The 72,089-nt window shown below is 47.3% G+C and overlaps 2 protein-coding genes across 3 annotated transcripts in view; both read right to left on the bottom strand.

The window, feature by feature from the left end:
• LOC103189113 (gasdermin-D) overlaps positions 1–13,921 on the bottom strand; it is a 17,299-nt gene extending 3,378 nt beyond the window's left edge. The window contains exons 1-7 of the mRNA XM_007909406.2: positions 13,877–13,921; positions 9,219–9,447; positions 6,219–6,405; positions 4,750–4,903; positions 3,262–3,370; positions 3,049–3,105; positions 1,771–1,919 (exon numbers count right to left, since the gene is read on the bottom strand). Coding sequence (XP_007907597.1) covers positions 1,771–1,919; positions 3,049–3,105; positions 3,262–3,370; positions 4,750–4,903; positions 6,219–6,405; positions 9,219–9,429 — 867 coding nt within the window. The 5' untranslated portion in view covers positions 9,430–9,447; positions 13,877–13,921. The remainder of the gene's footprint in view (positions 1–1,770; positions 1,920–3,048; positions 3,106–3,261; positions 3,371–4,749; positions 4,904–6,218; positions 6,406–9,218; positions 9,448–13,876) is intronic.
• Positions 13,922–37,555: 23,634 nt separating this feature from the next.
• Positions 37,556–65,482, bottom strand: lrrc3ca (leucine rich repeat containing 3Ca). Of its 2 annotated transcripts, XM_007909408.2 has the most exons (3): positions 65,267–65,482; positions 43,416–44,242; positions 37,556–38,196 (listed from the first exon to the last, which is right to left on the bottom strand). In XM_007909408.2, the coding sequence occupies exons 2-3, from the start codon at positions 44,158–44,160 to the stop codon at positions 38,165–38,167; spliced, it is 777 nt and encodes a 258-aa protein (XP_007907599.1). In that variant the 5' UTR covers positions 44,161–44,242; positions 65,267–65,482; the 3' UTR covers positions 37,556–38,164. The 2 variants fall into 2 exon arrangements, with proteins under 2 accessions (XP_007907599.1, XP_007907598.1); XM_007909407.2 differs by lacking the exon at positions 37,556–38,196 and having other exon boundaries at positions 43,375–44,242.
• Positions 65,483–72,089: the final 6,607 nt, after the last annotated feature.

The raw sequence follows: 72,089 nt of genomic DNA, 5'->3' as shown, positions 1-72,089 counted from the left end.
ATTACTCCTTACTGTATTGCTATTCGTCTTGTCCAGCCCTCTGTGTAACGTTTTTCTGCTCTCTGATGCTGCATCTTGATTTCCTTCCCCCCTCAAAATTAGTTTAAACCCTTCCCCACAGCACTAGTTATCCTCCCCGTGAGGACATTGGTCCCAGCCCTGTTCAGGTGCAACCCATCCACAAGTCCCACCTGCCCAAGAACTGTTCCCAATGATCCAGGAACCTGAAGCCCTCCTTTCTGCACCATTTCTCCAGCCATACATTTATGTGTTTGATCTGCTGTTTTGATACTCACTTGCACGAGACACTGGGAGTACTCCAGAGATCATCACCTTTGAGGTCCTACTATTTAGCTTTTTCCCTAGCTTCTGAGACTCTCCCTGTAGGATCTCAACCCTTTTGTCCCTACATCAGGGATCCCAACATGGACCACGACTTCTAGATCCTGCCCCCTGTAGAATGTTTTGAACCCGTTCGGAGATGCCTTCAGCCCTGACACCAGAGAAACAACATACCAAGCGAGAGTCACATCTTTGGTTGCAGAAACGCCTGTCTACACCTTTCACCATTGTGTCCCCCAATGACAAACTGCATTGACTCTCTTCCCTGTGTCCTCCTGTGCATCCATTTGCTTTTCACTCCTCTCCGCAGAGGTGTCATCACCCTGACCGGTATTCAGTACAGGTTTGTGAGTGCCACACTCAGGGGATGTGTATCTCAGAAGCTCAAGCTTGAGCGGCCGGAGGCACTTCCTACACACGTGTCTGTCCAGGGCACACAAAGCATCCTGGAGTTCCCACATGGCACACATTGTGCATGCAACCGGTCTCAGCTGCCCTGCCATATTCCCAGACATGTTTTATATTATTTTAATATAAATATTAGATATTTTATAACTATGTACCTCTTTCCCCCTCTGCACCGAATTCCCACTCTCACCAAATTCAGTGTTGTTCTGTTGGGAACTCAAATTTACCAATTATTTTGGAATTCAAGTTATAACACTGAAACGGTGGGTTTCAAACCCGCGACCTCTGGGACACCTTCCATTAACATTACCTCAGCACCACTGGCCCCAAGTTTGGATGGCTCGAGGGAAGCCGGGCTTGATGATAGGGCAAATGGGCCCTGCCCTATGCTATCTGGCTAACACTGGTTCAGACGCTGAGGGCAATAGACATTTCACAAGGTAAAAGCTCAGGGACTGAATCCTTACTCGCATTCCCTGAGGGGGATTCCTGGCTCCAAACCACCCTGACTGTGGTACTCTGTAACACTCCACTGCTGTTTTGTTGGGGATTTATTCAATGTGTTGGCCGCAGCTGTCCTTGCCTGTCACACCATTAAAATAATTCTTGCATTTGATTTGGCGCCTTATCACATCTTCGAGACGTCTCAAAGTGCTTCCTAGAATACACTGTAAAGTGAATTGACTGTGTTGTGGGCGAAACATGGCAGCCAGTTGCGCACAGTAGCATCCCCACAATCAATTTGTGGATTAAGTGACCAAATTATCAATATTATTACCCCGAAAAAGTGATCTGCCAATCGACTAACAACCGGGTTCCTACACAGACACTGCAGGAGAATATAATCTTTGCATTTGATATAGCACCTTATGTTTTTGAGACGTCTCAAAGCGCCTCACAGGATACACTGTAAAGTGAATTGACTGTATATTTTGTGGGCGGAATCCTTCTTTAATAGCATGCCCCCCCCCCCCCCTCTCCCGCCACCCCGAACCCCTGTGACAAGCGAGACATCTTTACCGTGTCCTCAAGAAATGAGCAGACTTCAAAGTCCTCAATGATCTGGCAAATGAGGTCCAAGAGTTGAGGCTTCGCACTGCTCTCCAGGTAACTGAGCTGACGGCACACGTCGTACTTCCTCATTACCATTTGCTCCAAGGGGGCGTCAGCTGGAACATCAAACCAGGCAAGGGCTGGGTCAGAGACAGACACGTACACAATATCTCACCCCAAAAGCCGCCGAAACCCTGGTCCATGCCTTTGTCACCTCTCAGCTGGACTATTCAAATGCCCTCCTCGTTGGTCTCCCCTCCACTACCACTCACAAAATTTAGGTTATCCAGAACTCTGCCGCCCGCATTCTTACCCACACCAAACTCCGCTCCCCGATCACCCCAGTCCTCGCCAGACTGCACCGGCTGCCTGTCCCAGAGGATCGACTTCAAGATCCTCACTCTTGTCTTCAAATCCCTCCACTCCTCTGCACCCCCCGACCTCTCTGACCTCCTCTCTCCTCACAACAGTGCCCATTGCCTTCATTCCACCGGGTCTGGCTTCCTCCTTGTCCCCCAAATCCTCCGCTCCACCATTAGCGGCCGTGCCTTCAGCCACTACGCCCCAAGGCTCTGGAACTCTCTTCCTCATTCCCTTCGCCTCGTCCCCTCTCTGTTCCTAATTTCAGATCTCGGCTGAAGATCTTTCTTTTTCTCCCCCTCCCCCTGGCTCGGGCCCGGGATCCGTTACTGTGAAGCGCTCTGAGACGCCGTCCGGCGTAGAGGGCGCTATATAAATCCAAGTTGTTGTTGTTACACATCCCCACATCCAGGCTTTAGTTTTTTTTTGAAAACTTTTCTGGGTGATCTTTCCCAATAACAACTTGCATTTACACAGCGCCCCTCACACAGGGTCGCGTCACCAGATCGCTTGACAGTGGCAGAGCACAATGCCAACCCGGTGGGAGAGGGAGATGGCTGTAGGCACGGTCAAAGAGGAAGGTCTTCAGGCATGACCTGAAGATGGGGAAGGAAGAGGAAAGGCAGAAGGGTGGAGCAAGAGTGTTCCAGAGTTTCGGGGAGTAGTGGCTGGAAGCTACACCATCCTCCCACCACAGGACCCAGCTGCGTTTTAACTGAGTCCAGCGGCCTGGCCTCTACCATCCTTTCTGGCACCCACTTTCCCCCTTCCCCCCACCCCCCCCACCCCATCCCCTCTTGGCTCCCTGCTAAACTGTGCACCATCCTCAGATCTTTTGCAATTGGGGGGAAATCATCTGGCCAAACAAGCAGTGAGTGCACGTACCAGCAAACGCGCAGGCTTCTCTCAGGAGTCCTGTCTCTATCTGCGGCAACGAAAGGCCTGAGAAGGAAAGGGAAATGTCAGACTTTGATACTCCTCTGATCTCGGCTCCAATTTGGGCCCCTCTTGGCCGCCCCCTCCGGGAGAGATAACATTCCATTTGATGCCCTCCTGTCAGGAAGGGGTTAAGAATTCGCACGGATCAGCTCCACTCACACAAGGTTTTATCCTGCATCACAGTGAGCTCCCACACCTTGTACGCAATGACTGTTCCTTCGGGAATCTCGAGACTTTTTACCGCTGACTTTTGGCATTTGCCCCCCAGCTGTCGAGAGAGAAAAAAAATTGGAATCCATGACTGTTTGCGGGATGCTGCTGTGCACAATTAGCTGCTGCACCTCGCCCACAAAATCTGGGCAGGTCACTACACTTTACAGTATATCCTGCGAAGCGCTTTGGGACGTCTAGAAGACGTGAAAAGCGCTATATCAAATGCAAGGATTATTATTAGGAGTATTATCTCAATGGCGTGATAAGATGATTATTCTTATTATTGTTGTTACTATTATTATTAAGAGACAACGAGATTCTGTTGTGGTTCAGCAATAAACATGTCGCCTTGTGAAAATACAATACAATCTCCATTCACACAGCTCCTCGCTGGGCACCTCGGGACCGGGGGGGCGTAAAAGGTGCAGTCAAACTGGTAAGTTTGGATCAATCAGCATGGATCAATTAGTTACAGTGTGAGATCCAAGAATTTGTCTCAGTCTTTTTTATTCAGAAGCCTTAGCTCAGTGCCCATGGTACATCGCGCATCGCAGAGGCTGTATGGAGCCAGAGAGAAAGGTATAGAAACCAAGAATATATAGTTAGTGACGGCCAGCTCTGCATTCAAAAGCACGTGGATGGGAAGCTAAAGGAGGAGTTCCTAGTAACCACTAGTGAGGATTGAGTTGGAGCAGGAGATGAAGATTGATTGGAACATAGTGAGGGGAAGGAGCTTGTGGGACAATAATAATAATAATAATCCTTGCATTTGATGTAGCCTCCGATCACGTTTTCGAGACATCTAAAAGCGCTTCACAGAATATACTATAAAGTGAATTGACTGGATATTTTGTGGGTAAAACGCAGCAGCCAATTGCGCACAACAGTGTCCCACAAACAGATATGGATTAAAGTGACCAATTTATTATTATTTATCACCCCCCGGAAAAGCGATCTGCCAATCGACTAACGACTGGGTTCTTACTTACTGTTCGGCAAACAGAGGCGTGTGGGGTAAGGAAACCCGCCCAACGTTTCGCCCTGCCGGGAATCAAACCAGGTCTCTCGCTCGGGAGGCGGGTGTTCTAACCACTGAGCTACAGGACTCCACAATGTGTACCAATCTCAGGAGCAGCCAGATGAAAGATCGGATAACTATTGGAGAAAAGTTGTGCCGAAGAGAGGGGGAGGAGACCAATGTTCATTTTAAAGAATTCCTGAAACCCTTCACTGCTCACACAGAGTCGGGGGATCTTTAACCTCCACCTGAAGAACAGGCAGACAGGAGCTCAGTTTTATGTCGCGTCCCGAGGTGAGCACCTCAGTGCCCCCCAGCACCACACTGGAGTGTCGGCCACGACTATGAGGTGAACGTGCTTTGCAATTACACCGGGAAAGGAGATAGGTTGGGATTGACACTGATCAGTGCCTCACCTCGAAGGCACCCGAGAATGAGACCATCACATCACACTCTTGCTTGGTGCTTTTCATCAATGTGACGACCTCTTTAGAGACCAGGGCTTCAGTAACAATGTACAGCTTTCCAGAATAATTGCGCTCTATGTAATCCTGGTGCTTCTTAATTTTCCTAAATGGCAAAAAAATAAATTGTTACGAAAGCGGCACTCGACAACATCCTTCAACTCAACTCAAACCAAACCAGTCCGTGCTGTCCTAAAGCAGCTGGACACTGTAGATTAAGACAGACAGTTTCAACTAGTTCAGAATAGTAAAACCAGGGGACACGGCCTGCGATTGAAGGGTGTAAATTCAGAACAAATCTACGGAAACACTATTTCAGTGAGTGAACAGTAAACCTGTGGAACAAACTCTCTCGGGAGACAGTTGAAGCAGAAAGTTTTGATTCCTTCAAACACAGATTAGATTAGAACACAGATTAGTTATTTCTTTTAGGAAATAACATTATGGGATATAGTACATAGGTAGTTCGGGACATATGTGCATGCGACCGCCAGGAAGGTGGAAGGTGAAATAGATGGACCTTGGTCTTCTTTTCATCCAACATGTTCTTATGTGATCCCCATACCCAGAGGCTGACATCAGGTCAAGGGCAGCAAGGAGTAAACAACAGGAGTATGGGTGGGAATGATGCTGGAAGGATTGCTCTGTAAAAGAGCAGCACAGATACTATTGATTTCTATCGCTCCAAGATGTTGGTAAAATGCCGCACATTACAACAACAGCTTGCATTTACACGACACTTCACATAGGGTACCATCTCTGAGTGCTAAACAATGCTGTAGTTTGGCGCTAGGTCAGGGAGAAAGAGGACTATAGGCACGGTTAAATACAACAACAACAACAACAAAATGACATTTATAGAGCGTCTTTCACGTCGGAGGACGTCCTAAAGCGCTGAACAGTCAGATGTCAGGGCCTGAGCATGGGGGAGGGGTGGTGTAGGGGTGAGGGAAAGCAGAGAGGTGGGAGGGAGACCAAAGGCACAGTCGAAGAGAAGGGTCTTGAGACCGACCTTGAAGGAGGCGAGGGAGGAAGTGAGGCGAAGGGACCGTGGGATGGAGTTCCAGAGTGTGGGGGCAGAGAGGCTGAAAGCCCGGCCACCGATGGTAGGGAGGGTCGGGCGGGAGACATGGAGCAGGGCGAAGCCTGATGAGCGGAGGGAGTGGGCAGGGAAACAAGAGGAAGGTTTTTGGGTGCGATCTGAAAATAGGTTAAGTGGGGGACAAGGCAGAGATAGAGAAGGGCTCTGAATGTTCATTTGAATGCACATTCAGATCCCTGACATTCTCTACTTAGTCTCAGCCATGAGACCCATTTTTGCCTTAAGATTTAAGACAGTTTGGAAGCGTTTTCTTTTTAAGAAACTGCGAGGAAATGCAAGTTACTGTTGAAACTCACTGACTATAACAGGATCACGTTACCTGCCCAGTAAGCTTTCATTTATCTCAATCACATCGATGGAAAGCTTCTCTGTCAGCAGGGAGGTGCTTTCCGAGACACTGCTGCTGCCATGGACACTTCCCTCTACTGGAGTCACCTTGATCTTCATCTTCAAATCTTTCTCGTTAGAATTCTCCATTTGTTGGAATCCAAGGGATGGGCCTGGAACTGAGGGGACACAAGTCCAGGAGCGAAAGGATGGACAATCGGGGAGTGACGGAGATTAGTTTTATCTTCACAAGATCAGTTGGGATGAAGAAACCGTTTGATCTCATCCTTCAAGAACACCCACCCCACCATCTTTCTGGCGAGCTGTTCTTTAAGTGAGTTCCAGTGTCCTGGCCTCTACCACGTTTCCCTGTAACCCTTTCCAGACAATAATTGCCCTCTGGGTAAAGATGCACTTCCTGCCCCGATACTGCCCCTCGTAGCTCAAGCTTAGCCTTTACAAAGTAGTGGCTGAGGTTCTTCATCCAGACCAATCTGGTGACTTTGTGACATATTTGAGCCCCACCTGCTAAAGGTGAGATAGCAGCTGCCTTTGTCACCTCTCGGTTGAACTATTCAAACGCCCTCCTCGCCGGCCTCCCCTCCAGTACCATCCATAAAATCCAGATTATTCAAAACTCTGCCGCCCGCATTCTCACCCACACAAAACTCCGCTCCCCGATCCCTCCCCCCGGCCCTCGCCAGACTGCACCGGCTGCCTGTCCCAGAGAGGATCGACTTCAAGATCCTCACCTTTGTCTTCAAATCCCTCCACTCCTCTGCACCCCCCGACCTCTCTGACCTCCTCTCTCCTCACAACAGTGCCCGTTGCCTTCGTTACACTGGGTCTGGCTTCCTTCTTGTCCCCCGAGTCCTCCACTCCACCCTCGGCGGCCGTGCCTTCAGCCACTATGCCCCGAGGCTCCGGAACTGCCTTCCTCACTCCCTTCGCCTCGCCCCCTCTCTTCCTATTTTCAGGTCTCTGCTGAAGACCTTTCTTTTCGACCGCGCCTTTGGGCACCTTCCTCCCCCTCCCCCTGGCTTGGGCCTGGGATCTGTTAGTGTGAAGTGCTCTGAGACGCCGTCTGGCGTGGAGAGCGCTATATAAATCCAAGTTGTTGTTGTTGTTGCCCTCAGCTGATCTGACAATTCCATCTTTATTGGAAAATTCTTAAATCTGGTCTTGATTTTTTCCCCATAGTTTCTTAAGGAAAGGAAACCAAATTCAGACCGGATTTAAGAATTTTGAAAATTCAGCCCAGTCTTAAATTTAAAACAATAATAATAATTATAATAATAACCATTATATTTTGATATGTCGCCTTTCAAATCGGGAGTACGTCACAAAGCTCTTTACAGGATTTTCTGCGAACAACAACAAATTACATTTCCGCAGCGCCTTTCACGTCGAGAGGGTGTCCCAAGGCGCTGGAGAGCCAGGGATTTCGATCCGAGCAGGGGTTTGGGATGAGAAGGGGTGGAGGCCTGGGGGGGTGGGGGTGAGAGGATGGCTGAATGCTCGCTCGAAGGGGAGGGTCTTGAGACGTGCTTTGAAGGATAAAAGGGAAGGAGCGAGGTAAAGTGACCGGGGGATGGAATTCCAAAAGGTGGGGGTAGAGAGACTGAAGGCCTGACCACCGATGGTGGGGTGGGCTGGGCGGGGGACGTTGAGCAAGCCGGAGCCTGCAGAGTGGAGGAAGCGGACAGGTTGATATGGGGTTAGGAGCAAGGCCGTGGAGGGCCTTGAAGGTGAGGATGAGAATTTTGAACTCTATCCTCCGGGGAATGGGGAGCCAGTGGAGCCGGGCGAGGGTGGGGGTGATAAGGTCATGAAGCCTGGAGATTGATAGGGCACGAGCTGTAGAGTTCTGGATGCAGCTTGTGGAAGGAAGAATTGGGAAGGCCAACAAACAGGGAATTGGCATAGTCGAGCCTAGATGTTATAAATGCGTGAATGAGGGATCGGTGTGCTGAGGCGGAAGGCAGTGGCGGAGTTGACATTCAACTGGAGAAAGTTAGTTCTCATCCAAGACTTGATGTCTGACAGACATTCTGTCAGGACAGCAGTGGTCCTAGAGTCAAGGGTGGAGGCAGAGAGATAGAGTTGGGTGTCATCTGCATGCATGTGGAAGTTGACCTCATGTCTGTGGATGATGTCACCAAGAGGAGGCATGTAGATATTAAAGAGGAGAGGACCAAGGACAGAGCCCTGAGGAACGCGCATGAGATGGTGCGGGGACTGGAGGAGAAGCCATTTGTGGAGACAAAGTGGGGACGGAATGAAAGGTAGGACCTGAACCAGTCAAGGACAGAACCATGAAGGTTGAGGTGAGAGGAGAGGTGGTGGAGGAGGATGGAGTGGTCAATGGTATTAAGTGGCAGCAGAGAAGTCAAGGAGAACGAGGAGACAGAGGGAGCCCTGGTCACAGATGGACAAAATGTCATTTGTGACTTTCACCAGATCTGTTTCGAAGCTGGGAAGCAACGACCCATTCACGGACCTTGGAAAGGAAAGGGAGGTTGGAGATGGGCTGGTAATTTGAGAGCAGGGATGAGTCCAGGGAAGGTTTTATGAAGTGTGGGCAAGGTGTAGTGACTGGGTATTTTGTTGGCAAAAGCGGCAGCCATTTTGCGCAGATCAACAGCCCAATGTCTCACCCCCAGCCTCTCTCGCTTCCCGAGCGCAGGCTTTGATTTTTGTTTGTGGGCTGGGTATCACCAAGAGGTGAAAGCTCGGTGCCTGTCACTCCACAACCCAGGATTGATTCCGAGCCACCCACAGGCGCTCGCATCGTGCCTCACAGAAAATAAACATCAACAACAACAACAACATTACATTCACAGAAGCCCCTTTCACGTCGGGAGGACGTCCCAAAGTGCTGGAAAAGCTTCATCAGAAGAGAGCTGGAACCGGACACAGCAACTGACCACGTGTGCCTGACTGCTGTGCACAGTTGACCCCATCTCAGGGTTCCGCAGGACAAGACACTTACCTGATGCCCAACTGGCTTGAAAGTCCGCGATCTGTTTGATTTCCAAATGGATCGGCTCGTAGCGCGGTTTCCTCCAGAACGGGCCATCTGTCCTCCTGTGGAGCAGGTGCAGAGGGTAGAAGTGCTCCGATTCATTCACACTTGTTGCTGGTATCAGCCTGCCTTGGGAGTCGATCTCGCTCACAAATCGTTTGGCCACTTTCTTGAACATGTCCGTTGCAGCGGGAACCTGGAACAACAACAACGACAGCAACGAGAACTTTGTGTCAGAGATGAGGGCAATACGAGAATCTCAGCCGGAGGAAAAAAAACAGAACTGAGGCAGAGTTTGTTGATCCGCTAAAAGAGAAACTGGTTAAAGGTCTTTTTATTTAAAAAAAGGGTTAAGGGGGGTGGGGTTGAGGGAGTGGGGGGGGGTCTCTTGTGAGGTAAAACGCCAGCCCACAGTTGTGCTGAACTAGTATTTTCCTCTAAATGGATCATTAAAGTCTCCTCACTGCTCAGACTCTCCAACAGCCTCCACTTCACGCACTGTATTCTCTACCACTTCCTCAGTAACCGAGAGCGAGAGAGAGAGAGAGAGAGGGTGGAGAATGTAAGTAGCCTCTTCCCAGCCCCCTCCCAGCCTGACCCCCTACCACCACTAGCATCAGTGACAGACCAGAACCTTTACCCACCTCCTCTGGAACCGGCACAGCTGACAGATGTCTAACTTATTGCCAAGCTACACCCTCCGCTGTGTGTAAGAGCAGCGCTTGGTGCAAAGCAAAGCATCAGCTTTCTTTACTCTGTCTTCGGGGAAGTTGAGTAAATTCCGACCAGATGTTGCTGCTCAGAAGCCCCCACCAACCCTGTTACACAATATCTTGGTTTGTGGACAGAAAAAGTTCTTGTGTTCTCAACACAACAAAACTCCCGATGAGTCAGTCATTCCTGGACATGTGGCAGTCTCTGCCTCATGTGACCTATGGCAGAATTGTAGGCAAAAGGCTGTGAACCTTTATCACAGGGTCGTGCCAAACGTTAACAAACATTTCCGGCAACGTATGTCTATCATTTCCAACAGCATCGTTTAACTCAACACCTCCATGCAGGGCTGTGTCCTCCTATTCACTGCATCAGGTTACTTTTTAAATGAGTCCAGTGTCCTGGCCACTCTTCCTTGCTACCTGTTCCAGTCGTCAATTACCCTCTGGGTACCGGAATACTTCCTGGTGCCTGGCCTGAAATTGCTCTGTACAACTCTAAACCTGTGTCTTCTTGTCCTACTGCCTTGAAACATCCTAAAGTATTGATGTGGGTTTACTTTCTCAATCTGATTCACAAAGTTATACACCTCTATAAGGTCCTCTCTGAGCATCTTCTCTCAGGACTGAAGAGCCTGAGCTTGTGTGATCACGGCTCACAGCTCATTCCTCTAACGCTGGGATCAGCCTCATTGCTCTCCTCTGCACTGTCTCTAAGGCCTGTGGTCACGGTGGCCTCAATGTTTTGATATATTGAGCAATGAGTTAATTAACACCCCTTAATAGCTTCCAGCTTCCTTCCCCCTGCCCTTTGCACGTTCAATCCCATCCTGGAGTACTTGTGATTTCTATTCTTAGCTCCTTTATGCGGAACCTTGTGTTTAGTTATATTAAACTTCAGTTGCCAGGCTCAGAGTGCTTCACAGGATATACTGTAAAGCGTAGTGACTTTGAATTTTGGAGGTTATTGCCCCTACAGCAGAAAGCAACCGTAACCCAACTGCCCTCAGCTGCCCAGGTTTGCCCACAGTTGTCCCAGGACTGCCCGTGGGCTGCCACCACTGAGCAGTATCAGGAAGCTCTGTATCAGGAATCACTTCCAAAGGAAAACTTCACTTGTGAAGCTCCGTCTTAGCTATAAGCACACACGCTACTTTCTGCCATCGATTCACAGAAATTTATAGGGCAGAAGGAGGCCATTCGGCCCATCGAGTCAGCCCGGGATCCCAGAGGCCTAGCCTCGCCAACTTGAGTGAGGGTTGACTGCTTGCCCTGGGCACTGATATTCACAGCTTCTGAAACCAAAGTTTGAGCATTGACTTTCCATGAGGAACTGTAAAGGAAAATAAATCTTCAACCCCAGGTTTTGCAATTCTAATTCAGTGTTGACCAATTCTCTGTTGGTTTGGGGGTTGGACTAACTATTGCTCAATAACTTTGCTGCTGAAGGTCATTACTGAATAACATGCAGAGGAAGCAGAATCCATTCTGGAATCAGACAAATAATCTGGCAATTGAATATTATTTATTATTATTATTTATTTAATTATCATTAATTATTATTTATTATTATTTATTACGACTGTTTGTGGGGACGCTGCTGTGCGCAATTGGCTGCCGCGTTTCGCCCACAAGTGTACGGTCAATTCACTTTACGCTATATTCTGTGAAGCGCTTTGAGATGTCGAGAAGACGTGAAAAGCACTGTATCAAATGCAAGGATTATTATTATTATTATACGTATTATAAATAAATTGACAGAACCTTTACCCTCCTCCTCTGGAACAGGCACAGCTGACAGATGTATAACTTATTGCCAAGCCCCCCCTATTAGCAATTGATAGAGACCCTTAGTCCTGTTGTGCTGTGCACTGGTTCTTTCAATAAAGAGCTACCCAAATCAATCCCACTCCCCCACTCTCCCCCCATAGCCCTGCAAACTTGTCATCCACAAATAATTATCTGCTTTTCTCTTAAAAGTTGTGACTGAATTGGCTTCCACCAGCCTTTCAGGCAACGCATTCCAGATCGGAACAACTCGCTGTGTGAAGAAATTTCTCCTCAACTCCCCTCTGTTTCGTTTAACAACTATTTTAAATCGGTGTCCTCGGGTTACCGGCCCACCCGCCAGTGGGAATAGTCTCTCCTTATTCACCCTATCGAATGCCTTCATAATTTTGAAAACCTCTATTAAGTCTCCTCTTAACCTTCTCTGTCCCAAGGAGAATAATCCCAGCGTCTCGAGCCTCTCCTGATAACTGAAGTCCCTCATTCCTGGTACCATCCTGGTCAATCTCCTTTGTACCTCGGAACTGGGCCTTTTTGCGCTGGAACAAAAAAGGTTGAGAGATTCCTCCTGAGGGAGCGGACAGACCCAATGGGCCAAATGGCCTCCTTCTGTACCATAAATTTCTATGGTTCTGTGATTCTAAACCACCATGACACCTTCCTGTGACCATCGGTTTGCCAAAGGTCTTTCTCTCCTTGTACGAGCTGACCCCGGGTTCGCTAATAATAACAACAATAACAACTTGGATTTATATAGCCGGACGGCGTCTCAGAGCTCAAATTAATTCAAATTAATTTGTAACAAATTAATTAACAGATTAATTAATTAATAGTAATTTGGTCGGGAGGATGTCTCAAAACTTTTCACAGGATATACTGCATGGCGCAGTGACTGTGTGGATTGTGGGCAAACACAGTAGCCAATTTGGTGCACAGCAACATCCCAGAAATTGTGAGTGACCAAGGTTATCTGGCCAGGACAGCAGGAGAAGCTCCCTTCTCTTTTCAAATAGTTCCATAGTATCTTTAACTCTGCCTGAACAGGCACAACTGGTGTCTCGGTTTAATTTCTCATCCAAATGACAGGATCTCTGATGATGCAGCACTGTATTGGAGTGTCATCTTAGACTATGTGAGCTCCAAGTCCCGAGGTGGGGCTTAAACCCACAAAACTCTGCCTCAAAGGCTGGTCTGATAAACATATTAGATTCTGAGCACAGATCTCACACAAACTTTGTTCTCTGTGTAGTACAAAGTGGGGCTGGTGCTGTAGGGCAGTGTTATATTTTAAAGTGGATACAGCCTTGGAAGCAGGTCCATCTGTGTCTGATCAGCAAACTGTGTTGTGTGCCATAAATAACAAATGCTGTACTCACAACACAAAGCCAGTTGGGTTTAGAACACAGGCCTACAGCTGTCTCCTGCTTTAACGGTAATAATAATAATCCTCGCATTTGATATAGCGCCTTATCACATCTTCCAGACGTCTCAAAGCGCTTCAGTGAATATACTGTAAAGTGGGCAAAAAATATAAGCATATCCTGTGTAGCGCTTTGAGACATCTCGAAGATGTGATCAGGCGCTATATCAAATGCAAGGATTATTATTATTTATTTTACTTAAATCTGGGAGATTGATGGCCTGGACACTGGGAGAGAGAAACTTCCCTCTCTTTTCCAACAGCGCCTCAGGATCTTCAACATCCAACTGAACTTGGCAGTGCATTTGTACACAGAAACATCCCACAAGCAGCTATGAGTGATTTTATTCGGGGGATTGTCAGCCAGGACACCGGGAGAGACAAACTCCCTTCTCTTTTCTAATAGCGCTGCAGGATTTTTAACATCCACCTGAACAGGGCGCGGACGGCAGCTCAGTTTAATGTTTCATTTGAAGGAGGTCACCTTCGACAGTGCAGAAGCCCTGCACCAGTTCTGCAATGGAGCATCAGCCTGGACTGTGAGCTCAAAGTCCCCAGTCTGGGGCTTGAAACCACGAACTTCTGAAACGCTATGCATCAGAGACCACGATACTGAGGTATGCACTCACCTAACACGCAGTTACTATACTTTACTGTAAATTATGTGAAGCATTTTGAGCTGTATCAGATGTGAGGATACTTACTGCAGTGTAAAGCGGAGAACTTAGAGACTTTTCCTGGAGAGTTGGAAACGGCTGTGAGTCTGGGCAGATACTGCTCTCTGGCAGCTGCGCTCACTGGGAATAGTTTTCGGTGGAAATGAGTTTGCCTTGGCAGGATGTGGTTTGACTCAGTTTGACTGCTGATAACTCCGAGTGACATCAGTGTTCTCAGCAAAATCAGAGACCATCTGATGGCTAATTTGGGGCACTGGGCATTTTTAAGCCAAAAAAAAAGAAAAGGTGAAACTTCTGTTTATTCTTTGCTGATCAGGTGTCAGCGACAGTCTGTGTGTCCCTCCCCACCCAACCCCACCCCAGGCCAGTTAGTCTCACATCAGTGATAGGAAAAAATTTAGAATCGTTGATTAAGGATGTGGTCGTGCGGTATTTACAGGAGCACAATATAATTAGGCCAAGTCAACATGGCTTTACAAAAGGGAAGTCGTGTTTGACAAATCTCATGGAGTTTTTTGAGGATATTTCGAGGAAACTAGATAAGGGTGAATCAGTGGATGTGGTCCATTTGGACTTCCAGAAGGCATTCGATAAGGTGCCGCTTAAAAGGTTAGTCCAAAAGATAAGGGCCCATGGAATTGGGGGGAGCATATTAACGTGGATTGGGGAATGGTTAACGGGTAGGAAACAAAGAGTAGGGATAAACGGGTCCTTTTCAGATTGGCGGGATGTGACTAGTGGAGTGCCACAAGGATCAGTCCTTGGGCCTCAGCTATTTACCATCTACATCAACCATTTAGATGAGGACATCAAAGTTAATATATCTAAATTCACGGATGACACAAAACCAGGAGGAAGTGTCAACACAGAGGGCGACATTAAAAAAATACGAGACATAGATAGGTGATTGGGCAGGTAGGTGGCAGATGAAGTATAATGTAGGGAAGTGCGAAGTCATCCTCCTCGGTAGCAAAAACAGTAGAGTGGGTTATTTTTTAGAAGGGGAGAGATTGGAATGTGTTAGCGTCCAGAGGGACTTGGGTGTCCTTGTACACCAATCACAGAAAGTTAGTCTGCAGGTGCAGCAGCAATTAGGAAGGCGAACGGTATGTTAGCATTCATTATGAAAGGATTAGAGTATAAGAGTAGGGAAGTCTTGCTGCAACTCATGGTGAGACCACACCTGGAATACTGTGTCCAGTTTTGGTCTCCTTATTTAAGGAAGGATGTACTTGCCTTGGAGGGGGTGCAGTGTAGATTTACTCAGTTAGTACCAGGGATGAAGGGGATGAGTTACGAGGATAGGATGACCAATTTGGGCCTATATTCTCTAGAATATAGAAGAATTAGAGGGGATCTTATAGAAACCTATAAGATCATCAAAGGGTATGATAAGAGTAGATAGTGGGAGATTGTGTCCCCCGGTTGGAGAAACTAAAACCAGGGGTCACAACCTTAAAATCAGAGGCAGCCCTTTCGCACTGAGTTGAGGAAGAACTTCTTCACTCAAAGGGCAGTGAATGTATGGAACTCACTACCCCAAAGGGCTGTTGACGCTCAGTCCTTGAACATATTCAAGACTGACATAGATAGATTTCTTATTGCAAAAGGAATTAAGGGATGTGGGGGTAAGGCAGAGTCAGGTTATTAGCTGGAGTTAGATTAGAAGATCAGTCAGGGGGAGGAGCAATTGCACCTCTTTAGTACCATAGAAGATCCGTTGGGAAGTGAAGCGGAAGTGATGAATTGGACCATACTCAGCATCTGACACCGCCTCAGCCCAACCACCGTCACCCACCACCAGCAAGTTGCAGTCATGTTGTGCTGCAATTCTTACGCGCACAGAAAGAATTCAAATTATTTCCTTTTTTTCAACCTTCAAAATCAGGAAGCCTGGCACAGTAGTCGTGCTCTCTCCTCTGAGTCAGAAGGTTGTGGGTTCAAGCCCCATCACATAGTCTAACGTGCAGCGCATTTGATACAGTGCCTTATCACGCTGTCGAGACATTTCAAAGCGCTTCACGGGAAACACTGTAGACTGGAGCGACTTTGTATTTTGTGGGTGAAATTTACTGGTGTTGTTAAACCTCCTCTGCCTTCCAGCGGGCAGTCAATAATGGTGCCTTGCGCTCAACCCTCCACACCACTCTGCTCCTCTCAGAAGGACTCGCTCTCCAGGCTGCAAACAGGCTGCAATGACTGAATTTTTTAACTTTAGACTTTAACTAAAGACTTTAGACTTTGTAAGAAGAGATTTGAAATCATTATCAAGAATATTGTTCGATACCCCAAAGTATATGTAGGGAGAAGTATATGTTTTGAGTTCTGTGATATGTCTGATGTCTGATGAAGACTTGATGGACAGGTGTCATTCCTTTCCATATTTGGAAGAATCTAACAGTCTATATCATGTAAACTCAACAATCAACTAAGAAGAACATAAGAACATAAGAATTAGGAGCAGGAGTAGGCCATTCGGCCCCTCGAGCCTGTGCCGCCATTCGATAAGATCATGGCTGATCTTCAGACCTAACTCTGATTACCTGCCCTCTCCCCATATCCCCTAATCCCTCTGTTTTTTAAACATCTATCAGTCTCAGCCTTGAAGATGTTCAAGAACTGAGCATCTTCTGCCTTCTGGGGGAGTGAAGTCCATAAGTTCACTACCCTCTGAGTGAAGAAATGTTTCCTCAACTCTGTTCTAAAAGGCTGACCCTTAATTTTCAGACTGTGACCCTGGTTATAGATTCTCCCACTGGGGAAACAGTCCCTCAGTGTCTACTTTATCAGCCCTTTAAGAATCTTATATGTTTCAATAAGATCCCCCCTAATTCTTCTGTACTCTAGAGAATATAGCCCTGGTTTATTCAGCCTATCCTCATAGATCAGTCCCCTCATCCCAGGAACTAACCGAGTGAATCTACGCTGCACCCCCTCGAGGGCAAGTATGTCCTTTTTTAAATAAGGAGACACAATGCACATAATACTCTCGGTGCGGTCTCACCAAAGCCCTATACAGTTGCAGCAAGACTTCCCCACTCTTGTACTCTAAACCTTTTGCAATGAACGCTAACTGCCGTTCACCTTCTTAGTTGCCGCTGCACCTGCAAACTAACTTTTTGAGACTAGTGTACACGGACACCCAAATCCCTCTGAACACTAACACTATCTAATCTCTTCCCCTCTAGAAAATAATCTGGTTTTCTATTTTTTCTACCGAGGTGAATAACTTCACACTTCCCCACATTAAATTCCATCTGCCACCTACTCGCCCACTCCCCTCGCCTATCTATATCCTGTTGCAATCTTTTTGCATCATCCTGAGAGCTCACTCTCCCACTGAGTTTAGTGTCATCCACGAATTTAGATACCTTACATTCAATGTCCTCGTCCAGATCATTGAAGACCCAAAAGTCAACATTCACGAGATCAGAAATGTGTGGCCTCGAGTTAACCTGACATTGTCTTGATTAATGGTACCTTGCGGTCTGCTTGGACGAGATCTTGAAAGGATTTTATGACTTAAAGATGTCGAGGAAGGACAATTAACTGTTGAATTGAAGCTTTCACACTTTGTAGCAGACAAATTCCCAAATTCTTGAGATTAAAACCTTGATAACGTTGGGGCCTCCCGTGTGTGGAAAAATGATTGGCTGGATCAATTCAGGAATATGATTGGGCAATCAAACTGTAAACTTTGATTGGGTGGGAATGGCCTCTGGCTACGTCTTGTTATTTCATCATCACATGTCCGAACTTTGGGGTATAAAAGGACTAAACAAATGATAAGGGGTTGGACACCTTTGGGACACGATGGACACCATTGGGACATCATTGGAACATTGTTAGACACGGTTGGACACTGTGAGATGTGGGTTCATGGCTAAACAATTAGCCAAAGGATTATTGGTGTATCGGTGTCCCCAGGGAAGGTCGAGGTCAGCCCGGCCTGAGTCATCTTCTGCAGTTGTAAGGATGAAACTTGTAACGGTTTAATAACCGTCTTTTGGTTAACAAATTAACCCTTTGGTTTATCCATTGCTCGGTACTATCTCATCTCAGGGTCATACCACAGAAAAACCCTAAAACGTTAACATTGAACTCAGACACATGTTTAGTGACAGATGCACTGAACATATGTGACAATTGATCTTGTTTTATTTTCTCGTTTACTTTTCTTCGCACTTTTTATCTGTTTTCCCCTGTGTTCTCAGGCCTTGTGTATCCGCTGCTCTCTCAGGGATGATTGATGGGCTGTGAGCAGACCCTCTGATGCTTCTCTCTATGCTGACTGCAGGGGAAACTCTTTAAGTCTCTCACAGCATATGTTTCTGTGCTGCCATCAATTTCTTCAGTCAATAACAGAGATTAACACTGATATAATAATAATAACATTATTGCATCTTATGCATTGGAACTGCTTGTCGCAGGATGGTCAATGTCCACCTAAACAGGCACAGTTGCAATTTGGGTTTCATCCTTTGGATAATGCACTGGAGCATCATCTTAGACTATGAGCCCGTTGTTCTATTTAAGATATATTAATATATTTGGGCAGAATTACTCTATCTTATCTCCACATTTGCATTTGTGCGTTAACCTTGCTAAACTCCAGCTGATGTAGAAATCTGCCGCTTGTTCTGTTGCTGAATCTCTTTCAAGGTCCGTCTCAAAACCTGACATCTCAGGCCACGTTTTCAGGCATCTTCACCTCTACTCCCGCCCCCAGTGCAGGTTTCCACGCGAAGCACTTTGAGGCATTCTCCCAACTGCGGAATTGGAAACAGAAGCGGCTGGGAACACTCAGCAGGTCAGGCAGCACCTACGGAGAAAGGAAAGTGAGTCAACATTTCGGGTCTGAGTTCTTCTGAGCGCTGAGCGTTCCCAGATTTCCGGCGTCCACAGTTATTTTGCGCTCGGTCTATGTGGATGGAGTTGTATTGTTATCGATGAGGCTGTTCCACATCCCCAACAGAGAGGCTGCTTGCGGAGACCACATTGTGTATCACATTCCCTCAGCTAGTCAATGGTGTTTGTTTCCAACAATAAAAAGGACTGATCAACACCGTCACTAAGTAACACACGTGTACAGTCATCGCACAAGCTTCACGACCAGTTTTCCTGAGCGGCATAACCATCTTCACTTCATCTCTAATCAATGATATCTTTAAAAATAATAATAGCAATAATCATTTGGGTCACTCAATGCGACACTGTTTGTGGGACAGCGCTGCGAGCAATCGGCTGCCGTGTTTTGCCCAGAAAATACGCAGTCACTACACTTTACAGTAAATCCTGTGAAGCGCTTTGAGACGTCTCAACGAAGTGATAAGGTGATATATCAAATGCAAGGATTATTATTGTTATTATTATCTTCTGTAAGGTGCTCTGAGGTGTTTATTTTTACCCGCTGCACAAATGTGGGTTCTTTATTTATCGTGGTGATGATGTTCAACCTGAAGCTCCTGAAAAGTGAGTGTGCATTAGGTGGCCGTGTCGATATCTGAGATAAGCAAGCCTGTTCCACTCCCTGGAAGCAAACCCGCAGTCTAGCCCACATCACTCAGTGCCTCTGTTTCAGTGAGCTTTTCTCAATACAGGTTAAACGTGTGTTCCCAATTTAGTTACGGGAGAGGACTATTCGCACCCACAAACCTGTTGCGTAGAGCATTGTAGATCTTTTAATCCCATTACACCCTCCCAAGCCCCTGACTTTTCACCCATCCCCTCACTTCCCAAGTATCCATCGCCCTCTTAAACCTCAATTCACCTCCCAAATCTCTCTCTCCATTAGTCAGAGTTATCATCCACATCCATTAAATACAGAATTGGGAGCTAGTTGATGCTTATCCTTGCCACAGACTTGGTGAGTGGATTATTGGTTTGGTCATTTCTAGCAAGCAGTAACTTCACCGCACTTTACAGTGAATCCTGCGAGATGGTTTCTTTAATAACAAGGATTTTTATTTTCAGGGCGAGTCCGGAATTATTTAGAGTTTCGGAAAGGCTAATGATGCTCTGGAATAATGAAGTGGCTCGTCCCAACTGCGCAGCCTACAGCAGCATTTTCCTCACAATCTGAAAAGTTATTTTTCCAGCAATTTCTGGGCCTCTGGGGGCTGAACACTATTGTGTATAATGAAGCTGTGCTAATGGTTGGATAGGCTCAGTGTTCGCTGCTAAGGTGTAGTTCTGAGCTCCAAGGAACATCTAGGACCTAAGTTTGATCTGGGTATGTGCGGGGGGGGGGGGGGGGGGGGTGCGTGGGTGTGGGGGTGTTGGGGGTCTGTGGATATGTATGGTGGTGTGTGGGGGTGGGATGAATGTGGGGGTGTGGGTGTGGGCGCGTGTGGTGGGGTTGTGGGGTGTGTGTGTGTGTGTAGGCAAGTGTGTGCGTGGGTGTGTGGGGTTGTGTGTGGTGCGGTTGTGTCTGGGGGTGAGGTGAGGGTGTGGGGAAGGTGGTGTGTGTGGAGTTATGTGAGGGGGTGGGGGTGGTGTGGCTGTTTGTGTGGCGGGGTGTGTGTGTGTTGGCATGTTGAGTGTGTGTTGGGTGTGTGTGGGTGGTGTTTGTGGGGTGTGTGGGGCTGTGTGAGGTTGTGTGGGTGGGAGGGTGTTTGGGTGTGTGTGTCGGCGTGTGTGGGTGTGTGTATAGGATTGTGTGTGGGAGGGTGTGAGCAGGGTGTGTGGGTGTGGGGGGGGGCTGGTATGTGTGGAGGTGGGGGAGTGTGTTGGTGTGTGTGGGGGTGTGTGTATGGGATTATGTGTGGGGATGTGTGAGGGGGTGGGGTGTGTGGGGGTGAGTGTGTGGGTGTGTGTGGGAGTGTTAGTTGTGGGGCTAGGGGTGTGTGTGGGTGAGTAATGGTGGGGGGGGTGTGTGCATGAGGGGTGAGTGGGTGTGTGTATTTAGGGGGATGGGGAATGGGGGAGTGTAGGTGTGTGCGTTGGGTATGTGTGGGGCTGGGGTTGTGTGTGTATGGGGTTGTGTGTGGGATGTGTGTGGGGGTGTGTGTTGGGTGTGTGTGTGGGTGGGGGGTCAGGTCCCATCAAACCCATCTCCACTAGAGTCATTGCATTCAGACACCACAGGAGGGTAGGTGGAAGGAAAGATGGATTGTAAGCCTGGGTTGTGTCGAGTTGCCACCCCTCATATTTAGACAAACCCCCAAAATATATTTCTGTATCTAAATGCTTCCGTAGATATAAACAATTGACTGAAAGTAGAGAGAGTAGAGAGGGTTTGAGTAAGAGAGTCCCATAGTTTCGGTATGAGGTATGAAATTTAGTATGGGTGAGGTATGGGTGAGGTATCAGTGAGGTATGGGTGAGTATGGGTGTCAGTTTGGAATTAATTGGATTTTATGAATGGTGGAGCTGGGGAGACCAGTGAGGAGGACATTGGAATAATGAGGTTAATGAGATCAGAGACATAGGTCAGAAGATGTTGGAAACCGAGGAGTATGGCTTCTGTCTTGTCTTTCACGTCCTCCTGACGTGAAAGGCGCTTTATAAATGGAATCTTGTTGTTGTCCCTACCTCTGCGACCTATTAACCTGCTACGAACCTACCCATTCCCTCTGCTTTGTGGGCTCCGGCCTGCTTCACGTTCCCGACCTCGCCGACCCCGTCATTGGTTTGAGAGCCTTCAGCCGCTCTGCCCCAACCCTCTGGAACTCCATCCAGCAGTCCCTCTGCCTCACGCTCTCCCTTGCCTCCTTCAAGACCCGTCTCAAGACCCTCCTCTTTGACCATGCCTTTGGTCACTCTCTTTCCACCCCCCACCCCCCCCCCCGAGTCATTCAACTGCCCCGATCCCGACCCCCAGTTCGGATCCAAAAAACATATTGTCCAGCACCTTGGGACGTCCTTCAAACGTGAAAGGCGCTATATAGAATCATAGAATCATAGAATTATAAAGCACAGACGGAGGCCAATCACCCATTGTGCTTGTGACGGCTCTTTGAAAACAGCTATTCAAATCAATCCCACTCCCCCGCGCTCTCCCCATAGCCCAGCAAATGTGTCCTCCCAAATAATGATCTACTTCTCTCTTAAAAGTTGTTATCGAATCGGCTTCCACCACCACTTCAGGCAATGCAAAAGTCAGAAATTTATGATGAAGCTTTATAAAACACTGGTTAGGCCTCAGCGAGAGACTGTGTTCAGTTCTGGGCACCGCACTTTAGGAAGGATGTCAAGGCATTGGAGAAGGTGCAAAGGAGATTGACCAGGATGGTACCAGGAATGAGGGACTTCAGTTATCAGGAGAGGCTCGAGACGCTGGGATTATTCTCCTTGGAGCAGAGAAGGTTAAGAGGAGACTTGATAGAAGTTTTCAAAGTTATGAAAGCATTCGATAGGGTGAACAAGGAAAAACTATTCCTACTGGCGGGTGGGCCGGTAACCCGAGGGCACCGATTTAAAATGGTTGTTAAAAGAAACAGAGGGGAGATGAGGAGAAATGTTTTCACACAGTGAGTTGTTCGGATCTGGAATGCGTTGCCTGAAAGGCTGGTGGAAGCCGATTTGATAACAGCTTTTAAGAGAGAAGTGGATAATTATTTGGGGAGAACAAGTTTGCAGGGCTATGGGGAGAGAGCGGGGGAGTGGGATTAATTGGATAGCTCTTTTTAGAGAGCCGGCACAGTCACGATGGGCCGAATGGCCTCCTCTGTGCTGTATAATTCTATGATTCTATGATTCACAGGATTTACTGCAATAATAATCATATATCGTGTCATAAGGACTACACTGTAAGGGAATTGAGGCCGGATTATTTCCTGAGTAAATGAGAAACAAGACAGGAAGGTGTTTGATTAAAACGTGTAATTCTTCTCTCAGTTGGATTTGCTTCAGAATGAAATCCATTTCATGAAAGGACATAACCAAGTGTGAATGGGATTGTGGTGAGCCAGAGTTAATGGTAAATAGCAATAAAACACAATGCAATCCTCATTTACACAGTGCTTTTCACCTCAGGAGGATGTCCTGGAGCTCGACACTGCTGACTAAGCATCAAATGGAGTCGAGAGGATGGAGAGGGGAAAGAATAATTCTTTGATGCACTTTTAGGAACCATGCCTACAGTGTTTGTATTTGCTTTCCTAAGGGTATATTCTCACCTGTATTTCTCCTGGTTAGTTTCTGACAATTGTTTCCCGGGATAGAAACCTGTAGCTCAGCGGTTAGAGCACTCGCCTCGCAAGCAAGAGGATCCGGGTTTGATTCCTGTTGGGGTGAAACGTTGGGCAAGTTTCTTAGTTGATTGGTGGATCGCTTTTCTAGAGATAATAATCACTTCTCCAAAAAATAATAATAATTTGGTCACTCAATCCAGGACTGTCTGTGGAGCGTTGCTGTGTGCCATTGGTTGCTGCGTTTTGCTCACAAAACATGGAGTCGATTTACTTTACAGTACATTCTGTGAACCACTTTGAGAGGTCTACAAAATAATGTGCTATGTTAAATACAAGATTATTATTATAAACCAGGCATGTGGCTGTTACTGTACTATACTGTGTACTGTGTATTGTGATGTGTACTGTACTATACTGAATAATGAGCTGTGTACTGTACTATACTGTGTACTGTACTATACTGTGTACTGTACCATACTGTGTACTGTACTATACTGTGTACTGTACCATACTGTGTACTGTACCATACTTCACACGGTGTATTGTACTATACTGTATACTATACTGTGTACTGCAGTGCATAATGTGCTATCCTGTGTAGTGTAGTATACTGTGTACTGTACTATACTGTGTTCTACACTGTGTACTACAGTGTGCGCTAGAATCATCATAGAATTATACAGCACAGAAGAAGGACAGTCGGCCCATCGTGTCTCTACCATCACTTTGAAAAGAGGTTCCCAAATCAATCCCACTCACATGCTCTCTCCCTTAAGCAGATGTCTGTGTGTCAGACACCCAGTGACCAAACACCAGGATGGACTGGCTATATGGAAAATTTCCCAAGTGCAGCTGTGAATGGTTCCCAATAGTTACCGCGCAGGGCCCAACATCTGAGTGAGGGACAGCTCGGACCAGTCAATCACCGCACAGACTCCTGCTTAAGCTCTGACCAAGTACTTAAATGCGCAGAAGTTTTGTGCTGAATAAAATCTGAAAATCCCAAACCCTTTCGGTAGGCCAGCCATTGCCAAAAACAAACGTTGATCTGTATATGTAAACCCATGTGATTGCTCAGGCGTGGGCCGGCTTCCTCTGGGGCTTTACCAGTGTTTGCTGGTGATTGGGGCGCTGCAGTGCCCATTGGTTCACCAGACATCGGACAAGATCAAGTGCAGTTTCTGTGCAAATCCGTTCATCCTTTGAGATGCTTCCCTGCCAGAGAGATCCGTTGAGATTCGCTTGTGTTGACTGAGTCTCCCCACAACGTATCATGGGAGTACTTCCCACTTGAGGAGTGTGACCTGCCCTCGCACAGAGGAAGGGGAGATACTGGAACGCAGAGGTCACGAGGCTCAGGATGGTCACCTGCCCTACTCAGGTGGTCGTAAGAAAACATGGTTCAGGTCTGCTTCTTCCTCTGATGATCCCCTCCCCTCCCTTCTCCCCCCTCTGACCCCAGCTCGGGTCTGAAATGCTATACACTGTCCAGCGCCTTGGGCCATCCTCCTGACGTGAAAGGCGCTATGCAAGTGTAATCTTTTTGTGGTCGATGATGATTTGTGGCCTAGAGAGCTTGGGGGGATTGGGGCTTGTCTGCGGGGGCAACCCTCGTTCTCTTGAAGAATGTGTTTCGGTCTAATTTGCCTAAAGGGGCTGAGTGAGTGGAGCCTTACCTCGCTCACCAATCAAACAAACCAGACAAAAAACGACATTGATTTGAAATGAGATGGTGGTGTGCATTTGTAAGACGGGTGTTGTCACTCTGTGCCAGACAGAGAACCTGACTGACTCCAGCAGCTTAATTGACAATTACGCTGTTAAGTAAATTAAATGATCGGAGTCGGGATTGATTACCCTCGAACCATATCCGTCAGCAATTCCTGGCTGGCATTAACTAACTCTTTGCGTGCCCTCACTCTTTATGCCATGGGAACTAACCTGCAACGATTCGGAATGGGAGCAGAGCAAGCTTTGGTCCTTACTGACCCGGACCAAACTCCGTACCCCCATCTTACCAGTTCCGGTCAGGCTCAACTGGCTCCCCATCACCGAACAGATCGACTTCAAGATCCTCACACTCGTGTTCAGATCCATTCACTCCCTGGCACCTCCCTAACCTCTCCGACTTCCTCACTCCCCAATCCACCACCTGGCACCTCTGCTCAACTGGCACCGGCCTTCCCTTGGGGGTCACACTTTCACCTTTGGAGATCACACTTTCAGCCGCTATGCCCTAAAAGTTTGGGACACTCTCCCTCAATCCCTCCACCTTGTCCCCTCTCTCCCCTTTTTCCAGTTCCCCCTAAAGACCTTCCTTGTTTGATTGATGCTTACGGTCACCTCCCCACCGGCTCGGAGCCAGGCTCCGCAACTGTTGAGCCCTCTGAGATGCTGCCCTGCGTGGAGGGCGCTATGCAAGTGCAAGTTGTTGTTGTTGTCTTCATGCGCTTCCTGAAAATGGGGAAGGAAGGCAAGGCAGACGAATAGAGGTAGAGTGGTCCAGAGTTTCGGGGTGTGGTGACTGAAAGCTCGGCCACCGCTGGTAGAACGGGGGGGGGGGGGGCACGGGGGACATGCAGGAGGCTGGAGCCAGTTGAGCGGAGGCAGCTGGTTGTGGGTTGGGGGGGGGTTGCGGTAAACAGGTTGGAGAGGTAGGGAGGTGCCAGGGCACGAAGGGATTTGAAAATGAATGTGAGGAACTTGAAATCAATCGGTTCGTCGGTAGAGCCTGGCTGGAACTGGTGCGATGGGGGTACGGAGTTTAGTGCGGAGGTTTGGATCAGCTGGATCCTGCGCATGGTGGAGCTGGGGAAAGAGGGCATTTGAGAGGTCGAGATGGGAGGTGACGAACACATGGACGACATAAGAACTGCATAAGAATTTACAGAAATGGACTGTCTATGCGATGAGCTGATCACTGGCCACAATGAGCAGTCCGCCAGCGCCAGGTACCAACCCGGCCACGTCACTTGCCCTTTCAAGTTTGTTTTAAAAACGAATCTCTGCCTCTTGTCACATTTTGAGCTCACAACTACTCCGAAAGATCCAGTTAACTCTGATTGCCTGCAAGCAATCTAATTTGCAATTAGCAGAGAAAGCAATTAGTAAAGCTGACTCCTTCAGCCTCGCAAGGAAATTGTGGAATGTTTGGCATGAAATGGGGAACAGATTGCCACATTGCAAGTCGCAGAAAGCACGTTGTTTGAAATCAGCTAAAGTGGCATTACTGGGGCTAATGTGACAGTGAAACGAGAATGATTCCACGCCAAGTGTAATGCTGCTTTCAAATCTAGGGCTCAAATACACAGTCAACACAATGCGCTTCCAGCTGCTCCCTGACACCTTGTGGTGAGCGTCCTCTGGATGTTTCAGTGCAACACATCACTTGTGTGCTGAGATGCCACTCTGCGTTCTATGTAGTGAGTTTGACGACGTGCGATTATAATGGAGAAATCCCCTTAGAGACCAACATCATCGACGTGGCTACACGTTACCGCCGGACAGAAATGCAGCCCACAGTTGCGATACTGAGACGTATGAACCAGGAAGGCTACTTCGGGGGTTGTGCTGAATTAACTAATCTGAACTGCATAACCATTGACGGTCAGGTCTTCAGCCTTTCGGCCCTCACACTTTGGAACCCCATCCCGCAGTCCCTCCACCTCGCTTCCTCCCTTGCCTCCTTCAAGGCACGTTCCAAGAGACTCTCCTCTTTGACCACATCTTCGATCACCCTCCTGTCCCTGCCCTCCACCCCTCTTGATCCCAACCACCAGCTGAGAAGGTGAGGTGCACTGCGCTGGAAGCCTGTCGATGCCCTGTTGATTTGGAATAGTTGAAAGCGAGATAGAAGCTTGTTGGGAAGTAAGGAAGGAATTACGAGATATGGGGAAAAGGCAGAGAAATGTGATTGAGGGTCTGCCTGTCCTAATAAATTGACAGAAGGATCTCAAAGGCCTCCTCCTGTTCCTAGTTCCTATGTTCCTCCACCTTCTAGTGAAATGTGCGCTCTCCTCCACAGCATCCCAGCATTGATCCTCAGTCTCAATGCGTTTAGAGGGCAACAGGTGAGGGACTGCCTGCCCCTGGGGTTTGTGTTGATGTCTCAACGCTGTGTCATCTGGTCTTTATCTCTCTCCAGGCTGATGAGGTGGGTTACTGTGCTCACATTGACTCACAGAACAATCCACTGACACAAGTGCCCGAGAATCTGTCGTGCGAACAATGACAATCAATAGCCCCGAGGATTGACGTGGAGCAGACTGAAGGTCTGCGGAGAAATTGGAAGTGAATGATTTGGTAGAAATTTGGCAATATGTGACTTAAATCACATCCAAGCCACTAAAACTCCCAATAGTAAATTGCAGGCTCCATTCTTTCTGTCCTGTGAACATCCGATGAAATATTCTGCTCTATTAAATTTAAACTGTATTCAGACGACGACAAATTATATTTGTCTCCCACTTTTCACGTCAGAAGGACATCCCAAAGTGCTGGACAGTCAGGGATCCACACCCAAGCTGGTGGTTAGGATCAAAAGGGGTGGAGGGCTGGGAGGGTAGGGATAGGAGGGTGACTGAAGGCACGGTCCAAGAGGAGGGACTTGAGACAGTCTTGATGGAGGCAAGGGATGGGGCGAGGCAGAGGTACTTTGGGATGGAGTTCCAGAAGGTGGGGGCAGTGAGGCTGATGGCCCGCCCACTATTAGTGGAGCGGACAAGATGAGAAAGGTGAAGCAGGCTGTAGCCCACGGAGTGGAGGGAGTGGACAGATTGGTAGGGGGGTTAGGAGGTCATGGAGGTAAGGAGGAGCAAGGCCATGGAGGGCTTTGAAGGTGTGGACCAGTATCCTGAACTGAGTGATGCGAAGCCGTGGAGCTGGGCAAGGATGGGGGGGGTGGTGATAGGATCGCGGAGCCTGGCCCGGGAGAGGATACGGGCTGCAGAGTTCTGGATGATCTGCAGTCTGTGGAGGGACTGAGTTGGGGAGACCGAAAAGCAGGGAGGTTGCATCGTCGAGCCCGTCGTGAAAAATGCGTGGATGAGGGTCTCGGGGGCCTGCGATGAGAGTCAGTGGCGGAGACAAAGCTGAGCTGCCTTGACCCATGACCAGAGTCATTGAGACCACCTCTACTGTCTCTCACTCCAACGCATGGGAGATCAGCCAAAATCACACCCCAAAATATCAGAATGCCGCGTGACACTATAATTGAGAGGCAGTGGGCACTACTGACAGATGTCAGGCACTATCCTGACAGGCAGTGGTGCGGGGCGGGGTGGGGCTGGCGGGGTGGGGATGGGCGGGGTGGGACGGGTGAGGGGCGGTGTAGTGGGGACCGAGCGGCGGCCATTAAGTACCTGGTCATTTTGGACTTGCAGGTTTTCCCGCCGTTCTGCGTGACGTCACTGCCCCCGCCGGGTTTGACTCACTGGCAGCAGCGACACAGCGTGTCATGGCCTGTCTCCCTCCCCCACCCCTCCTCCGCTGTCCTTCCCCTGCAGGCTGCTCACTGCTCACCACAAAGGGCGAGCGCCCTCTCCCCTCTGCGCCACCTCTGCCCCATTCCCCACTACCCCAGCAAGCCACCCCAGACCCTGACCCCGGGGGCTAACCTCTCCTCCCTCATCTGCATCCCCACCCTCCCTGCCAACCAACTCACGACCCCCTCCCATCCCACACATCCCCCTGCCAACTGTCCACTCCGCATTGGCCTTCAAAATGTCCGCTCCATCTCCAACAAGACCCTGGCCATCAGTGAACTCATCCTCGATGAGAACATTGACATTATGGCCCTCACAGAAATCTGGATCACCCCAGGTGACACCTTCCCCCTCACAGAGCCCTCACCACCTGGCTAAACCTAACACCATGCCCCACGCCCCAACCGTCATGACAGTGGTGTGGCCCTCATATCCAGGACGTCACTTGCCCTATCCCCCTACTCCACCGGCTCGTTCCCCTCCTTGGAACACCTTACCCTCTGCTGTTCCTCTGAAAATTCTCTTACTTCACCGTCTTGTGCGGTGTTCCTCAGGGGCTCTGTCCTCGGTCCCCTCCTCTTCACCCTCTCCATGCTCCCCCTCGGTGACATCATCCACAGACATGGGGTAAATTTCCACATGTATGCGGATGACACCCAACTCTACCTCTCTGCCTCCACCTGAACTCCAGGACTACTGGGATCCTGACCGACTGCCTGTCCGACATCAAGTCCTGGATGAGGGACAACTTTATCCAACTCAACGTCAGCAAGACCGAGGCCCTCCGGATTGGCTCACGCCAGCGCCTCCGCACCTCGGGCACCGGCAGCATCAGCCTCTACGGCTGCACACTCAACCTCACTGAGCCAGTCAGGAACCTGGGGGTCTTGTTTGACCCCGAACTGTCCTTTCTCCCCCACATCCGCACCATGACCGGCACTGCCTACCACCACCTCCGCAACATTGCCAGACTCCGCCACTGCCTCACCCCTCAGGCTGCCCAAACCCTCACCCATGCATTCGTCACCTCAAGGCTCGATTACGGGAACTCCCTCCTCATCGGCCTTCCCAACTCTTCCCTTCACAAACTGCAGATCATCCAAAACTCTGCAGCTCGTGTACTCTCACGCACCAGGCTCCGCGACCCCATCACTCCCACCCTCGCCCGACTCCACTGGCTCCCCATCCCCCAGAGGATCGAGTTCAAGATCCTCGTCCTCACCTTTAAGGCCATCCATGGCCTTGCCCCCTCCTACCTCCCTGACCTGCTGACTCCCTACCAACCTGTCCGCTCCCTCCGTTCAGCGGGCTCCGGTCTGCTCCATGTCTCCCGCCCGACCCGCCCTACCATCGGTGGCCGGGCTTTCAGCCTCTCTGCCCCCACACTCTGGAACTCCATCCCACGATCCCTTGGCCTCCCTTCCTCCCTCGCCTCCTTCAAGGCCGGTCTCAAGACCCTCCTCTTCGATTGTGTCTTTGGTCTCCCTCCCACCTCTCTGCCTTCCCTCACCCCTACCCCACCCCTCCCCCATGCTCGGGCCCCGACACCTGACTGTTCAGTGCTTTGGGATGTCCTCCCGACGTGAAAGGCGCTCTATAAATGTCATTTTGTTGTTGTTGTTGCATTGGGCACTACTAAGTGGCAGCGGGCATTGTACTCACAGGCAGTGGGCACTACACTGGCGGGCAGCGATCACTATACTGACAGGCAGCGGGAACTATACTGACAGGCAGCGGGAACTATACTGCAAGGCGTCAGCACTACTGACACGCAACGGACACTACTGGCAGGCAGCGGGCACTATACTAACAGGGAGTGGGCACTACTGAGAGGCAGTGGGCACTATCCTGACAGGCAGCGGGCACTACACTGAAAGGCAGTGCACACTACTTACAGGCAGGGGGCACTATACTGACAGACATCGGCACTACTGACAGGCAGCGGGCAATATACTGATGGGTAGTAGGTACCACTGGCAGGCAGCGGGCACTACACTGAAAGGCAGTGCACACTACTGATAAGCAGGGGGCACTATACTGACAGGAAACAGGCACTTCAGACAGGCAGCGGGCACCACTAACAGGCAATAGGCACTATCCTGACAGGCAGCGGGCACTACACTGACAGGCAGTGGATTCTACTGACAGGCAGCAGACACTATAGTGACAGGCAGTGGGCACTATCCTGAAAGGCAGCAGGCACTACTGTCAGGCAGCAGGCACTATGCTGATAGGCATCAGGCACTACTGACAGCAGTGGGCACTACTGACAGGTCAATGGTCACTATTGACAGGCAGCGGGCACTATACTGACAGGCAGTGGGGACTACTCACAGGCAGTAGGCACTACTGACAGGCTTCGGGCATTACAGACAGGTACTATACTGACAGGCAGTGGGCACCACTGACAGGCAGCGGCCACTATTCCGACAGGCAGTGGGTAATGTACTGACAGGCAATGGGCACCACTGACAGGCAGTAGGCACTATACTGACAGTCAGCGGGTACTACACTGACAGACAGTGGGCACTGCTGACAGGCAGCAGGCACTTTACTGACAGGCAGTGCACACTACTGAGAGGTAGCGGATACTATCCTGACAGGCAATGGGCACTATACTGACAGGCAGTGGGTACTATACTGGCAGGCGTGGGTACTACAGACAGGCAGTGGGCACTCCTGGGAGGCAGTAGGCACCATCCTGACAGGCAGTGGGCACTATTGCCAGGCATCGGGAACTACTGACGGCCAGTGGGCACTACACTGGCAGGCAGCGAGCTCTTCACTGACAGGCAGTGGGCACTATTGCCAGGCTGCGGGCACTACACTGATGTGAACATAGACAGACGTCTAAACAGCTGCCCTCAGTGCCCCCGTCTTTGTATCCGAAACAACTAATTACATAGATTCTCGGCATCACCGTCTTGAGTAAATATTAAGGGTTCAGCAAACCGGGCACTCAAACAGTGACCGCAGCGAAAGGTATTATTGCCACCGGTTCCTTTTCCGCCATTCTCCACCCTCACCCCCCCACCCACCCCCCCGCCCCCACCCCCCCACCACCACTAAGCTGCCGCGTTGAGCTAAGCTGAGTGTTGTGCAAATCGCATGTAGTTTTCCCCCAAACTGGGCTGAGACAGACTGGCTTAAATCTCTCATTGTGGGAACCAGCACTCGCAGGGATGACGGGGCTTAATGGCTGCGTCTGACTTGTGGTAACTGTTATTGACAGAAGATTGGAAGCTGCGTTAAATTGAAGCGAGAACACAGCCAGACGTAATTATTTCGGCGTTACTGCAAACAAATTGGGGTCTAATTGTCTGTGGCTGACTCATGCACTTCAGCGCTTTCTTTGTAAAGTGGTTATTGTTCCTCTAAATTTGGAGTCTTACACTTGTACATGGGGTGGGATGGGGGTGGGTGGGGTGGGTGGGGGGTGAGAATGCGGTACGTGATATCACAATTATCACCTCCCCCGTCCCCATTCCCATCCTGACGAAACTCTCACGGGAACATCTGGGTTTGCTCGGAACCACAAGCGAGTTCCTGTAGGTGGAGAAACAACTGCAGGTTAATTCTTGTTTTATTAGTGAAGGAAACAAGGAATCGTGTAGCCAGGAATGTCCGCTGTTCCTGGATACAAGACAACCATCACTCATTGGCCTCTTGGCTATGGGTAACATTCCAGAGCCACAACCGGTCTCTTGTTTGGTCCATTGACATCCAACTCCAGTGAGAAGCCTTCAAAGTTAATCTTCTGTTTCTACCCTGAGCGATCACAGCAGATTGAGTGTTCACAACCATAGTCTTCCATTGACTGTCAGCATTAACCTTGTGGACAGAAACTGAAGACTATGGTGAATGTTTTCACACAGAGAATGTGGTTCGGATACTGAATTCTCTGCTCGGAGCAGTAGTTGAGGTAGAATCCATATTGGGTTTCACAAGGGAACTAAATAAATACCTGAAAAGGAGACAACCAATGGAGGATGGGGAAACAACAACAACAACAACAACAAGATTCCATTTATAGAGCGCCTTTCACGTCAGGAGGACGTCCCAAGGCGCTGCACAGTTGGGTCATGACCCAAGCAGGGGGGAAATGGTCAGGGTGAGGGGAGGGAAGGGAGGGAGAGAGGAGGGGGGAAATGGTCAGGGTGAGGGGAGGGAAGGGAGGGAGCGAGGAGGAGGAAGAGAGTCGAGAGCTGAAGGCACGGTCAAAGAGAAAGGTTTTGAGACCGGCCTTGAAGGAGGAAAGGGAGGAAGCAAGGCGAAGGCACTGGGGGATGGAGTTCCAGAGCCTGGGGCTGAGAGGCTGAAGGCCCGACCACCGATAGTAGGGCGGTTGGGGCGGGGGATGTGGAGCAGACCGGAGCCAGAGGAACGGAGGGTACGGGCAGGTAGGTAGGGGGATAGTAGGTTGGAGAGGTAGGAGGGAGCAAGGCCGTGAATGGCCTTGTAGGTGAGGATGAGGATCTTGAAGGGAAAGGGAAGCAAAGGATTGCTCTTAAAAGAGGTGCACAGAAACAATGGGCTGAATGGCCTTTTTCTGTGCTGTAAATTTCTATGGTTCTATGTGTGCAACTGACCTCCAATTAAAGGAATAGAGAAAACCGAAACACTGAGAAAGTGGCTATGACGTTGTGTTGAGAGCAGCTCCGAGACACCTGCCTAGTCCTGGGGGCCCTGAGTGGCCAAATTTCCAATCTAAGAATCCGCCAATAAAACTATGAAAACTGTCGATTTCCATTCCTGGTGATTAACCGGGGATTAAACCTCCATCGAGCTGGAAATGGCTGGCCATGAAATAGTTAATGCTCCAATTCTACTCGTGCTTTTGCTCGAGCACACGAAGGCACTCGCCGTCGCATACCAATGTGGCTCTCATCGGAGAAACAGACCTGCAACACAAGCGCTCCAGTTCCACTCGATCCCCTCGGTGATTGAGTGAGTGTCTGGTTCCTGCAGCCCCTGGGAGACAGGTGGCTGCTCTCCTCGCTGGTGCATCTGAGCCCCACTCCCAGGGTCTCCACAACCACAAAGGGCAAGCAAGGCTCACAGCAGTGCTGACCAGACCCACACACTCACTCCCCTTGACGACCATCACTGCTTTTGTGCTGGAAATGTAACCCACTAAATGTCACTGGACGGAAAAATGTTTGGGATGGACAACGGTGCTTCTTCCCCAAATAAAACAGTGTTGACATGACTAATGATGTCAAAAATGTTACCCTCATAACACCAAGGGCACTTCATCCCCTATATCTTGAACTGCAACTTGGTAAGACTTGCTGTAAACTCTGGAACTGTAGAGACTGAAAGATAGAGAATTACAGGAAAACTGGGTCAGACAGAGCAAAGCTACAGATCGCACTGAACGAAACAGAAAGTGTGTTTGGCAGAGAAGTGTAAGCATGTTCCTCGGCCTGTGAGGTTCTGTGCTGAGAGAGGAGGAGACTTGCCCCTGGGATGGTGTTGATCACTCTCTGTATGGACCTCCCCCAGGTCCCAGCAACAGCACAGTTGACAATATTCCTCTCCTCTCTGGCTCCTCCAGGCAACATTTGCAGCTCAAAATGTGCCCGAGATCAGAAAGTCAGTGGAATGACAACAAGCTCACTCCCACCCTCGCTCGTCTCCACGGGCTTCCCATCCCCCAGAGGATCGAATTCAAGATCCTCATCCTCACCTCATCCTCACCTACACCATTCACGGCCTTGCTCCCTCCAACCTCTCCGACCTACTATCCCCCTACTTACCTGCCCATACCCTCCATTCCTCTGGCTCTGGTCTGCTCCACATCCCCCGCCCCAACCGCCCTACTATCGGTGGCCGGGCCTTCAGCCTCTCAGCCCCGAGGCTCTGGAACTCCATCCCCCAGTGCCTTCGCCGCTTCCTCCCTTTCCTCCTTCAAGGCCGGTCTCAAGACCATTCTCTTCGACCGTGCCTTCAGCTCCCCTCTCGACTCTCTACCCCCTCCTCGCTCCCTCCCTTCCCTCCCCTCACCCTGACCATTTCCCCCACTGCTCGGGTCCTGACCCAACTGTACAGCGCCTTGGGACGTCCTCCCGACGTGAAAGGCGCTCAATAAATGGAATAAATGGAATGGAATAAATGGAATGGAATGGATGAGGGCCAACTTTATCCAACTCAACGTCAGCAAGACTGAGGCCCTCCTGATTGGCTCACGCCAGCGCCTCCGCACCTCGGGCACCGGCAGCATCAGCCTCCACGGTGAAATGAGCAATAGAAGCGACCGAGAGAGCAGCTTGCATATCATACCTGAGGTGCCTTTTGCAAGGAAAGTCGGTGAAGAAAGGAGTTGGAATTGAGCCACTGTTACTAAATGAGCATTAGAGTGGGATCTAATGGCTTCTAATAGACTATTTCCCATCACCTCAGAGGAAAGATTGTGCACGATGGAGCTAGTTAATCGCAAAATGGAACGGTTTTGTGAAAGCTATCGAGCAGCTGGAGAAATACAGAATCAATACTGTGCTGCACCAGGGACCCCCACTTCCATTTGTTTTTTAAATAGCAATAATACTATAATACTTCACCCACAAAATATACAGCTAATTCTCTACAATATACCCTATGAGGCACTTTGAGACATCCCAAGGACTTATTAAATGCAAGGATTACTATTGTAATCTCCAAATACATACGTATACTGTATAGCCACAGCAATTCAGTATTCTTGGAATAAAATGGAAAAGAGTTAATCTCAATCTACACAGATCTCTCCCCTATATAAATAGTCGTCATTGAGAGCTACAGAATGTTGAAGAGACGTTGTATCAGGATATACGTCAGCCATGAAAGGAACTCTGCTTTACACATGGGAGGTTATCGAATTACTGTATCATCAAAAAGCTTCAGATTGTCGTTTACTCTTCATATAACATCTTGCGAGCGCAATCCGTAGTTCATGAAACGTGCGCAGCAATGCATTCAGATATTCGACAATCCAACAGTCTCCTTGTTCAAAGAAATAGGCCCCAAATTCCTCATAGCCTTAAAAATTTAAGATGAAAATATTAATTTGAAGCCTTAAATTGGAAGCTGGTTTTCTGAGGTTGTTAAAAAAAGGATTCTAATTCGACACTAAATTAAAGAACATTATCAAATTCTGTACCATTTAAAATTCTTAAATAAGGGTCTTGACCAGGACCACCTTCTTCCACCTCTGCCACATTGTCCACCTCTGACCGTACCTTATCCCAAATGCAGCCGAAACCCTCGTGCATGAGTTTGTCACCTCCCGCTTGGATTACTCAAACACACTCCTCACCGGTCTCCCCAGCTCCACTATTCACAAGATCAGCTCATTCAGAACTCTGCCGCCCGCATACTGACCCCGACCAAACTCCGTACCCACATCTCACCAGTTCTGGTCCAAGCTCCACTGGCTCCCCATCACCGAACAGATCGACTTCAAGATCCTCACACTTGTGTTCAGATCCATTCACTCTCTGGCACCTCCCTACCTCTCCAACCTCCTCACTCCCCACTCCACCACCCGGCGCCTCCACTCGACTGGCACCAGCCTCCTGCTCGTACTTCGCAGCCCACCATCGGAGGTCACGCTTTCAGCCACTGCGAACCCAAAACTCTGGAACACTCTCCCTCAGTCCCTCCGCCATGCCACCTCTCCTCTTTTCAAGTCTCACCTGAAAACTTTCCTCTTCGACCGGTCCGTGCCTCTTCCCCTTCCCCCCCCCGAACTCGGAGTCAGGCTCCACCACTCTGAGACTCTGTCCTGCAAGGAGGGCGCTATATAAGTGCAAGTTGTTGTCGTTGCCTTAAATTAGAGTCCTGGTTTCCCGAAGTGTATTGGTAAGAGCACTCACCTTGCAAACGAGAGGAACCGGATTCAAATCCTGGACTGAAGAAAACCTAAGGCAAGTTTCCTTACCAAGCCTCTGTTTACCTCGCAGTAAGTAGGAACCTGGTTGTTAGTCGATTAGCGGATCACTACATGATAACGTGCTAAGTTAACCGTGAGGATTATTATTATTTTTAATGCATGAAATACTTCAGACCTCTGCTTGCAAAAGATATTCTCTTCAATTTCAGTCAGGCAGTCAGTAATACCCCTTCCCATTTGATACATCACCTTATCATGTCGTCGAGATGTCTCTATGAGTGCTTCACAGGATTTATGGCAAAGTAGTGTGACTGCATGTGTTTTGTGGGTGAACAAACGCAGATACAGTCAAATCACAACCTCTGAAATGATAGAGCAATGAAGGTTTCTCTCCCCCGCACGTGGGTCAGTGCATAAACGTGATTATATTTAACTGGAACGTTAATTGCAACTGAATAATTCCAGAACCACAAAACAGCAGAAATGATCTTTTATTGTCTTGGAGATCAAGGGCTCCACCAAAAAAACAACAAACACTGCAAATTGAAATTACATTTCCTTTTGATAGAAAAAAGGCCTGTGCTAGCTGGAATTCCTGGCTTGCAAGACAGAAATTCAAGCCTACCATGCATCCTTACACAGCAATGTTTAGGCTAAGAAATCAGTCACTTTCTGACTACACGAGACAGTTCAAGCCTGGCTCCACTTCTCTACTTACTCTGATTACAGATAGTCTCAATTGTGGCTCTTCATATCAAACTTGCACATAAAGAGCTCATTTTTAAACCCCCAAAGCCGGGCGCTCACTCGCTGTGCTACCGCCAAGTTTGTTCAGACTGATTGCAGGGAATCTATAATAATCAATAAATAATAATCCTGGCATTCGATACAGCACTTTTCAGGCCTTCGAGACGTCTCAAAGCGCTTCACAGAATACTGTAAAGTGAATTGACTGTACATTTTGTGGGTGAAACTCGGCAGCCGATTGTGCACCGCAGCGTCCCCACAAACCGTCGTGGATTGAGTGACCAAATTCTTACTTTGTTTGAGGTATTATTATCCCCAGAAAAGCGATCCGCCAATCGACTAACAACCGGATTCCTGCTTACTGCGAGGTAAATAGAGGCGAGTGGAGTAAGGAAACTTGTCCAACATTTCGCTCTGCCCGGGAATACAACCCAAGGTCTCTCACTCGCAAGGCAAGTATTCTACCCACTGAGCTACAGGACTCCGTGACATGAGCTCAGACGAATGTAACAAGAACAGGAAATGGGGACAAAGACATACAGCCTGTACAGACCAGGGTAAAAGACACCGAGATTTGAATGCAGCAGAAAAACAATGTAAAATCAATGTTAGAGACAGATTCTGTTTTCTCAGGCACTTGAAAAGATGTTCGCGATTCCTGGAATACATTGTGCTTTTCGGCTGAAGGGAATGCGGGTAACGTTTCAGGTACAGAAACCGGCCCGTGCCCTCCGAAACGTTCTTCTGTTGCTGCATTTTCAGTCCGAATTCACAGGCAGATTATGCTACAGGCCTAGCGGAGGTTCCATCTGAGGTGGTTGACATGGTTCTTTCCTGAGAGCAGAATGACCCCATTAACTTTCTTCTGTCAGCCAAGCAGTGTACATTTTCCAGCAAATACCCAGTCCTTTTTTTAATTGGTCATCCCCTGCCCATTGGCTTGGCGGGAATGTGAGTATTCCAGGCATGTTTCATTCATGTTTCAAAATAGTTTCCAAAGTTATGAGTTATGATCTGGGATCCCCTTCCCTCTATTGAGACCGTCCAACTCCGACTCGGGAATGTTGCTCATGTGGAGTGCTCATTCTCTGTCGATATGTACGGTTCCCATGGCTAAGAAATAGGGATTGTCATGTATAATGCATAAGAAGCACTTTGTGGTTAGTAGGAGCAATAGTCGTGAGTATGAGACTGGTACAAACATAACCCCTCACAAATTCGCTGCATCAAGGCTCCCCCTTCCCCAATCCTAAGACTCAACCTTTGTCTTAAAACATAGAGTGGTGCAAAATTGTCAAAAGTTCCTAAATTCGTGTTTGGCTTGGAAGCTGGTTCTTTTCAAGAACTGCATTGAACAGGCTCAGCAATTTCATGGACAGTCAGGTTAAATGCCCTGATATTCAACCCTCTCTCTCTTTGCCTCTGTCCTTGATTTCAGGATCACTGCTGTTCTGACCCATTTCGGACATCAAGTCCTGGATGAGAGCTAACTTTCTCCAGACGAATGTTGACAAGACAACGGTCCTCCTGTTTGGTTCCTGGCAGCACCTCCACACCTCAGGTACTGAAAGCATCAACCTGCATGGATGGATTCTTCTCCTCACTGGTAAGTACAGAGCCTTGGTATCTCGTTCGACTTTCAACTGCCCTTTGAACCTCAAATCCATGCTCTGACCATTCAGCTTTCCCCTGCCTCTGTAACATTGTCCGCCTCCGCCATGACCTCTCCTCATGGGCTGATAAGACCATTAGCCGCGCAGTTATCATGTCCAGGATTGACCATGCCAACTCTCTGCTTGCCGAACTACCTGATTCTTCCTTCCACAAGCTGCAGACTATCCCGAACTCTCCAGCTTATGTCCTAGACTACGCAAGTCTATCACCCTCATACTGGGCCTGCTCCACTGGCTTCCCATCCGCCAGAGGATCAAGTTCAAGATCCTCGCCTCAACTCTCCATGACCCTCCATGGTCTTGCCCCACCCTACCTCTGTGACCTTCTTAAATCCTACCAAACCACCTGCTCCCTCAGCTCAGCAGGCACCAGACTCCTTCATGTCCCCCACCTTACCCACTCCACCATCGGCGGTTGGAATCTTCAGCCTTTCTGCCTCCGCTGTCTGGAACTCCATCCCAGAGTTCCCATGACTTGCCCCTTCCCTCACCTCCATCTCAAGACCTCTTCTTTGGCCATGGCTTTGGTCATCCCCCCTGCCACTCTCAGTTTGGTTTGGATACTCTTAAGCATGGTGATGGGTTTCCACATCTGTCAGACACCCAGTTGAACCACCCCACCCAACTCAGGTGCACACCTTGGGACATTGTCCTGACGTGAAGGCCAATGTATAAATGTAAATCTGTTGTTGTTGTTGTGTGGCCATTTGAGGGCATCACTGCTGAGCCTGACCTGCTTCCCAGTAGCGATCGCTGCACAGCAATTAGCAATTAGGAAATCCCACTGAATGTCCCTCCCTGACCTGGGAGCGCTAAGGCTAGTTATAGCTTCCCTACTGCTGCCCAATTCAACTAACAAACTGGGGAATGAGTATGGGATCTCATAGGTCTGTTGGGCTTAGTTCCACTCCAAGGTGTAGCTTTATCAGCTCAGCCATTGGGGAGTACACTACCGCACAAAAAGATCCAGCATTGTTACACCAGTTTGTAACACCAAGCTATAATTTGTGGGACTCACAGAAGATGAGCCAGGAGAGGACACTCATGACTTGGACCGTGGGGAGAAGCTAGAATTGCAAGCTCTGAATTGAAGAATTAATGTTGACAATTGTGTTTTGAATTTTAGATGGAGACTAAGCAGCTCTCCAGCTATAAATTAAAGCAGATAGGCATAAAGAGAATTTATGTCTCCTTTAGCAGTCCAATTCGGTAGTGGGCATTTCATATCGTGCTGGTTGGAGGAACTATTCAATCCTAGTCTATCGATGAGTTAAAGTTGTATCCCGGGGTCCCACTTCAGCTAAACTTTGATCGAATATTTTGCCTCCTGGTATAAAACACATTGGCTGATGTTTCGTTTTCAGCCCATGATTAGCATTCTGCCAATTGGTCAATCCTAACTGATTTCAATGAATTGTACCAAACCTGGGGAGGACAAGTTTGCAGGGCAATGGGGAGAGCGCGGGGGAGTGGGATTGATTTGGAAAGCTCTTTTAAAAGAGCCAACGCAGACACAATGGACCGAATAGCCTCCTTCTGTGCTGTATAAATCTATAGAGGAGAATTAGTTATCTTACTGAGGGCAATGGACCCTGATTGTATTCACTATTGATTATCGTTGATTAATGGGTGGAACTGGGAACAGTGGCAATGTCTCACCTGGTCCAGATATTCATGGAAGACTTGTAATATGGTTTAAAATAAAAACTTAACACTAGTAGATATGTCTAGTCTTTATTAACTTGGCAATTAACATTATATTAGTTTAAAAAAATCTATACTCTGCTCTACATGTGGTATGCTCTCTCAGGAAACCACTACGTCACTGTGAAATATGTTTCATGTATATTTAATACACAAAATGTTCCTATTTTTCTAATTGAAGCTTCTTTAGCATTTGACTAACTGTATAAACTATTTATGAGATCCTGGGATCGGTTAATACAGCTCTACTCTGGTATTTTCCGATCCTGGGGATTCACAAAGCAGGAATTTAAAATTCAGTTCTGATTAAGACTAAATTAGTTAATTTAAGTTGACTGGAGACTGGTTGTAGATGAAGAAAGGAGGAAATTATTTCCTCGGTTTTATGTGAAGCTCAAGTTGAGGGATGTCCACTCTTGCCACCTCGTGCCAGCACAGAGCACTTTTGGGCAAGGTATAGTGCAACCAACTAACATACCTTTTGTTTGTCCTAATAACGTACAGTGATGTAAACCAAGAACGGACCATTGCTGCATTGTTGTGAGCCTTTCCACCTCCCATATAGGAGATGCTTATCACCTCTCTGATACACACAGATTTTATTCTATGAACTGGGAACTGGACCGAGATTACATTAACTCCTTTCATCCAAGATGAAAGGACAGTGCAACATTTCTGCTCTCGGTCCCTTGTTTCCATCCTGAACTGTACACACAAGCTGAAGAGTTGACAGGACAGTGCTCTGGAACGATGCACAAGTTCAATGCCTCATTCCAAATCCTCCTTGGACACCGAGGTGGTGCCAGAGGACTGGAGAGTTACAAATGTTACTCCCCTGTACAAAAAGGGGCAGAAGGATAAACCCGGGAGCTACAGGCCAGTCCTAACGTCAGTAGTGGGGAAACTTCTAGTGGGGAGACTATAATCCGGGACAAAATAAATTTTCATTTAGAAAAAAGGACAGCCAACTCAGATTTGTTAAAGGCAAATCGTGTCTAACAAACCTGATAAGAGTTTTTTGATGAAGTAACGGAGAGGGTGGATGAAGGTAGTGCAGTTGATGCAGTTTATATGGATTTTCAAAAGGTGTTTGATAAAGTGCCACATGAGAGCAAAATAGAACCCCACGGTATTAAAGGGACAGTGGCAGCGGATACACAACTGGATGGGAGACAGAGAGCAGAGAATAGTGGTGAACGGTTGTTTTTCTGACTGGGCACTACAATTTAGGAAGGTTGTCAAGGCATTGGAAGAGGGTGCAAAGGAGATTGACCAGGATGGTACCAGGAATGAGGAACTTCAGTTATCAGGAGAGGCGAGAGACGCCGGGATTATTCTCCTTGGAGCAGAGAAGGTTAAGAAGAGACTTTCTAGACATTTTCAAAATGATAAGGGGATTCGATAGGGTGATCAAGGAGAAACTATTCCCACTGGCGGGTGGGTCGGTAACCCGAGGACACTGATTTAAAATGGTTGTTAAAAGAAACAGAGGGGAGGGGAGGAGAAATGTTTTCACACAGCGAGATGTTCAGATCTGGAATGCATTGCCTGAAAGGCCGGTGGAAACTGTTTCGATAAGAACGTTTAAGAGAGAAGTAGATAGATTATTTGGGAAGGACAAGTTTGCAGGGCTATGGGGAGAGAGCGGGGGAGTGGGATCGAATTGGTAGCTCTTTTCAAAAAGCCGGCACAGACACGATGACCTCCTTCTGTGCTACATAATTGTATGATTCTATGATGTCGTGGAGCAACCTTCAATGAACTGGACTTTCACTGCAAATTTTCTGAAATCAGCCAAAATGTACATTTCAGCGTCAGTGATGTTTGGCCGGGCTTTTTATTTTCAGAGCGGACTTGTGAAATTCCTTGCCGTCCAGTTTAAACCTGAACACAGTGAAAGTTTACCTCCCAGCAGCGAAGAAATCGGGACATTCCATGTTAGTGGTAAAGTGGTCCGTTCTAATGAGTGCTTGGCTGTCGAATCTCAGCAATCCGAATGAGCCTTGGTACCAGGCACTGCTATCATCCCTGAGCAACCTCGTTTAGAGAATCACACTCAATAGCTCCCTGACTTTAGATTTGGTTCTTGCCCTTTCATCATTAATGCCTAGATGGACCTTGATCTTTTCTCGTCCAGCAATCCAATGTTCCTATATCTTCCTCCAGGTAAAGCTGTGCCTGTGAAAATGTTTCCTCTGCAGCCATGACTAATCCTTTCACCAGCACTAATTCAGCAGCACTAATCCAGCTTCCAGCTTCAGCTCCCACCCCCCCTCATCCTTGGCCCACTGCCTTTTAACAATCAGTCTTTTGTGCTTTTGTGCTGTAAAAGGAATACTTAGAGCATGAGCTACACTGGGCTTGCACACATTACCTCACATCTATCTCACAAGGTACCTCTGAGACCAGTTTATTTCTTTGCTCTCCGACATCGGTTGTGTAACGTCACAACTGTTACATTTTAACCTTGGGCCATTGATACTCACTAAACTTCTTAACAATTCGGTCCCTTGATTCTAATTAGACAGAGAGGGAAAGAGATCCCAATATTAGCGAAAGGATGGTCTTTCACCACACTGAAGCGCAGGCTTATTCTCTTGCTGTTGCCAATTCATTTCTTATATTCTCAAGATCATAATCGTAAGGTATCAGCAGTATTGTCTGTGCTCCAGATATACTGAACCATGACTTCTTGATCCAAACAGAACTCCGAAAATAACAGCCTAAGGGTTTGATACACTTGGCAATCTGTCCTTTCTGAACATGGGGGCTGGGAGGCATGATCCCTTGGTTAACAGGCATTGTATAGTGTCTCAATTTAACCCTCACAGGATTACAGACCAGAAACCATTGGATTTGTTCCATTCCCCCCCCTCCCTCCCTCCCACCAGCCCTCCTTTTTCAGATCATAGCATTACACCACAGTGCTAATTGTGGACGAGGCCTCAGACTTACTCTGCTTGCTGGGCAGCGACTTCAAATACTCCAGGTGCCTCCTGGCATCTTCCTGATTCTGCCTGACATAGTACACTAAGTAGGATATCACCATGGTGAACCACCCAAACATGGTGACCAGCATAGCTACGTCAGTTGTCTTCTTGTGGATGTTACAGAAGTTCACTTTGTGCGCAGCCTCCAGAAAAGGTTTCCCCACAAACTCCTCCTGGGCAGCGGAGGCACAGATAATGTCGTTGGAGGCCACGGTTTTTACAGAAAGTTCCTTGATCATGTTCTGCAGCGTGCAGTCACACAACCAAGGGTTGTTGGAAAGTGTTATATCTGCTTTCAGTTTGTTGAAGACTTCGCCCTTCACAGTTTGTAGTTTATTGTTCGACAGGCTCAGAACGGTCAAGCTTTCGTTCAAGCCCCGAAAAGCATGCGTTTCCAACTTGTGGATGAGATTATTGGAGAGATTGAGTTCCACCAGGTGGTGCAGGTCTTTGAAGGCGTCGTTCGGAACAGAAGTAATTTCGTTGTAATCGAGGAAGAGGACCCTGGTGTTGTTCGGGATGTCTTTGGGGACCTCTTTCAATTTCATCCTGCTGCACCGGATGATGTGCTTATCCGGGTCTTGACAGTAGCAGCTTTCGAGTTTGGGACATGTGGTGGCCGAGTTAAAGCAAAAGGTTATCAGCACCAAGCTCTGGAGCAGCAGCCACATGGCAACCGAGTGGCGCCACAGCAGGTTCCTCAGCTGCATTCTGAGATACTGGCATACTCCTGAGGAAACTTCCAATCCACAGCCACAGCCTCTGCTGCTGTCCCGGGAGCTTCAGGGCAATCTTAAGAGAGTAGAGCAGAACGTGACATTAAATTAATACTTGCATTTTCACATGGTGCCCTGCCTGCAATGTTTCAAATACTTGTGGAGTCCTGTAGCTCAGTGGTTAGAGCACTCGCTTTGCAAGTGAGAGCCTGAGTTCAATCCCAGGCAGAGGGCGAAACCTTGGGCAAGTTTCCTTACTCCACACAGAGCCTAATAATAATCCCTCCAAAACCCAAAACAATAATAAATTGGTCATTTTCAATCCACGACTGTTTGTGGGACATTGCTGTGCGCAATTGGCTGCCGCGTTCGCCCACAAATATACAGTCAATTCACTTTACAGTATATTCTGTGAAGCGCTTTGGGACGTCCTCCCGACGTGAAAAGCGCTATATCAAATGCAAGGATTATTATTATTATTATTATTATTACCTCCCTCTTGGTGACTTCACCCCCAGTCACCCGACTCTATCTCTCCGCCTCCACCCTTGACCCCAGGACCACTGCTGTCCTGACGGAATGTCTGTCAGACATCAAGTCCTGGATGAGAGCTAACTTTCTGCAGTCGAACGTCAACAAGACCGAGGATCTCCTGATTGGCTCCCGTCAGCGCCTCCGCACCTCAGGCACTGGAATCATCACCATCCATGGATGCACACTCCACCTCACCGAGCCAGTCTGGAACCTTGGCGTCTTACTTGACGCTCAACTGTCCTTTCTCCCCCACGCCAATGCCATGATTCGTTCTAGCCTTCCCACACCTCCGCAACATCGCCCGGCTCTGCCACTACCTCACCCTTCAGGCTGCCGAAACTCTCATTCACACATCTGGGCTCGAATACGCCAACTACTTGGATATCGGCCTTCCCAACTCTTCCCTCCACAAGCTGCAGGTCATCCAAAACTCTGCAGCTTGTGTCCTCTTCCTCACCAGGCTCTGTGACCCCATTATCACCACCCTTGCCCGAGTCCATTGGCTCCCCATCCCTCAAAATCCTCATCCTCACCTTCAAGGCCCTCCATGGCCTTGTCCCTTCCTATCTCTGTCACCTGCTAAACCCTTATCAACCTGTCCACTCCCTCCGCTCAGCAGCCTCCAGCTTGCTCTACGTCTCCCGCCTGGCCCGCTCCCCATCGGCGGTAAGGCCTTCAGCCTCTCTGCCCCCAGCCTTTGAAACTCCATCCCACATTCCCTTCACCTCGCTCCCTCCTTTGCCTCCTCTTTGTCCGTGCCTTCGGCCACGCACCTACCCTCCCTGCCCTCCACCCTCCCTTATCCCAAACCCCCCCCTCCTCTCAGGTCCACATCCTTGACTGTCCAGCGCCTTAGGACGTCCTCCTATGTATTGTATTTCAAGTTATCTAAAAATAGCCTCCTTGGAAAGGAGTGAAAGTGGGGTCCGGTGTAACCAAGCGAGAGGGGGAAAGAAAGAGAAAGGTGGTTCTATGATGAAAAATGTTTCGGTTAGTACATTTTACGAAATCACCTGAACACAATATCTATGATGAAGTTGGTAAGAGTGGGGTAGTGGGACTAGTTGGTAGGTCTTTCAAAAATGCCGGCACAGGTTCGATGGGCCGAATGGCTTCCTTCTGTGCTGTAATATCTATTTGGAAGCCGGTTCTTTTTAATACGTGTTGAAAAGACGGCTTCCAAATTACAACTACGAGAGTATAACAATGTTTCACAATTGCATTTTAGATTTTAAATCTAAAGGCGAAGAAACTGGAAAATGTTGGGGTTCGGTGAGGATGGAATTGGGCTGAGCACACAGTAAACTCCTGATAACTCGTCACTCCAAGTGAAAAGGGTTCAGTGACTAGTTATTAGGAGCCCCGAGTTAGGCATATGTATAAATACATAGATACATAATTAGATACATAAATAGTTGTTATTGAATATGTCCATAAATAGTTGTTATCGAATTGAATGGGGAAGGGTGGTGGAAGCCGATTCAATGACGACTTTTAAGAGAGAAGCAGATAACTATTTAGGGAGGACAGGTTTGCAGGGTTATGGGGAGAGTGTGGGATTGATTTGGAAACTCTTTTATAGAACCGGCACTGACACGATGGTCCGAATGGCCTCCTTCTGCGCTGTACAATTCTATGAAGAGATACATACATACACACGCGCATGCACGCACGTACGGACACACGCACACACTGATAGTACGATGACTTAAGTGATACGTTAAGTTAAACTAGGTTCGAGTTATCAGGAGTTTACTGAGAGTTTCCCCCCCCCCACAATTGCTGTTGAGGTTCAGGTACCAGAAATCAGCAGCAGGTGTAGCAGTTCTTCCAGTATTGAATCGAGGCACAGCCTTGGATGAAGTGTGAGACACCAACTTCAGGAACACACAGAGAAAATTACTGATCAGGACCGGATTCATTAGTGAATGCGTTAGTACGATTGCGTTATATAATGGAAAATACGCAGTGGATTAAAAAAAAATTACATTGACTTGATTTTGTTTTACACTTGTTTACGGCAGTCACTACGCGAGATAATTAAATGCTGACATGAATTTTAAAACATGAAATAATTCAGCCTGCTCTGATAGACAGCAAACTCGGTTGAGAATGTCGGCCACTGTTTATCAGACGCCTGAATTTCAGCACAGCAGCTAAACCAACTCTTCCCCCCAACGACCTTCTAACACCCGCCATGAAAACTCAATTTGGAATCGTTTGATTCCATTTGCTACACTCTGAATCCATTTGTTGTCTAATGGCCTCTCGTCTAACTAACTAACTAACCTTAAAATACTTCATTGGATCTCATCTGACTTCATCTCATCAGTGAGATGGTTCTTTTGGTCATTGGCCAATGGGTTTATAGGTCTGAAATTTCCTCTTTTCTTCCTCCACACACACATACACCCCCCGCCAACCACACCAAGTTTCCACTCCATTTATGCTCACAATTGGGCAGTAATGAGTGTTTGCAGTCACTGCCTTTAGGGCCAGGTATTACCTCACTGGATGAAAATAAAAACCTCACAGTTTGATTTTAATATAAGCGACAGAGAAGCCGCTGAACGTAGAGAAGCCGGAGTCAAACTGTAAAAGATAACCTGGCTTTTAGAGAGCTATTTTTTTTTGTTGCTGCAAATTTAACAGCATTCCCTTTATTCTGAAAAAAAACTGATTTCATGAAACATATACAGTGTTATACAACAAGAACAGTGTTGGTCAGTGGAAACCATTTCGGGCAGAAGGCTGCCTGAAGGCAAAGAAACTGAACGTAAACAGTGGTAACCATTTCATGCCTGAAAGGGTGGTGGAAGCTGATTCGATAACAACTTTTAAGAGAGTAGATAATTGTTTGGGGAGGAGTTTGCAGGGCTGTGGGGAAGATCGCGGGGGAGTGGGATTGAATTGGAAGCTACTTTCAAAGAGCCAGCACAGACACGATGGGCCGGATGGCCTCCTTCTGTTCTGTATAACTATTATTCTAAGGCCAACAATCACCCAACCAAACAATCCATCTTCCTAAAGACCCCATATTTGTGTTCTTATCCTTCTTTAATGTGTATTTTGTGCCTATGTGCTAGTGAGAGCTTCAGTAGGCCTGTGCGCTATTGAAAGCTTGATGTTTGTACGCCATTGGAAAGCTCACACATGTGAGGTTACGCAGCATAAGACGCTTAGCGTTAAATGTGTTTAAGGTCCATAGACAGTATTTAATTTAAAGTAAATATCACTTCAGTGACATCAAGTCTGGATTTGGCACAAATGGAAACTATTTGAGGGGGAGAAAGGATTGCGGGGATCCAGGGACCAGAGCCACTGAGATACAAGATATTTTGGCTGGAAAAGTATCAGTAGATACTTTCTAAAAGAGGATGGGCTTAATGCCCTTAAAAGGAGCGAGCTCAAATGTCTCGTGGTCGCTATTCGTTTTGGGACGTCCTCCTGACGTGAAAGGTGCTTCGCAACTGTAATTTTGTTGTTGTTATTTGTCATCAAAGACGCTATACGTGCCTGACTTGAGGAGGAGTCCTCTAAATCAAGATAGTTTTTTCTGTTGTTTACTAACATGTTAAAAGGTTGCTAGCTGGAGAGTATAGTATGTTAGGGATGACTATTCAACAATCCCACCATTTTCAGATTTAGCAGACAGTTTAAGTAAGACATAGGGTTATGCCTGAAACACTAATAAAATACCATTGAGTTATCTTAATCGTGCTTCTCAAGTCTCTGTTTAAATCAGGAGGGAGGAATTTACATACACAGGTTGAGCCCACGTCACAGTCTGTTAGTGCAAAGGACTCTGTCAGAAGCTTCCCTTTGCTAGAAGCATAACCTAGAAGAACCTGTCATCATGTTGACTCTCGTCAGTGTGGTTACACTTTAGGAAAGGGAACTTGCACTCACAGAGAATGATCAAACACGGAGTTTACATTTAGGGTTTACATTAGGGCTGAGAACCATTGCAAGACACGCTCAATGCCTCTGTCCCATCGTCCACTAATCCTGAGTCATTTTACTCTTCGGGAAATCATCTAATTCCCTTTCAAAACCCTTCGCTGGTCAATTGTTCCTCTTTGTGATGAAATAAAGACTTGTTAGGCCAGCATTTCCCACTGGGTAACAGTGCCGGGCAGGGGCAGGTTGCAGGCCGGCTGTGTGCTGAGTTAGTTGAACTCAGTTAGGGCATTAGAATTGGTTCTGGTTAAGGAGGGGAAAGTCATACAGGATTCCTACTCCTGATCACTATTTAGTTTTAAGATGAACGATGGGTTAAGACAACGTTTTAAACTTTGGAATTTGCTATTTTTCTATATATATATACATACATACATTCAGTATATAAGAACATAACATAAGAAATGCTCGACGAAAACAGACCAAGGTCCATCTGGTTCGCCTTCCACCTTCCTGGCGGTCGCAAGCACATATATCCCAAACTACTTAGGTATTATATCCCATAATGTTATTTCCTAAAAGAAAACTAATCTGTTTAAAAGAATCAAGACTTCCTGCTTCAACCATCTCCTAAGGGAGCCTGTTCCACAGCTTCACTATTTGCACACTGAAAAAGTGTTTGTGTAGATTCGTTCTGAATTTCCCCCCTACAATTGAAGGCCATAATCCTCTGCTTTTACTATTCTGGACAAGTTGAAACCGTCTGTCATGATCTATACTGCTTTGCCCCTTTAGAATCTTAAAGACAGCAATGTCACCTCTCAATCTTCTGTTTTCCAGCGTGAACAAGACCAATTTACTTAGTCGCTCCTCATAGTCCAGTCCTTCCATTCCCTCAATCATTTTGTTTTCCCTCCTCAGTGTCTTCTCGATTTCTCCAATATCCTTTTTGTACTGTGGCGACCAGAAATGTCCACAGTCTCTAAGTGTGTTCCACCAATGATTTATACAGTGGCAGGGTTACCCCACTATTTTGGCTTGCTATTGATCTTTTGACACATCCCAACATCTAGTTTGCTTTACCTTCTGCCGCAGAGAATTGTTGGGAGAGCTTCAATTTATTGTCAATCAGATCCTTGTCATTTTCCATACATATTATTTTCTTTCTGTTCAAATAACTTGGACTATTATTAGTTTATCTTTTGCACAAAGTACCTTCCATAAATTGTCCCAATAGTATGTGCCTATTGGAGCTCCCATTCCAGTCTGCGCTGCTAGCCTGATGCAGACCTCTGCTATATTTAGCATTGATCTTGGGATTAATTCACTGCACTTCATATTTTGCTTTCCATTATTCATATACACTATCTGTACAAGAGCCGTAATTAGCCTTTTACTGTACCACGCCTGAATAATTTAGGAAGAAGGTTAAAATTGAGGAAATGAAGAGAGATTAACTAATCAATAAGCTTCTGGTTCATCTAAATTGTTAGAATGAGAAGTGCTTCTTGCAGCAGGCGTCTGAATTAATGCTCCAATGTGAGCACTATCCTATAATAAAGGATGTCCTGCTGGGTATTACATCAATGAGAACTTCTGGAACAATATTTTAGCTGAAAATTCCTGTCCAGCCTTTGGGTGTCTTTCCTAACAGGGACTCAGCCCTCAGTGTAGCTCCTGGCAAGCAGCAGGTACAGTACAGATTCAGGTGAGCATAAACCATGTTCGCACAGACATCGGCAAGACGGTAATCAACAGCTGGTGGGTTGAAGCCAGAACACTAGATTGATTTAAGAAGCAATAACAACAGCTTGACATCGGATCAAAGCATCTCTTCTGAAATTGAGGCCAGTTTGGGGGCAGAGCAGAGGGTGATGTCCTCTGCACAGAACCTGACCCGACAACACTACATACCGACATTGGTTGAGGAATACCACAGATTCAACCCCAGTGCCAGTTTAATATAACAGCAAGTTGCAGCTCCCCAGCTTTGCCCAGTGCACAGGAATGTGCAGGTCAATTTCTGTTCTATATCCGGCCAGAAGTCCCATCACTCGGTGCAGATAAATCGGTATCCTGGGACGTGATGGATTCTGCACCTCAACACATTCTAGCGCAGCACAATAAGCACATTCATTGCTGTCATTAAACCGGGGCTTAGCACAGGGATTCCACTCTCCGGGACTCCATCCCAGAGTGCCTTCGGCTCGCCCCTTTCCCTTGTTTCCTTCAAGATCCATCTCACGACCGTGCGTTCGGTCATCTTCACCCCCACCGCCCTTGACCCGCCCCCCCCCCCCCTCGCCCCCCACACCCTCACGAATCCAACCTACAGCTCAGGTGCAAACGTTCAACTGTCCAACGCCTTGGGAACGTGTTCCTGATGTGAAAGGTGTCGTGTAATTACAATCTGTTGTTGAGAGCAACAAGATCAGAGGTGTTTGGAAAAATCTGTACGGATTGTTGATTAAGTTACGATTTTGTTTTGAAACGATTACTGATCGTACATCTTCGGGACACAAGGCAATGAGTCACATTCGTAATTTATAGTTACGCTGTAAAGCAATTTAATCTAATCTTAAACTGAAACCTAAAAAAGATTTTCAGTCGTCAACACGCAGCAAAATGCATTCAGAAGCCAGACCTCGCCACGGCGATAGCAATAGCAAGTGGAGCTGCTGACAGCGCAAGTGGCTGTACACTCAGTACGCGACACTGAACACTGAGGCAGCTTCGAAAATGGTGATGTGTTAATTAACACAGACATGGAAAAAATTAACACCAGGTCTGGTCCCCGGGAGGATGGGGGTGGGGGCGAGGAGACTGCAGGCAATGCACTTTATTTCAATGTTTCCAGAAACCATCCACACTGTATGATCCACGCCCAGCTCACACATCACCGCACAGGACGGCTTGTTAGCAGCTTACGTCCAGGCTGAACTCCCATCCGTCCATGTTGTGATCCGTGAGCTGAAGGTACAATGTGATATGGTCTGTGTGTGAGCACAGCGTTGATCAGAGTATATCGTTGGGGAGGTGGGGGGGATGATTCTAACAATAATAATAATACTTGCATTTGATATAGCACCCTGTCACGTGGTTAGATGTCTCAAAGCTCTTCACAGGAAAGTGTAGTGACTATGTATTTTGTGGGAAAAATATGGCAGCCAGTTACGCACAGCAATATCCCACAAACAATCATGAAGCGAGTGACCAATTTTATTTGGGGAATTGTTGGCCAGTACCCAGTGAGAGAGGAACTCCCTTCTCTTTTTGTATAGGGCCACGGGATCTTTAGCGTCCGCCTGAACAGGCGGAGGGGACCTCGGTTTAACGTCTCGTCTGAAGGACAGCCTCACCAGCAGTGAAATGCACCCACGTTCTGCCTACAAGCCCATGGGGAAGGGGGGGGAAGGTGGAAGGATGGTGTGTGTGGGGGAGAGACACAGACGATGTGTTAATAATCATCAGGACACTTTATTCAAATTCAATTTTCACCATCTGTGTTAATTAACACATCAAACGTGGAAGTTTTCCACCCCAATGTGTGTGGATGCATTAAAGATCTTCACGGGAGGTGTTAAATGCTCATCGCTTGCCACGCTGCTCGCTTGGGCGTGGGGCAGGGTGATGCCGAGGGGAGGTTGTCGCAGAATGCAAGAACCCAACCACTGCCCCGGTTGGCACGGCCGCCCTCTGGGTCTGCGAGGAAGCAACGCCGGGCGAAGCAAAAATTTTCAACACGGAATTCTAGCAGACAGAGCCACCGAGAGCCGGAGCGGCCGAAAAAATGTAAGTCAGCTTTGAAATGGTGAGGTGGCGAAGGGGAACAGCTGTGCTAATCTGATACCGTAATCAGACTGAGTTGCCATGGGACACATGGGCCTTTAATATTCTAAACACTTGCCTTCCTTTGTCTCCCACCCTCTGGCTGAAACCGCCGATATAGAATGGCAGTCAGGATTCCAGGTTTATTTTTAAACAGCACATCCTGTAATCAGAGCCCCGCAGCATGCTGCGGACTGTGGGAATTCTGACACTCGTGTGGGTAGGAAGGAGGCTGGTGTGGAGCAGTCGGCAACAATAACCTTTCACCCCAATACCCAGTTTTGAATCCAGGACGACCGCTACCCTCTACAGCAACGCAACAGGCAAATGTCCCGTCCCATACACATCACCCGCCCACCCATCCCGTCCATTCCCCGTGGAAAACACCGGCAGATACTCTCTCGTCTCTTGCAACCTGTGAATTCGCACGTGGCAATTCTAGGTTTACCTGGAATTACTGATGGGAGATGCTATTTGCGAACCTGTGGCAGGTTGAAGAAGTTGTTACAACTTATTAATGCCAGCCTGGTTCACTCTCGCCTCTGAGTCAAAGTCGGGGTTCAAACCCCACATTGGGACACAGTATCACATACTCTATCTACTAAGCTGACAATCCAATGCAGTGCTGTAATGTCAGAGGTTCCATCCTTAAGCTGAGTCCAAATCCCTGACCGTCCAGCACATTGGGACGTCCTCCCGACGTGAAAGGCGCTACACAAATGTAATTTGTTGTTGTTGTTGGGGTTTTCAAAGAAGTGTAGAATGTACATCCATCACCACCTTTTCAACAACAACTTGCATTTACACAGCGCCTCTCACGCAGGGTAGTATTCCAGAGCGTTCGACAGTGGCAGTGCACAATGCCAAGCCGGAGGGAGGGGGAGATGACGATAGGCACGGTCGAAGAGGAAGGTCTTTAGGGGAAGGAAGGAGCAGGGTCGGTGAGTCTGAGGGAGAGACCGGGGAGGTTGAGGATTTCGGACCCGCAGGAAAGAAGATGTTGAAGGGAGCCAAAGAGTATGTTTAACCCTATATTTTTCCATCCGTTGGCAACCATGTCCGGAGGAGAGTCGGGTTTGGAATTCTCTGCCACAAGAGGCTACTGAAGCCGATTAGGAGAATCGTTCAAAGGGGAACTGGATAGACCTAGAATCGCAGAATCATAGAATTCTACAGCACGGAAGGAGGCCATTTGGCCCATCGTGTTCGTGCCAGCTCCTTGAAAGAGCTGTCCAAATTTATCTCTCTCCCCATAGCCCTGCAAATTTGTCCTCCCAAAATGTCTATATACTTCTCTCTTGAAGGTTGAAAGATTGTGGCCAGAGCCTCCGCTATTTCCACCCTTACGTCCCTCAGTAACCGAGGATGCATCCCCTTTCGGTGGCTTATCTGTCTTGACATCTGGCAACAAAGACATGAAAGAACTGGAAATTGGACTTAATATAAAAAAAAGTAATTCACATTATGGCACCATAGGACCACAGACGCATTAGGCTGAACGCCTCCTATCTGTATAGAAACATCTGACTATCCATCCTCTTCACACTGTACTCTATAATTTCTCCAACACTTCTCTCAAACAGTTGTCAATCCCATAGACGCAACATCAATTGCTTTCTGGTGGGAGTCTATTCCACACATCCAAAAACAGAGTTCTTACGATCCCTGATCCTGTTTTAGGCTTTATGTGATTTGGAAGCCTCTGTGATGGTTAGTATCGAAGCATCAACCAGTATATGTGGTCCTAATGAACTGCCTGTAATTTGACAGTAACTGGAAAATTAAGTCGCTGTATGGGGAATCACAGTAACAAGCCTTACCCATCAGTTTATAGCTGGCAATTTGGTTCCCTGTTGCTATACTGTGCAGAGATTCAAAATCACATTACGGTCAGAATATATTTTATGGTCAATTCACTTCTCCTTTCTCTCTGATTGAGCTCGGTGGCAATGGGCCGTAAATCCACTTGCTGGGAACCTAGTTTCGCAAAAGCTCTAAAGTGGCAAAATGAGTCTCGCAGTGCGAGCAGGGGCTCAGGGCACCCGACCATCAACACTATCGTCCTTGGGCGGGCGGGGGGGGAGGTAAGTGGGGTCTCCTCGGAGCTGAAAAGGTACCAGATGACGTGCCTGGCAACGGAATGTCAGACTGGACCCAGCCCTCTGTGACGGTCTCAGTGGTCCGGTTCCTGAGCCAGGCAGGTCCGCAGTATTCCAGGGCACTGCTGATGACACGACAAGACCTGGAAGAATAGTCGCCTTGGGCAGGGAGTCATCCCAAGCCAAAGCCCTAGCAGGTAGCTGGACAAGCAGCGGGAAAGCTTGCTAGACAGCAATGTTGATGGCAAGCTATGCGGTTTTAGCTGGTTAGGCTCCAGCAGTTAGGCAAACAGGTTGCATCCATCCAGGTAAACAGTACGTATTCCGTTTCAACCATCTATCCATGGGATTTCCATCAAAAGACAACCATCATCACCAGGTTCCACATCGAAGAGAAATATGGAACCTGCACAGAATGCTAACCAAGGTGACTGTTTGATTGTGATCCCCAGCCACCTCTAATGTCTAACCTCTCTCTCTGGCACCTGTTTTCCCTGTTGATGTTATCGTTTCTTATCTAATCGCCAAACACACCTTCCTACACACACACCCCACACACGCGCACTCTCCTACCTACAAATACTCAATGCACTCTTTGCTTTTCTAACTCATTATTTTCTAGGACTTCAAAATTGTGAGCTGCTCACTTCTCTCAGTGGCCCGTTCCAGCTACAAACTACATCGTGACATTGGCTAACGATTACTCCTTCATTTGACTAGACTTGTTCTTTTCCATCCCGGTGTAAAATAGACTCTACTCAGTCTTGTCAATAAAAAAAAACAATGCATCGCCTCAGTATCACTAGGTAATAAAATTATAATTATTCTTTTCCAGTTGGTTTGATTTACCCAAGTGCTGCAAAACGTGTCTGTTTTGACCTTTGTTCAATTCAACCTCCTCACAGGCTCCCAGTCCGATCATCAGCGGTATCTAAGAAAGTCAACTTCAACGGATCACTGACAGACAGGACACTAAAGTCTATGAATCAATTGCATACTTCTCTGGCCTTGCATTTTCAACACAGAGTGGATTTATTCACCTCTCACTGACTGACAGCTATTCTGCTCAGACGTATGTTCTAACGCCGGCCAGACGTTCATTAAAAGCAATCTCATCCTAAATTAACAGACAACCTTTTGAAATGTTGCAAGTGATAGATTGCTTCCAAAAAAAAATTGGTGTAAAATTTAAGGCTGTTGATACTCGATCATTCTGGTAATTATCACAAGCTACACATTATGAAATCACAAATTGCAGCCCAATGTTCAACGGTTCCAATTGCTGAAGCTGCTAAGGAATGATTTGTTGGTTACAATGATGCTGTGAGTTTGTTGATCCTGAGATGATGGTAACTGGATGGGGCAAAGTTCGAGGTAAAAGGTGACTGCTGTTTGCTTGAGCTGCGTGTTATCCGGGACACAGGACAGGAAACCGCCTTTAGGCGCTGAGTGAGTGCATTTAAAGTTTTCACCGCTGTGCGCGTTTCGCCCACAAAATACACAGTCACTCCACTTTACAATATATTTCCTGTGAAGCGCTTTGAGGCGGCTGAACGACGTGATCAGCTCTGCGTCAAATGCAAGGGTTATTTTTATATTGTTATAAAGAGCATCAGTACGTTCAGACATTTCTTGCCTGCGTCCCTCTCCAGCAAAACAATCCGCTTATGAGAGAGACAATGCAGAGCAAATAATCCCTACACACCGTTCTGTCGCATGAAAGGTAATGATGGAAAAGGTGAACTTCCCAAGTGGCAATTCATTAGACGGTAGCATCCTATGCTGGGAAATCTTACACACCCCAGAGTGGAATCAATTGGCTATTTTTTGCAGAAGGTTCCTCTTCTACCTCAGCCAGTGCTTCCCCGAGGGAGGCTATATTTAGAAGATGGATCTTTTGAGAGATACGTCACCAGCCTTGATTTATTACCAGGAAGGTTTGGAAGCAGTATGTGTTCAAGCAAAGCATCCAGAACCTCATGAGCATTGCACGCCTCAACCAGCCTGCGATACATTAATACACCTCCCGACCTGTTATTGTCAGCCTGCTCAGTGGGGGCCTCGATGAGTCCTCAGACTGATTCTAAGGTTTGCTACGAAAATGATTTCAAACACAGAGAAACATTTTTAGTGGATACATTCTTCCGACCCATTGAACAGAATTATCTCATGCGAGCGAGAGAATTATTATTATTATTCATACATGCATATAAACATGCACACGGAGACAGGCACACACGTGCACACACTATGGGCACATACATACGCGCACAGACAGATGTACAGAAAAAGACGTCCGTATACATACACAAAAACAACTATATACACATCCACAGACGCACTTGCACACATTCACTTTACAGCAGAGATTCCTGGGCTATTGATTCCCTCTCCCGAGCTCAGACACACAAGCCTCAATCAGGCACCGATCTCTATAAATAGCCATCTTTTTTGTTACTTGTTTATATTGGGATGTCTATTTTTAGTGATTTTATTTTCAGCAATCGACCGCGAAGGCAAACTCAGCAACCCGAGCCGGGCTGGGATCAGCACGAGCCAGGAACGGTGGATCGGAATTTCCCAATCTACAACACCTCATCTCCACAGCATGGAGTAAATTCACCGGCGTGTGGCCATAGGGGATGCCACACAAGCGTCTACTTTAGTTGACGTGTCATTCAACCACAGTCATTTTCAATTCTTGTTGCTGACTTGCTAATAACCTCATTAAATATGATATCAATATGCCAGGGTGAAATCTTGGTCGATGCATTGCAATAATTGACGGATTCTAACCTGAGCCGTTCTAAATGAGGCTTCAAATAAAAAATACTGTAAGTAAATAAACAGCACCTTTCGATGATGAACTATTTATTCCAGGTTCAGTAATTCTGCAAACGTTGGCAATCTTTCTTCCCAGTAATAATATCACCCAATCCCGAATTAAAAATTCCCAAATTAATAAAGAGCTGATTAAAATGACTGCAGTTTGACCAACTGAATTAAAGATAATCCTGGCTTCAGAGTAAAACAGGCAGCAGCTGTGGACAGATTTGCCAGAAACCTCTTAATTTGCCTCTCAATGTGAAACATTGGCCAAGGCAGTCAGTACAACCGAGAGCCACTGCTCACACAATTCCAACCGGCCGCGTTCCGTGATCTTTGTCCTCAGAGCGTGTCAACATGTCTCCGAACGTGATGATTCATTAGACGTTATTAAGCCCTCAAAACATCACAATTGGCCAAATCCACCAAACGGCCCAGAGGCCGGAAGAAGCAGCACCGACATCAGTGAACTCAGAACGGCTACAAGGAAGTGTCGGAAGATAAATCCACAAATTTCACGAACCCAACAGCTTCTCCTTTTCAGAGAAGCAGTGAGTGTTGGCAAAGAGGAGTTACCATCAAGTCTAGCTCTATCCGTAGCTGAAAACCATCTGGGGGGTGGGGGGGCGAGGAACTCTGGTTGACCAAACCGGAACACTGAGCTAGTACCACACTTAGTTCCATGGTCCTGTTAGATCAGCCAGAGTTCCTAGACAATAACCCCATCGACTGCGGCGGCTGAAATCAGGTTACGCAGCACAGACTGCAGGATCCAAGCTGAAGCGTAGTGACTGTGTATTTTGTGGGCAAAATGCAGTAGCCAGTTTGCTCACGGCAATATCCCAAACGCAGCCAAGATGGGAGTGACCGATTTTTTTATTTGGGAAATTGCAGCCAAGACACCGGGGAGAAACTCCCTTTTCTTTTCGAACGGCGCGGCGAGATCTTTAACATCCGCCTGAACAGGTAACATGGGACCTCAGTTTAACGTCTCATCTGAACCACAGCACCTCCGACCATGCATTGGAGTGTCACCTCAATCTATGTGATTGAGAGGCGAGAATGCTATCACTGTGCCAAGGTGACACACCAAGTTGGGCAGAGTATAGAGGTATCTGAGAATCCCTCATCTGCCCCTTGAAACAGCAGAACAGGCAGACGGAAAACTGTGATGAGAGAGATAGGCACATAGCAAGTAAAACATTGGAAGCTGCAGACAGCTTCACTGCAGGCATAACCCCAGCCTCTTATATAACTAATATCACAGCAGCGCTGGTAATCATAGCAGGATATCCAAGTACACACAATACACAGCAATAAGTCTACACTAACTGGCCAGAGGGAAAGATAGATTAAGAAAGGCTGACGTACTGATGACATACACTTGAAAAGGAGTCTTTCACTCAAACCATAAAGGTAATTTGGATCCAGTTGAACTGACTCCTGATGTTAGCATAACGAGCATAAATCATACGATAGAGTCGTGGGAGATTCACTACAGAAGGCAGGTAAACACTACACCATAGAAAGAACTTGCACTTTGATAACATCTAATTGTCTCAAAACATTTTACAGTCATTAGTAACGTCAAGAGAAGTGACTGTTATTTTGTCGGCAACTGACATTGACTGGCACTAACTTCACATAGCAGGTGGCTGAGTAAAGCATCATGGAGTGAGCAAGTCTCACACAGGATTCACACTAACTCAGCGATGCCAACCTTGACATTTGCTTAATGAAATGGTGGCAAAGAGCAATGACACTCTAATGACCTCAGTGTCTCATGGCTCATCCCAAACCCAGGTCCCCCCAGAGGTCTGAAAGGCCTACGGGCTAAAACAAGGAGATCTTGAAGGGGTCAATGTATTGTGTGGTGTGTAACTGTGTGGTGTTGCAGATGTGTGATGAGGTCACTGTGTGCTGTGATAGTCTGACAGTTGCTTTTATTACAGAAACTCGTTTGCTCCGAGCGACTTCCGATATTGCCACTGCATTTCTTCACGCAGTCTGTCGAAGGGTAATTCTTCCGAAACACTTTCCCTGGAGCAATAGTATCAGCAGCCCAGCCTCCCGGCAGCCCACACAACATGGCACTGGCGCAAACCTGGAGCCAAGCGGCTTCCGAGGGTCGGGGCGAAACATGGGGTGAAATTAGCCTGAAGTACACGCCTCAAACACAAAGCTCTGCCCACAGTTGAATCTAAACAGCCCGAGAAAGATGTGGATGTTTACCAAGCCTCACATTTATACTCCTCCCTCCTTGAGCTGCAGATCACCCAAAACTCTGCTGCCCGTGTCCTCTCCCGCGCCAGGCTCCGTGCCCCTATCACCCCCATCCTCGCCCGACTCCACTGGCTTCCCATCACACAGAGGATACAGTTCAAGATCCTGGTCCTCACCTTCAAAGCCCTCCACGGTCTTGCTCCCCCTGCACCCTCCCGGCGTGAAAGGCACTGTACAATTGTTGTTGTTATACACCGCCTTTCAACAACTCACAGCATTTTACAAAATGAATCAGAAACGAAGGTGATTATTTTACATTATTGGCAAACATTGAAGCTAATCTGTGTCAGTAAAAGGCAACGAGTGAGCATTCCAATTCAGTTGAATTTGAAGGTAAATTTGGATTTGGAGGGAAACATAAATGTTCAGCCATAAAATACACAGTCGTAAGAACATAAGAATGTAAGAAATGCTGGACAAAAAAGACCGAGGTCCGTCTAGTTCGCCTTCCACCTTCCTGGCGGGAGTGCGGGGATGGGTGATCGAAAGCACGGTCAAAGAGGAGGGTCTTGAGATGGGTCTTGAAGGAGGCAAGGGAGGGAGCGAGGCAGAGGGACTGCAGAAATGAGTTCCAGAGGGTGGGGGCAGAGTGGGTGAAGGCCCACCCGCCAATAGTGGGGAGGGCGAGGTGGAGATGGTGAAGCAGCCCACTGAGCGGAGGGAGCGAGCAGGTTGGTAGAGGGTTAGGAAGTCACAGATGTAGAGGGGAGTGAGGGAGGGCTTTGAAGGTGAGGACCAGGATCTTGAACTGAATCCTCTGTGTGACGGGAAGCCAGGGGAGTTGGGCGAGGATGGGGATGATAGGGTCAACGAGCTTGGTGTGGGAGAAGACACGGGTGCAGGTTTCTCGATGATCTGCAGCCTACAGAGGGAGGAGTTGGGGAGGCCGACAAGCAGCGAGTTTGCATAGTCAAGCCTGGATGTTATGAATGCATGTATGAGGGTTTCGGCAGCCTGCGGTGTGAGACAGGGGTGAGCCGGGCCAAACTTTGGAAGCTCTACCTTTCCCCTTTGTGGGAATGTATTTGCTCTATCCCCGTACTATCTCCTCCTTCCCAGTGCCTTGGAACATCATCCCGACATGAAAGGCTCTATTTAAACATAACTTTGTTGTTGTTGAAGGCTCCCCATTGCTCGTTAGCCGTTTTGCCAATCAATCTTTCTTTCCAGTCCACCTTGACTAGATCCCTTTTCAATTGACTGAAGTCGAAGCATCATTTCCCCTCTTTTATATTCCAGCCCACTTGAGATAAAGGCCAACATCCCATTAGCCTTTTTGATAACTTTTTGTACATGTGAGCTTGTTTTTAGTGATTTAATCACATGGACACTCAAATCCCTTTGCTCCTCCACAGTTTTTAAGTTTCTCACCATTTAGAAAATATTCTGTTTTGCTAGTTTTAGATCCATAGTGGACGCCCTCACACTTCCCCACATTAAACTCCAGCTGCCACAGTTTTTCCCACTTACTTAATATGTCTAAGTCCCTTTGTAACTTCCCGCTGCCACCTACACAATTTACTGTGCCGTCTAATTTTATATCATCGGCCAGTATGGATATAAAATTCTCTATTTCTTCATCCAAATAATTTATATATATGGTGAAAAGCTAAGGCTCCAGTACAGACCCCTGGGGAACACCACTTGCCACGTCACATCAATCAAAAAATGTTCCTTTTATCCCTACTCTCTGCTTCCTGCCGCCTAACCAATTATCAAGCCATATCGCGAGGTTACCTCTGATTCCAGGCTCTTTCATTTTTGCTAACAATCTCTTGTGGGGAACCTTATCAAATGCCTCTGAAAGTCCATATAGACGACATCCATAGACACTCTTTTATCCACCATGTTAGTATCCTCCTCAAAAAATTCAATTAGATTCGTCAGACATGACCTGCCCTTCACAAATCCACGCTGACTCTTTTTGATCAACCCAAGTTCTCGGTCACTCTGACCCCGATGACAGATTCCAGTAACTTCCCCACAAATTAAGTTAAGCCGACAAGTCTGTAATTACTTGGTACCTCCCTCCCTCCCTTTTTAAATCATGGTGTGACATTTGTAATTTTCCAATCTAGTGGCACAATTCCCGAATATAGAGAACTTTGGAAAATTATGACTAAAGCATCTGTAATCCCTCCCCTATTTCATGTAATACCCTGAGGTGAATCTATCAGATCTTGGAGATGCGTCTATCTTTAGTCCCATTATTTTCTCCGTTACCATTTTTCAATTTATATTAAATCCATTTAGTACTTCTCTTTGGCTTATTTTTAGGTTTCCTTGTCCCGCTAGTACTTTGTCCTCTTCCTCTACTGTGAGAACGCAAACATACCTTGTGAAGTACTTTTTGATGCTCTCCTGAAGAGAAAGGCGCTATACCAAATAAAAGTATTACTATTATTATTCAAGACGTTTCAAAGCGCCTCCCAGAATATACCGCAAAGTGAATTGACTGTATATTTTGTGGGTGAAATGCGGCAGCCAATTGCGCACAGCAGCGTTCCACAAACAGTCGTGGATTGAATTTATTATTCTTTTTTTTCAAGGAATTATTACCTCCGGTTCCTACTTACTGCTTTGTAAACAGAGGCTCGTGGAGTAAGGAAACTTGCCCAACATTTTGCTCTGCCGGGAATCAAACCCAAGTTTCTCGCTGGCGAGGCGAATGCTCTAACCACTGAGCGACAGGAACTCCACATATTATACGTGACAAACCAGGAAAAAGACCATGTTTCTTTAAATAAGCGACAGAGAGGAGGTCCTCGGCATCCACTCGCTCTCCTCGCGGCTCTATACTCGGATCGCACTGCAATCCGGGGCTTATTTTGCTTTGAACGTCTGCACTGTTATCGCTGCAAGGAGAAAATTTGTGGAGGTTGAAAGCCACAGAAGTAGTGAAGTCCTGGTGAAATGTGTGTCGCGTACGGCAGAAAGGGGAAGTAACCTGTTGTTAGCATTAAAGGGACTCTGGCGGCTGTTCTGGAGTGATAAAGGTACTGCCTGTTTCAGTTCCACTGCCGACAGATTCCCTGCGCTACAGCCTCCACTGGACACTGTTTGATCAGGAAATATCATGATATATCATCCAAGTCCTCGCCCAACCCGACCTGTCTCATCCATATTGACGTTGAAAGGTCAAACCCTCACGCCAGCTGGTCTGAAATATTCAGAAATCCATTCACACGATGGAAGTGTGCGACGTGAGCCAGCGGAAAGGTGGGGGAGGGGAGGAGGGAGGTGTTCGAAAGGTCTCTCGTCGAAGAGCTAAGTTTTTCGAAAAGGTTTTGAAAGCGCGGAGGGAGGGGCGGCGAGGCGAGGCGGAGGGATTCTTTCTTCAGCAAAGAAGAAAAATCCCAGAGAGAACTCAAAATCCTATACTTCAACTCGGAAAAATCCTGGCGTTCAGTTTCCTCCTCTGACCTCTCCCCTCAGACTTGCTCCAACACACACACACACTCACTCTCACACACTCGCTCACTCGCTCGCTCACTCGCTTACTCACTCGCTCACTCACTCGCTCACTCACTCACTCACTCACTCGCTCACTCACTCACTCACTCACACACTCGCCCACTCGCTCGCTCACTCGCTCACTCACTCACTCGCTCACTCACTCACTCACTCACTCGCTCACTCACTCACACACCCCTTTAGATTCAAGGAGTCAAATTAACAGCATCTGCCTCAAAACACCAAGCGTTGTTCCTTCGCTCAGTCTGACTGAAGTGGAAGCTTAACAAAGAGGGGCCGACCTTTCACATCTCGTCTCGTAGATTAATGTCTTGAAGAGCTTTTCAGAGACAAAGGCGGAAGGATTATGGAATTCTCCCCATATCCCTCCGCCTCACATTCTCCCCACTTTCAAAACTCTCCTCCCCACCCCCAACACCCCCATGTTTCCCCTCGCTTTCCCCTCCCTACCTACAGGACTATTTAACCTCTTCCCATCTCTGTTAATGCAGAGTGGCTATTTTGACCCCCAACAAGAATAACAAAAATCCAAAATTTCCTTTAAAACGAATCACATTTTGTCCGAGTCAAGCCGATGTTGGGCCCAGGCTCAAGCACATGAACTCGGTCAGCATTTCCTCTCACCTCCGTCTCTTCATTCTCTTCAACGCCACCGGGGAGGTTACAGGGTTAATTGTTTACTTGTCTGTTCTTCTCACGCCTATGTATCCCAGAAACAACACCAACCTCCCTGCCTGACCCACGTCTCTCACCATGCTCCGAGCCTGATCAATAATTACAGTACTGTACCTGAACCAAAGTTAACCTGATTGCTTTTCTCAGCTTTTTTTATACAATATTTTAAATGCAAGTTGATGGAGGAAGGGAGTAATTCCATCCTCATAAATCATAGTCCTTGTAAAATCATTTCAATATTATTTGTAACTCATTGTGGAACAATCTCCCAAGGGAGACGGACGGTGGAAGCAGAAAATGTCATTTGTTTCAAGAACAAACTGGATAGATTTCTGCCAGAAAATAATATCTCAGGATACAGTAGTTTGGGACACGACATGTCCAGTGACTGCCAGGATGGTGGAAGGCAAACTAGACGGACCTTGGTCTTCTTTCGCCTCGCGAATTCTTAGGTCCTTATTAACGCAGTATTTAAGAGGTTAAAGTTCTCCTAATTCCAGAGTCAAAAATATCTCCAGTCTCTGCTTTACACCTGATACTTTAAGAGATTGGGGAAGAGGAAACGTTAGCCTTCCTACCTCTCTCCCCATCACCGGGACGCCTGAATATAACAACAACAACAACCCCTGTGTTTGGTCTCGTGCCTCATCATGTCGGAAGGACTATTCAAAGGGCTTCACAAGATTTACTGTGAGATGGAAGGACTGTGGAGAACTTTAACCTCTTAAATACTATGTCAATGGGTTACAAATAATATGGAAGTGATTTTACAAGGACTAATGCATTATTAGATGTAATTATTCCCTTCCTCCTTTGACTTGCCCAAGTCCCGAATTTCGTAGGGCAAAGGCAGCAGCACAATTGCACCCAAGAATATCCCACAAACAGCCATGAAAGGAGTGACCAATTTTATTTGATTTGGGGGAATAACGGTTGAATCTAAGAAAAAGGCACTTTTGAGTAAGAAATCCTCAGTTTCTTCAGTTTCCTCGACCTTTCAGCTTTATTGCCCAACAATAACGAGGTGGCATTGCAAATAAACCCACACAAAAAACCTTGCAAAATGCCCATTTCTTTGAGCACAAAGAACATCCCGAGTGTGTGAGCAACAGTGACACCCGTCACCTGCACAGCCCCAGTCTCTGCTTCTCACACTCACTCACTGTCTCTCACTCTCTCTCTCTCTCTATCTCTCTTTCTCTCTCACTTTAATCCAATTTTCTAAACAGGTTGAAATTAAGAGGAGGAATATAAAATATCTTACCTCCCACAACAAGGCACACTGTCGGGCTCAGGCTCCTCACACACATACGCGCACACGCACACAAAAGAAAGCAGCGACAGCAAAACACTGCCAACGTGCTGAGCAACAGGCTTTGTGTGTGTTCGCGCAAGCGAAAAAACTGCGCATTCGCATCGCCCCTGAGTTTGCTGACCGCTTGTCCCGTCCCCTCCCTCAGCAGCCAGCAACCTGCACACACCTGCACCACTCCCTCCTCATCCCTCCACAGCAATGAAGATGTCTGGTCCAGCGAAGAGCCTGTCTCTGTCTGTCTCTCCCTCTCTGTGTCTGGCTCTCAGTGCCTTGTTCTCACCTCCTGTGCTGTAGGGGAGGAAGACCGCACACACACGCACACACACACACACATATGCCTTCAGCCTTGTCCTCAGCTCTGTGCTCAGCTGGTCGCTTGCCTTGAGGTGGATTGTATTGTTCTGTGTGTGATTTCTGTGTTGTGAGTGAGTGAGTGAGTGAGTGGGTGGGGTTGGGATTGGGATCTCCTCTGACATACAACCTCTGTGTCTGTGTGTTTTTATATCAGCTGCTCCCAGCTGAGAGCCAGGAATCTCCTCCCTCCTCCTCCTCCTCCTCCTCCAGTCTCCAGTACACACAGTCACAGCATCAGCAGGGAATCACCAGCTCACAGCCACGGAGAAAAAAAACTCCTCAAACTCAAGACACACAGCCATATTTTCCCATCAGATGTCATTAGTCTTCAAGACAGGTAAATCGCTAGAAATAATAATAATAATCTTTGCATTGGATACGTCCGAGGCCTAAAATTCCACCCGGTCTGATTGATTTTGTCCTCAAATTGAAAGTTGAGCAGAACTTTGGAAAATTCTTCGTTTTATGATTATTATGATATTATATCGGTGCGATTTAGGAAGCCGGTCCTTTTTAAGGCTTGCGGAAAATACACGGCACAGACTTTCCACCAGCTCCAACTGGTTGAGGAGCAAATTCCCTGCGTTCCTTGAAACATTTCTTGTTTTAATTAGTGCAGCGAACACGTTAAAGATTACTGCAAATGTTGCTACTGTATTTCCACTGAACGTCCAGCCACTAACAAGAGGTGTAAGACCCTCACAAGAAAAAAAGAGGGAGAAGAATTTGCTTTTGCACAGAGTGGACCAGTTCCACAATAATAATTCTAACTTTAATGTATAAAATTTATACTCTATCGCGCAATCCCTCCACCTCACCCCCTCTCTTGGCTCCTTCAAGTCCCATCTAAAGACCTTCCTCTTTGACCGTGCCTTCGACCACCCTGCCCTTCACCCCTCCTGACCCCAACTCTCTGCTTGGGTCCAAAATCCCTGACTGTCAAGTGCCCTGGGAAAGTGCCCTTTCCGACATGAAGGGCGCTACGCAAGTGTAATTTGTTGGTGTTGTAGTATTATTCCAGCCCAGATGCTAATACTGTCCAAGTCACAAGCAAATTGTGGAAGCTAGAACAGCAACTTACATTAATAATAATAATAATATAGCACCTTTCAGTACCCTGCAGGGGTACTTTTACAGCTATATGTCAAAGGTTCTGGTCTGAAAAATAAAAAAGGTGTATTATAACCAGCGAGAGGAGCCAAAATGTTCTCTTTGTTATTCTCCCTGGCGCTGTCATCTCTTGATGTGGCGTAGACACCACTGATAACTAAGAGAAAAAAAGGAGCAGTCCTTAATCCTGAATTGGTAAATAATTCACATGAGTAATTTACCTTCTGGCAGGCAGTGTCTCGATGCACAGTGTCAGCCAGTGATGCAAAGCAAGTTCGTCCCCACACACAGCGTCTTTCTGATCCCAAGCCAACACAGGGAGAGTCACTGGCATCCAGCGAATTTGTACTCTATCCACCCAGTCACCATTTTCAGAAGACTTCAACCAGAGGCCTGGCCAGAAACCGTCACTCTCTGGATCGATCGGTTGCAGATACATAGGTGGCAAGCAATGACCAGGAAACAGAGAGAACTTGGGATATGTATTTACTTACCTCCCACCCACCCAAAAAGGAGTAAGTAAATATATGTCCCCATTTCCTTTTCCGGTGCGGTGCGGTGCGGTGCGGTGGGGGGGGTAATAATCCCTTCGAAAATGCTTTTAAAAATAATAGTTATTTGGTCGCTCAATCCACAACGGTTTGTGTGCAATTGGCTGCCGCGATTCACCCCCAAAACTACGCAGTCGATTCACTCGACAATATATTCCGTGAGGCGCTTTGGGACATCTTAACAACGGGATTAAGGCACGATCTCAAATGCAAGGATTGTTATTAAAAAAGTTTTTTGACGTTGACTTTTCCGGACACTGCTGACCCGGCTCATTATTCCCCGGCTGGGTGCGCGCGAAGACCATTTGCTGGTACGTGTGAAGACAATTTGCTAACATCAGTTGGTGGGTGACGTGTGAATCCAGCCCATAATACTTGTTGTGATTTCCACCCTCGTTGTGAAACCCCCCGTCTTGGCTCACCACCGCCCTCCAGAGGCCGTCCGCGGTAAACCACTCAGCCTCTGGGGAACGGCGCATAAACATGTCCTCTCTCATCATTTCGATATTGCAGTGGACGCTTGTTAACGAACGTACTTCAGGGAACGAACGAGCAAAATGTTCCCATATGCCTGTGAAGCGTTTAAAATAAGCGGATTTATCCTGAATACATGACAGGCCTTTGTATGTGCACAAAATCTAAAGTGATTAAATTCAACCCTGGCAGAGGGCTCGTGCTGATGTAAAGTCATCTTGCTGACCTGCTGTGAACGTCTGTCACACATAAATGCGTGAAGATTATGCGGATGGCTGGAGAAACATTCGTACTTCACGGTTCACTTATTTCTGAAAGATCCAGTGAGCCCCAGTGTTCCTCACAAAGGGTCACATTATTACTTCGCTACCTGAAAAGTAAACTGTTAGTTTTTTTTCTAAGGATATGATTCTGTCAATGAAATACTGAATCAGTGACAGCAGCAGCTAAGAATCCTGGTCTCACTCGAAGTACTAACTGTTCTGATCACACTACAAGGCCCAGACAGTTCTGAGCACCTAAAGTACCACACTTCAGGAAGGATGTTAGGGACTTGGAGAAGTTGCGGAGGAGATTTACCATGATACCAGGGATGAGGGACGACAATTATGTGGAGAGACGAGAGAGGCTGGGATTGTTCTCCTTACAGCAGAGAAGGTTAAGGGGATTTTTTAATCGAGGTGTTCAAAATTATGAGGGGTTTTGTTAGCGCAGATAGTGAGAAACTGTTTCCTCTGGCGGTCGGGTCGATAATCAGGGGACACAGATTTAAGATAATTGGCAAAAGAGCCAGAGGGGAGACGAGGAGACTTTTTTTTACGCAGATAGTCGTTACTGTCTGGAATATAATGCCTAAAAGGGTAGTGGAAGCAGATTCGATAGCAGCTTTTAAAATGGAATCGGATAGGTGAGCATTAAGTTCTCCAGGTGAGCATTAAAGATCTTGTAATCATTAAAGATCTTGTAAGAAGGAAAAATTTGCAGGGCTGTGGGGTAAGAGGATTAGTTGGATAGCTCTTTCAAGGAGCCAACACAGGCACAATGGGCTGAATAGCCTCCTTCTGTGTGGTAAGATTCTCTGATTCAATTCCTATGAAGCTTTTTGAAACGTCTTGCTGACTTGAAAGGTTATTATTGTATTATTATTATTACTGGCAGCTGTTGCTCACACTGCCTCATTGCGAGTTCTTTCTCTTCCTCGCCAATCCTCATCCTTCCTCTCCTGAAGCTGTTTGACTCCTCTTTATTTTACTGGAGGACGGTTACACTGGCGACCAGAATGACATGTGAGATTTGACAGTGACGACTGGCAGATACCAGGGATGACGGACTACAGCTTGAACGTCTTCTCCTCCAGCCCCCGCACTGTCTCGTTCAACGTTCCTCAGGGCTCTGTCCTTGGTCTCTTCCTCTTCAATATCCAGCCATGGATGCACTCTTTCCCTTGGTACTTTGTTTGACCCTTTCTGCCTTCCCCCATCTCTCCAACATCCCTGGTTCCGGCTCTGCCTCTCAACCTCAGTCCACTGAGACTCTCTTTCATGCATTCATCATGTCCAGGCTCGATTACACTGACTTCTTGCTTGTTGGCCTTCCCAACTCTTCCCTCCACAAGCTGCAGATCATTTAGAACTCTGCACCAGTGCGATCTCCTCACCAAGCTCCGTAACTTTATCATCCCACCCTCACTCGTCTCCTCTGGCTCCCCATCCCACAGAGTTCAAAATCCTCATCCTTGTCTTCAAAGCCCTCCATGGCCTTGCTCCTCCCTACCTCTGTGACTTACTAAATCTATATAAACCTGTTAGCATCCTCCACTGAGTTTGCTCCGGCCTGATCCGTTCCCCCGTACTGCCCGATCCATTCTCCCATACGGCCCGCCCTACCATCAGGGTTCAGACCATGAGCCTGTCTGTCCCAATCCTTTGGAACTCCATCCCACATTCCTTTGCTTCACTCCCTCTCCTCTCAAGACTCTCCTCTTCAACCGTGCCTTCGGTCATCCTCCTATCCCCACTCTCCCTGCCCTCCACCCCTCCTGATCCCAACCCCCTGCTCGGATCCAAATCCTTGACTGTCCAGCTCCTTGGAACATCCTCCCAACATGAAATATGCTGTGTAAATGTCATTGGTTGTTGTTGTGGACCGGAGTCTCCCTCCTGTAGTTGCTACATGTTACCTTAAAGAGACCCCTCCTGACTTTTGAGGGGTGCTATCATGAATACTTCTCATTTTCATAGTGTCTTACTACACCAAAACTTTTTAGAGCACTTCACAGTAACTACTGTTAATTCTGTAATTACAAACGGTCTCACAAACAGAATGACCAATTTATCCGGATGTTTGTTGACCAGGACACTGGGAGAAACTCCTTGTTCTTTTGAATATTGTCATGAGATTACAAGAACTGTAATGCTCACCTGGAGAACTTTGGCTTAACATCTCATCCAAAGTAAAGCCCCTCCAAACATTTAGCAGTCAGTAATGACACTGTCAAGTGCTGGACCTACAACCTGAAAGTCCTGATATGGAGCTTGAACCCAAGTGCGACACCAACTGAGCCAAACTGGCACTTGAATAACAAAAGCATCAGCATGAACTTGTGTTGTAATGTGTCTATAATGTGTTGGTCTATAACGTAAAGGTAGATTGCAGTTCCTTCACAGTTCTAATCCACTTCCGCATCCAGATGACATTCCTGTTGGAAACTCTCAGTTTTCTGTTCTGTGATTACTCACCGCTGTAATTACATGACTGGCACCTTTGATTCCAAAAAAATCAGCAATCGGACAAACCAGAGACAAGAAACAATCGCACCATTGTACCGACTTGTCAGCAGCTGCCCACACAGATACCCATCTCATTGGAATGTGTGGTAACTAGTGAAATTGGCTGGAGTGTCAGTAGTTCCGGTAATGTCTGTCTAATCAAATAAGCTTAATGTGGGAGCTCTCTTTACGGTAACATTTAGCAAGATCTATAGGACCAGAAAAGGCCATTGCTGTTTGACGTTATAGGCGCTATGTAAGTGAAAGCTCTTCTTGTCCTGCATCGTTTGTGTGATGCCTGTGGTTTCCCACTGACCACGGCACAAATACTAGGTCGAAGATAACACTGAGAACTAGCCACCTAACACTGAGAACTAGCCACCTAACACTGAGAACTAGCCACCTAACACTGAGAACTAGCCACCTAACACTGAGAACTAGCCACCTGGCTTAGCACAGGAACAGACTCACAGTGGAACCAGACTGCAGCACCCAGCGGAGCAGAGCACTGTGCGATTTGTTCCATCAAACGCACGACTTCTGAGAAAATAAATTGTGTTCGACTCTGACAAATGAAGCAATATCTGACTCAGTCCTGTACAAATTAGAATTGTAAACATCGTTTGTTATTACAGCTTGACATTAATCCATTCAGAGGCTGGCACCTTCATTGAAAAATGAGTTATTTTAATCCGATTCAGCACTCAAGAGCAATATCATCCTTCAAAAGAACAGAGCTGGAGAATGTCGCTCGCTGTGAGCCACTGCCTTCCTTTCCCTCCTCCATTACGCTTCCAACACAGCCCTTCTAACCATCCTCCGTTCTGTCTCAGTCACATTCATTTTAAATTGAATTTTCATTCAGCGACGACTATACTTGGGGGAAGGTTAATTGGGCTGATGGGCTATCCAACGCCCAATACGAGCGAACAACAACCTGCACTTACATGAATAACCCTGTTGACCTAAATCATGACTATATTTTAACAGTATTTATTTGTATTTCATTTAAATTAAATTGTTGACTCGGAAATTTGTCAGTCTTTGTGTGGTTTCGTACCCCGAGATCAAAGAATCATAGAATTATACAACACATAAGGAGGCCATTCGGCCCATCGTGTCTTTTAAAAGAACTATCCAAATCAATCCCACTTGCTCACTCTCTCCCCATAGTCCTGCAAACTTGTCCTCCCCAAATAATTATCTACTTCTCTCTTAACAGTTGTTATCGAATCGGCTTCCACCACTCTTTCAGGCAATGCATTCCAGATCCAAACAACTCGTTGTGTGACAAAATTTCTCCTCCCCTCCCCTCTGTTTCTTTCAATAACTGTTTGAAATCGGTGTCCCGGGGTTACTGACCCACCCGCCAGTGGAAATAGTTTCTCCTTGTTCACCCTATCGAATCCGCTCATAGCTTTGTAATTTTTTCTATTAAGTCGTCTCTTATTCTCCAAGGAGAATAATCCCAGCGTCTCTCGCCGCTCCTGATAACTGAAGTCCCTCATTCCTGGTACCATCCTGGTCAATCTCCTTTGCACCCTCTCCAATGCCTTGACATCCTTCCTAAAGTGCGGTGCCCAGAACTGAACACAGTCTCTCGCTGAGGCCTAACCAGTGTTTTATAAAGGTTCATCATAACTTCCTGACTTTTGTATTCTATGCCCCTATTTATAAAGCCGAGTATCCCGTATGCTTTTTTAACAGCTTTATCTCCCTGTCCTGCCATCTT

The sequence above is a fragment of the Callorhinchus milii genome, unplaced genomic scaffold (genome assembly GCF_018977255.1).
Source record: "Callorhinchus milii isolate IMCB2004 unplaced genomic scaffold, IMCB_Cmil_1.0 Scaffold23, whole genome shotgun sequence".
NCBI lineage: Eukaryota > Metazoa > Chordata > Chondrichthyes > Chimaeriformes > Callorhinchidae > Callorhinchus > Callorhinchus milii.
This window is presented reverse-complemented; position numbering and strand designations above follow the sequence as displayed.

Bases quoted from the DNA above. Each gene is read 5' to 3' on its own strand.
- lrrc3ca (XM_007909407.2), bottom strand. From the start codon at position 44,160: ATGCAGCTGAGGAACCTGCTGTGGCGCCACTCGGTTGCCATGTGGCTG.